Source organism: Alligator mississippiensis, chromosome 1 (assembly GCF_030867095.1).
Source record: "Alligator mississippiensis isolate rAllMis1 chromosome 1, rAllMis1, whole genome shotgun sequence".
NCBI classification, from domain to species: Eukaryota; Metazoa; Chordata; order Crocodylia; family Alligatoridae; genus Alligator; species Alligator mississippiensis.
In genome coordinates, this window is record NC_081824.1 from 376,372,112 (window position 1) to 376,444,200 (window position 72,089).

Genomic DNA, 72,089 nt, shown 5'->3' on the forward strand with positions numbered 1-72,089 from the left:
TGGGATGTCTAGAGGCATGATAAAATAGTGTGAGCCCACAATGTTCTGGCCCTCTGCGTGCACCCTGTTAAGTAGGGTGGAATTGCTCAGGTAAATCATTGAGACCGTGTTAACATGACCTGTGCAATGTGTTTTATGCTGTCCCAGGAGACTAGCAAGGGCATTTACACAGACCTCAACCCTGATGTAGGAAGGGGTGTGAACCCTTAAGCCATGGGTAATTGGGAAGTTCTTAAAGGCATCCTCATGCCAGCTGCTTGGTGTAGGAGCAGCTATTCCTGCTAGGACAGGGTTAATTTCAAGCTGTAATTGAGAAAAAGAAAACAAAAAAATGTTTATACTAACTAAAAAGATAAGTGTCTGGGAATGCGGCCATAAAATTCTAGATTGGAGAAGGAAAGGGTTGAAGTGAAAAGAAAAAAAAAAAAGTGGTGTGGGGGGGGTGGAAACAGTAAAAAAACAAAAAAAAACAAAGTGAGGGAAGAGAGGGTAATTAAGAGCACCCCTCAGATGGCAAGCTATTGGAAAAAGTTAACTCCCCACAGCAAGCAAACAGAAAAGAAAGAAAGAAAAAAGAGACAGTAAGGAAAGAAGGCTGTAAAGAAGCAAGTCGCAGACAAAGAGACTGCAAGTACACGGGGAATGGAGAGAACAGAGAAAAAGGAGAAAAATGCTGTGAAAATGCAAGAAAATAATTCAGAAAGTAAGATAAACAGAAGTTAGAGACCTTTAGACATGTGGGAGTCAGAAAAGGAAACAGATAGAAAGCAAGGGAGTCTTATGCTCAGGATTGCCCTACGCAGCTCCAAACAAACCTTGTCCAGTGCATCCAAAATGGAAGGAAGGACTTTGACTTTTTAAATACTTTATTTCAGGGAAGGTCAGGTACAGAAAGCAAAAAAACCATCAAACTCACCAAAGAGAAACCATTCCAGTACATTCAGAACATCACCCCTTGACAACCATCTTCGCAGTAGTACACATCATACCTAGCATGTCATATAGCCCTCTAGAAATGAACAGTTCCACCCTTCCCTGTCCCATTGTACACATGCAAAACCCTTCATCATCTCATCCCAAGAAAAAACAAAAAAACCTGGTGAGGCCCCAGGGCATGGCAAAAGCCGGAAGCCACAGTCTGCCACCGCGCCCGCCCAGTCGCCCAGACCGGTCAAGACATCAGAGCGCATATTTGAGACAGCCATCCTCCACGTGGCACAGCGCTCCCTCAAGGGCCCAGAGTGCCTCAAAGGCAGGCACCCCCCGCCGGAGCACAGCGTGCTCAGACTCCAGTGAAAGGCGGGCCCGCACTAGGAGGCTGAAGAGCTGCGGGGCATCATCTGATCCGGTGCCAGCAAGCCGGTTGCAGCGGTTCTTGAGGACAGCCATCTTGGCCTGGCCCAGCAAGAAGTTGGCCAGGCAGATGGTGCCCCGCTCGGCCACCCGGTATGGGTAGGAGAACATGGAGGTGGTCTCCGAGAGGCTACTGCCCAGCTCCCACAGCAGTGACTCGAGGGTGGCAAAGAGCGGCCGCAGGTGGGGACAGTCCAGGAAGGAGTGAAAGAGATCCTCCTCCATGCCCCCAGGGCAGAAGGGGCAGGCCGTCGAGGCGGCTGGGTCCAAGTGGGATGCAAACGTGCCAGTGGCTAGGATGCCATGCAGCAACTGCCACTGCAGGTCATCAGTCTTCTTGGTCGTCAGCGGCTTATGCAATGTGTGCCATGCTGGGTGGGCCGGTGGGGAAGCTGGTGGCCCCAGCCACCGTTGCCATGGTGTATCGGGGCAGCCTGTCAACACCTGAGCATGGCAGACACAAACCACCCAGGCATACAAGCTTCTACGCAATAGAGAAGCAAAGGGACAACCTGTGTCACTATTGGGAGGCATGGGGAGCTGCAACAGAGTGCCCGGCCCAGGGGCCAACTCCACAGCCACAGCTGGGGTGACTGTCAGCGGAGGGAAAGCCTCGCTCGCGGCATCCGCGGCCTGGGGCATATGGTGTGCCCAGAAATGTTCGTCCAAGGCAGCCACCACCTCCAGCAGGAGGGTGGCATGCATGTCACGCAGGAGATGGCCCATGCTGCGGATGGAGTGCATGCCCAGCTGTGTGGCCAGCACCTTGGGCAAGAACCAGGTTGACTGAGCGGGGTCCAGGAGATGGTGCAGGCGGAGGACATGTGTCTGGATGAGGGTGGCTGTGAGGCTGGCAGAGGCCAGGCTCGGCACAGAGCCCCACAGGACTGAGTTGTACACCAGAGGCTCCCTCAGCAGCTGCAGGAAACACAGGGTCCGGACTCGAGGCTGGAGGCGGAAAGTGGCCTGCTAAGCTCGTACCACGCTGCGGTAAAAGGCTGGAAGCACCGCCCAGTTCACGAGTGTGGGGTTCAGCAGAAAGAGCTCCCAATCAAAGCCAAAGGAGCCGACCCTCTGCAGGAACTGGCACACCAGTTGTTGCCAGGACAGGTGCTCCTCGCTGTAAAGCAGTCACTGAAGGGCTTGCAGGCAGAAGGCTGCCACCCTGCTCACCAGGTCAACCAGACCCTGGCCCCGCTTGGTGACAGGTAGGTGAAGGACAGCTCGCGGGAGCCAGTACCACCCATCCCAGAAGAAGTCTACACTGGAGAAGAAGGATGCACTGGAGTCTCTCAAGTAGATTTGGTGGTGGGTCGAGCACGGTGCACCAATGCCACAAGGTTGCTGCCACCAGGTTGCATTGATGACGAGGACATGCCCCTGGTAGGAAAGGCTGGTCAGGCACCAGCGCCATCGCTGCATGCGGGCCTCCACCCCCTCCTCAAGGCCGTCCCAGTTGTGCGCCATGAAGGTCGGTGACCCTGGAAACACGCCCAAGACCTTGAGGCCCTCGTGGCACCATATGAGGCCCCCTGGCAAATCCGGGGGGGGGGGGGATGCCAGTCCATGTGCCAAGTAGCAGAGTATCACTCTTGGCCCAGTTGATGCGGACGGAGGAGGGGCGCTCATAGGCATGCTGGCAATCTGCCAGGGCCTGCACGTCTTCCTGGGAGTTGAGGAAGATGGTGTCTTCATCTGCATGTGCCAACAGCCGGAGAGGAGGGCCAATGGACGGGCCCATAGCCAATGGCAGGGCCACATCACTCAGGCAGCGCTGCAGCGCGTGTAGCAGCAGCTCGATGGCCAGGGCATAGAGCATGCCCGACAATGGACACCCCTGACAAATACCCCTGTGTGCGGGGAACGGAGCGTAAAGCACATCGTTCACCTTGAGCAGACTGGAAACGTCTTGGTACAAGACCCGGAGGGCCCCAGTGAAGACAGGCCCAAAACCAAAGGCCTCCAGAGTCTGGAAGAGATAGGCGTGGCCCTCCCGGTCGAAGGCCTTCTTCTGGTCCAGAGAGATGAGGCCAACGTTGAGGCCAAAAAGTTTGCTAGCTGTGAGCAGGTCACACAGCAGGAGCAGGTTGTCTTGAATGGTCCTGCCCAGCACGCAGTAGCTCTGCTCAGGCCCAGTGAGAGAGGCCATGACTGCATGGAGGCGGGTGGCCAGCGCTTTGGCCAGAATCTTATAGTCCGCACATAACAGGGAGACCAGCCACCAGTTCTTAATGTAGCCAAGGTCTCCCTTCTTGGGCAGCAGGGTCAGCACCGCTCGACGGCAGCTGATCAGCAAGACCTTGTCAGCGAGGCTCTCCTGGAAAATGCGCAGGAGGCTGGGGTGGAGGAGAGGCCAGAAGGTCTTGTAAAACTCAGCAGGCAACCCATCAAGGCCCGGGACTTGGCTGGAGGTGAGGCCAGTCGTGGCAGCTGCCAGCTCTTCCAGGGATAAGTCCCGCTCAAGCTCACCGGCCTCCAGGGCATCAAGGCATGGTAGGCCCTCGTGCAGTTCCCGCATGGCCTCAGGGCACGATGGCTCAGCCGCAAACAGGTCACGATAGAAGGCGACGGCATGTTCACATATTTCGTCCGGCTCTGTGATTAACCAGCCCTCAGGAGTCTTGAGATGATTCAAGACTTTGCTCGCTGCCCTCTGCCGCTCCAGGTTGAAAAAGAAATGGGTCGGGACGTCAGTTTCCGCCAGCTCCTGGTAGCGGGTGCAGATCCTCGTGCCACGGGCCGCGCTCTTGGCCAAGTCGTGCAGCCTCGAGCTCCGCCATGTCCTCTTCCAGCTCTTGGATACGTCTGTGTGTCTCGTTCACGTCCAGCTGGGTGTACTGCTGGCAAAAGATCCGGATCTGTACCTTGTCCACGTCCCACCACAGCTTCCAGGAGGAGTGGCTCAGTCTCACAGCCTCCCACCTCTGCCAAAAGTGGGCAAAGCAGTCCTGGAAATAAGAGTCCTGAATTAGGCTGACACTGAAACACCAATAAGATGCCCATGCACAGGCTGTCCCTGGCAGGCTCAGTTTACAGAAGGCTACGCCAAGATCTGACAGACCCGAGGGAGCGATGTGGCTGCTGTGCAGGAGTGGCAGGTGGTGCCTGGTGATATAAAGGCGGTCGAGGCGAGCCATGGTGAGACCACCGGCACCCATCCTGGACCAGGTGTACTGATGCATATCAGGATGCAGGACCCACCAGACGTCCACGAGGTCTGTCCCCTCCAGGGCAGATTGCAGCTAGCAAGCGGAGGGCAGGTGGGGCTCTGGCCCTGTGCGGTCGAGCCGGGGGGCAGTGGTGCAGTTGAAATCCCCACCAAGGAGGAGCTGGTCATCATCCTCACTGGAATCACACAGGATGGCTGCCAAGGTCTCAAAGAAAACGACCCTCTCCTGGCCATCGGAGGGCGCTTAGATGTTGACGAGCAGCAGGCGGTGTTGTGCAAGGGTGACACGGACAGTCAGCAGGTGGCCGGGGATGACCACCCACGCCACCGCCGTGTCAAGCTGCAGCTGCGGTGATAAGAGAGTCATGATCCTAGCACTGAGGTTGATGCCATGGCTCAGGAACACCTGGCCTCACCAGGCAGCCCACCAGGCTGCCTGGTTGAGCGTATCAGAGTGTGTCTCTTGAAGGAAGGTGACAGTCAGCCTCTTCTGTCGCAGGAGCTCCAGGACGGCCTCGCGCTTCACCAAATCTCAACAGCCATTGATGTTAAAGGTGCCAATGGTTGTGGCTGCCATGGATGTGGGTGTGGGAGAGGAAGAGTGAAGCAAGGTACAGGTGGAAAAGTGAGCACCCAAGAGCAGAGCAAGGCAGTAGAGACAGGTCAAGGAAGGCCTACCGTGCCCTACTCTACTCAAGGGACCTGCCCAGGCCCCACTCAACTCTCACCCTATGGGCAAGCTTCTCCAAACAGTAAGCCATCTGCTGGGTGCCCAGATCCTACTGCATGAGCTTGGCTGCTGCCCTGGCAGCCTTGACAAACACCTTGGGGTCTGCACACCACTGAGTGATTCATTCCGCTACATTCTTCTACCCCTTAGTCAGCTTCAACAAGGACAGGAGACACCCATAGTCAGGAGGGACCCAGGGGGGCTACACCAGCTTGGGGTGGATGTTGCCTAAGGAAGAGTGGCGAGGCCGCACCCCCGGTGGGAGCTCACCCGCAACAGCAGCATCGACCCTCTCATCGTCTGAGTCAAGGACCAGCTCCACGAGGGCATTCCCTGTCTTCTTGGGGGGGGAGAGGCCATCCTGCTCATGACGTCTCTTGCAAGACTCAGAGAGCTGGATCTTCATCTCGCTAACTTCCCCATCTGATCCCCTATGCTGGGGCGTGACCAAGGGGGTAGCAGACTCGCCTGCCAGCCCCAGGGCCAGGCCACCAGAAGAGAGGCATTCACCACTATCCCTGCTGCCGCCCGACTCCGGAGGCTGAGGGAGAGACGGGGGGGACCCCCGCAGCCCCCTCCCCCCCGCTAAGTCTGCCCCATTGATAGCTACATCCAATGGGGCAGATGGTATGGCAGCCGGAGTGGGGTCAGGCTCTCTAGTGGGGGGGTCCCTCAGCACTGGCCAAGGAGGGTCCTGACAGAGATGGGGTGTCCTGAGAGGCCCCCTTCATACTCCTCTCTTTATTTTTCTTCTTCTTGGTGGTGGTGGACAGCTCCCCTTGTGCTGGGGATGGTCCAGACTGCTCCTGGCCCACCCCAGCAGGGCCAGCTGCCTCAGGCAGCACCACATTCACAGGTGGCTGGGATGAGGCCAGAGGCCCATCATCTGATGAGGCTCCAGCGCCGCAGTCCCCAGCCACCCCAGCCACTTCAGCCGGGGCGGCTGGGGCAGGCAGGGGGCAAAGGGAGGTGTCCGCCCCTCCACCTGGTGGGGCTCTCATACTGAGGGCAGGGGGCGCCACAGATGGGGGAGGTGGCGGTGGGGCCTGGGTAGTAGCACCAGCCCCTCCACTGGATGATGGTTTCACACCGGAGACCCCAGTCCCCTGAGATGGAATAGGGGTGGAAGGAGGTTGGGTGGAAGAGCTCCTGGCCTCTCTGGGCCAGCCACATGCCCCAGAAGTCAACGCGCCATTCCTTGGCACTGCTGCAGGCGGCGATGGTCCGGCCGCCTTCCCCTGAGGGCACTGAGCAGCCAGGTGGGAAAAGCCACTGCACTTGAAACATGTGGTCTCTCCCACAGACAAATAGACGATAAACCTCCGACCCTCGAGCGTGAGGCTCAGGGAGCAAGGCAGAGACTGGGGGCCCTCCTTGAGGAGCACGAAGACCTGACTCCGAAAGGACAGGACGTGTCTCTGCTGAGGGTCCCTGCTTCCCATCGGCAGTCGGCAAAAAGGACTCATAGGAACTCCATAGGCCTCAAGTCCCCTGGCCAGCTCCTGGTCAGAAACGTGTGGTGGGATGTTGGAGATCACCACCCTCACTGCCTGAGTCTCTAGGGGCATGACAGGGTAGTGGACGCCCGCAATATCTAGTCCCTCCGCACACACCGTGTCAACCAAGGCGGGTGTGCTAAAGTAAATCATTGGGACCGTGTTCACACGATCCGCAAGGCGGATGGTACGCCTTCCCAGGAGCACAGCTAGAGCCTCTACGCAAACCTCGAGCCCCACATGGAGAGGGGTATGAACCCTCAGGCCATGAGTCATCAGGCGGTCCCTAGAGACATCCTCATGCCAGCTGCCAGGTGTAGGAGCAGCCATTCCTCACTAGGACAGGGTTAGCTGCAAAGCAAAAAAACTAAGGGAACGAAAAAAAAAAAAACTTAAACACAGGAGCTCAAGGCTAAGCTCCTGGGAATGCGTCCAAAACAGAAAGTGAAGATAAGCAGCCAAAAGCGGGGGAGGGAATTGGGGGGTGAAAGAAAAGCGTGGATAGACCAAAGTAAGAGGGCAGGGGGAAAGAATAATGCACCCCTCAAGTGGCAAATGATAAGAGACCTCCCTGCAGAGGGGGAGAAGTGTGGAGGGGAAAAAAAGCAGCAAGGGAAGGAGGGGAGTGGGGTGTAGAACAGTGAAAAGAAAAAGGAACACAAAGGGGTCGGGGTGGGGAAGAAGGGGCAATTAAGAACACCTCTAGAAGGCAGGCTAATGGAAAAGGTAACTCCCCGCAACAAGCAAACAGAAAAAAAGAGAAAAAAAGGGAAAGAGACAGTCAGAAAGAAGGCTGCGAGAAGCAACTCACAGACAAAGAAACCGGAAGCAAGGGGGGAAGAGAGAGAAAGGGGGGGGGGGGAAGCTACAAAAAAGCTCCCTGGTGGGAGGGTGGGGGTACAAGCAGCTTCATGTTCTAGTCAGTGAGCCCCACTCCCCCACCTGAGCCTGGGTGCCATGGATTTGGTGGCATAACACAAGACAGAATGGCCTACAGGAGAAAGAGGGAGAGTGGCTCTGGAGTCAAGGCAGCAGGGGCTGCCAGGACCCAGACCTATCTCAGCCTGGGAAGGGGGCAGGACAGGTAGGCTGCCTGTGGCCAGAACCCACCAGCCCATCTGCCCCTGCAGAGTGATCATCAGGGATCCTGGTTTTCTCTGATAAAGAAAAAAAAGCCCCAAGTTTCAGATTGAAAAAAGGAACTCAAAATTCACATTTTCCCATGATTAAAATGAAATGTCACTGATATATAGATATGTATACATATAGTGGCATTAGTTATTTAAAAATAGTGGTGTTTCATTTTAAATCATGGGAAAATTTAGATTTTGGTTTATTTTTTCAATCTGAAAATTGGGGATTTTTTTTTTTTATCAGAGAAAACCAGGATCCCTGGTGATAGGGGTGAAGAGCTTGGCTGGCAGCTGCCTGTGTTGGGGCCTGGTTGGAGAACTTATCATGGTCGATAGGCAACCAACACCTTTTCTGCAGCTGGACAGCACATAGTCCCCTGGTATTGAGCATCTTATCTAAAAAAATGTTGCAAACTGTCACAAACAACCTCTTTTTCCTGGCTCTGCAGAACCTATAGCTACATGCTGGGGAGAATCATGAGTTGGCAGCTGGAATGCACTGTCAAGGTCACTTCCAGCCTCAGATGGGATCTTGGGCATTTGCTGGCCTTGGCAGCACAGGGTCGAGGATCAGACCTGGCTGCTGGACCAGCTGGTTACCCTGGATGAGAAGCGTCTGATGGAGTCACAGGTCTGACAAGTGGAAGATGTCACCCAAGAGTGGGAGAGGGATGCCTTCAAGATGGTGAGGGACCAGGCAGACCAGGAATTCAGGGGAAAGCTCCAGACCGTGGAGGAGAGGGCACCTGAAGACCCTGGAGCATCAGGCTGTCTGGGTGGCCAGGGCAGTGGAGGCCATGGAGTAGGACTGTAGGGTACTGGACACTGGTGGTTACCTTCATGCCACCCACTGCCCTGCCCCCAACCCAGCTGCTTGCTGCACAGCAGCAGACTGTCCCATGGTTCTGAGCTGAGGTGCAATAGCTCCTCTATCGGCCAAGTGCCCAGGCCCAAGCTCCTGCCCCAGGGCCCCTGCTACACAGCCACCCTGCTTGGGGCCAGCTCCACCACTCACCCCAGCTCCATTCTTCCCCACAGCAGGGACTCCCTGTAGTGGGGCCAACACCACTTTCTGGCCCTGCTGGCTTGGCCTACTGTCCTGTAGTGCCTGCTATTGCCCACAGGTGAGCCCCCCATTCACTGGGCTTGCCACAGTGTGAAGACCCACCAGGGTGAGGCCAGATGCTTGGGTAATGAGTGCCTGTGTCTGGGCTCCCTAGATGTACCCACCCCACTGCCTCCACTGTATATAGGAGCAGGCCACCACCATGTGGTAGCCCCTCTGCTTAGAAACCCAGCTGGCTATCACCCTGCTCAAGCTGGCTATGCATGTAGCCCCCACTGTACATAGTCTGTACAGGGAAAAGGGTACTTTATTAGTGACAGATGTGGTAGGTGATGGAGGGGCTCTGTGGGAATGGCAGACAGGGAGGCAATGGTCTGATGCAGAAGGAGAAGGGCTCTGTGGCTTAGGAGGGGGTGGGATGGGCTCTGTTGTTGGGGAGGGAAGGTGGACTGGGTTCTGTATTTGTGGAGGGAAATAAACTGCTTTTCTGAGAGATGTCCACAGTAAACATGGTGCTGGGAGTAGGTGGGAGTCTGGGCCAGCCATTCAGGTGGACTACAGCAGGAACTGCAGGAGAACATGTTTGGCCAGCATCTCTCACACCTAGTGATTTGACCCCACAGGCAGGTGAGTGGCTCACCCAGGGCCTTCGTATGGGGGGCCCGCTGCTGTCACTGCCCCTGCAGATGGCACTCCCGGTGCCAGGCATCCTCCACCTGCTGTGCCACCTCTGCTCAGGCTTTGTGGAAGATCTCCCCCAGGCCTTGCAGGTGTTATGCAGCATGCAATGACTTGGAGGTTGTTGGCCTTGTTGACCTTAAGGTTCATGGTAAGGGTATGCCAGCATCCCTTCAACTGGCTGAAGGCACACTCCACCAAGGTCTGTCCCAGGCACTGGTTCAAGTGTGCCTGCTTGGGGGTCCAGCTGGCTGGTGTAGGGCCACATGAGCCAGGGGAGGAATGGGTAGGCAAGGTGCCTGGTGAGGAGGGGTGGGACCACCACCACACCCAGATGGAGGTCCAGCACCCCTGGTGCAAAGTACCACTTTTCATCAGGGCTGGCAGGGTGGAGTTGTGTAACATGTGGGCATTGTGAGTGCTGCCTGCCTAGCCAACACTCATGTTAGTGAAAGCACCACATTGGTTAACAATAGCTCAGAGTATGACTGAGTGGAAGTCTCACCAGCTGTAGTAGGGATGGTCACTGTGTGGTGTGAAGGTGACAGGGATATGAGTCGCATACAGGGCCATGATGCACTGGGGGAAACTCAGGGCACAGAACCCAACCTCTAGAGGGTCATACACGGTGTGATGCAGCATGTTCTGGAGGGCAATGCACACCTCCAAGATGGTATTCCTGGGGGTTGTCTTGCCCATACCAAAGAGGTACCAATGTAGCAGAGGCTGGCATGCATAGCCAGATTGAGCAGGGTGATAGCCGGCTGGGTGTCTAAGCAGAGGGGCTACCACATGGTGGTGGCCTGCTCCTCCTGGTGTGGGTGAACCTGCTCAAGGAGCTCATGGAAGGTGCCCTGGGTAATCCAGAGTGACTCCAGCCACTGCTCATCATCCTAGCTGGTCTGGACAATGTGCAGCCACTGATCTTTACTGGCTGTGTAGGCTCAGAGGTGGTGGGGCTGGAAGCTAAGGAGCATGTGAACAGCCCTGGTGTCCAGGTGTGCACTGGCATCCCTGGCAGGGTCTGAGAAGCAGCATGAGATCTGGGTGGCAGCTGTACAGTGGCAGGAGGCCTGGTATGGCATGGTGAGACAGGCCAGGCATCCAAGCCACAAGGCAGGGTTGTCAGGGCTGAGATTGACTTGGGCCGGGTGGCAGTCACCACAGTGGGCAACATGGCAAGAAGGGTGGTGAGAAGGAGCCCATGGTGGTGGACATTTCTCCCAGGGCCTGGGGGTGGAAAAGTCATGGCACAGTGGGCCTAGACTCCAGCAACTGAGCCACTATGTACTGGCACCACACTATGTAGACTGTTCTGGAACAGTAGGTCAGGTGGCCAGGTGGCACAGTGGGCCTAGACTCCAGCAACTGAGCCACTATGTACTGGCACCACACTATGCAGACTGTTCTGGAACAGTAGGTCAGGTGGCCAGGTGGCACAGTGGGCCTAGACTCCAGCAACTGAGCCACTATGTACTGGCACCACACTATGTAGACTGTTCTGGAACAGTAGGTCAGGTGGCCAGGTGGCACAGTGGGCCTAGACTCCAGCAACTGAGCCACTATGTACTGGCACCACACTATGCAGACTGTTCTGGAACAGTAGGTCAGGTGGCCAGGTGGCAGGGCTGTTTTTTAAAGATGGCAACTGGCCACAGGAAAATGTGGCCAGAGCCTCCAGTTCCTCATGGTTTCTGCAGGGGGGCCAGTACAGAGCCAGACACGGCAGAAGCAGACTGCTGCCATGTGCAGCAAATCTGTTCCCAAAACCCTGCATGTGTAGATGCTTGCCCAGGGTACATTTACTGCAGAGTCAATTATTCTGGAGTAAATAGAATCAGCAGTATTTGCATGTGTAGATGTGACCAGGGTGTATGGTATGTGAAACAATTTAATAGCACCACTAATAGTAGAGAAAAAGCTGCCAGAAGGTCAATTCACTATTGGAAACACAGTGATTAGGTAAAGCCACATTTCTCAGAACTTATGTTTCCAATCCAATTTGTTACTTTGATTTCTGTCCACCTCTAGCCAAGAGAAAGGTTAGGTTAAAAAAACTAGGATATTTGTCTGTCAATATTCTGGGTCTTTAATACATACAGGGTGTATCTACATGAGATGCTTTACTGCACAGTAGAATAACCTACTGCACAGTAAAGTGTCACAATGTAACATTGTGCATAAAATCCTGCACAGTAAATTAGTCTAGTGTGCAGTTAGTTAGTACTTTTAAATACAGGTACTAAACTAACTTCAGCGTAGATACTGTGTGGTAGGGCTCATATAGATTGTGACTGGAAGCAAATTTGCTTTTGGTTAGCCACACAGGCAAGGGGACCAGCCTTGGTGGTCCTCAGCTCCCAGCTCTCCCAAGAGCCAGGATTCAATCAGCACAGGTATAGGGTTCCCTGTCCTGCCACTGTGGGGCTTCCAGCTCCCCAGAGGAGCAGGGAGCTGAGCAGCACCGAGAGTGTGGAGCTCTTCCTTCTCTACTCAGCCTGAAGCTGACTGAGAGTTGTCCTGCTGGTAGAGCAGCTGGCAGCAAGGCCCTGACTGGGCTCAGTGCCAGCTGTCCCACTGGTGGGACAACTTCCAGCTACCTCTAGCTGAGCAGTGAATTTACACACAGCTTGGGGCTAACTGCCAGCTGCCCCAACAGCCAACCAGGGCAGAGGGGTGGGAAAGAGTTCCCTTCCATGGAGCTGTTTCCCATCCCCTTGCCCTGATCAGCTCATCAGGGCAGGGAGCTGGGAAAGATCTGTGGGGGAAGGGACACTTTCCCAATCCTGGGAATTGGGGCTGGGAAACAGCTGCTCACCTACCACCCAGACCCCAGTCCTGACTTTGGTGCCCCCTGACAGTCTGTTTTTAGTACCCAGGGGATACTAGAACTCTCCCTGGCTGCTATATGTCAGGAAAGCAGTAAAGGCATTTCCTTGCCCTGAACTGCTCCCATTGGGAGAAAATTTGCTTCTGACAGGTGCACGTATAAAAGTGCTCTCACAGAAAGCTTACTGCCCTGCATTTTACAGTAATCTTTTTGTGTATTAATTGCATGTGCAGACACACCCACAGAGCATTAACTATTAAAATTAAGGACCTTACTTGGGATCAACTAGATGTTTGGAATTTGGATTCTGGACTAGTTTTGTCTTAGTTCAAAACAACTATCACCTTGAAAATGCAGATGTACATTTAGGATTTTCAGACATTAAGTAATGCTAATTGAGGGCACTCTCTGAGAATTTGACACTTCATAGTCTCATGACTATTGGAGAGTGGATCTTTTTATGGCTAAAAATAGGAAATATTTTTTTATTGGGCTTTGTTACTTGATAAGGAGAGATTTATCAGGCTGGTCCTCAGTGTGTCAAAAATGCAATTAATGGAGTCAAGATGAGTGATGAAAATTTGAGCTGAAGGGAAGCTTGATTGTCCAGTCAGAAGAATGGAGTGGTCAGTCTCTAGTTTTCTGGGGCTAAATAACTCTGTTTTTACAGACAAAGTTATAAAAGTCATTTTTCCTGTCTTGGAGAAAATACATTTTAGTTCAGGATTGTATCAAAAATAATGTACTGTTGAAGTTCCTCTGATTAAGCAGGATTTCATTCATTCAGAATTAAATTAGCTATATTCCACAGTTTGGAGTAGTCCAGTGGACTAAGTTTATCTGTGCTGGAGTCTGAATGCATAGAAGGTCATGCATTCAGGATAGACAGGATATTTCAATAGTTTATATTTGCCAAATTAATTTATAACTTTAGAATCTCAAAAACAAGTTAAAGAAATTAATGACTGGCTATGCAGGTCTACAGGTAGGTGAACACTTGTCTTTAGAAGTCAAATGCCATGCCAGACTAAGGAGAAGACCTGACCTGGAATGAATGCAGGGGCATACAAGAGAGAGAAACAAGATGAATCTCGAGATCCAATACTTAGATCTACAGGCAAAGGCCACATAGGTTTGGAAGCAAGCTTATCTGGAATTCTGTCATTGGCCTTCATGGTAAGGCAATTTTGAGATGGAAAAGCAAGAGGGACATGCACTGAAACCATCTGATATCCTTACACGTTTAGCTGCCAGGAAGAAGGCACATGTAACATTCCTATTCACCTCATGAAATGAGTGGAGATTTTTGTAACTGGTATGAGTGAATCATCAGGGTACAGAAAAATTTAGAACATTTACAGGACTTTTTCATAAGTGTGACTATAAGTTAGTGTGAAATGCTGCAGTGGAACAAATGCTGCAGTGGAAGAAATAGAAAAGAGCTCCCAGACTTCCATGCACTGACAATCTACAAGAAGTGTGAATCAATTGGCAACTGGTTATATTTTTAATATAAGAAAGGTGAAGGACCTCAGCAGGAAATAGATATATATTTAGTTCACATTGTCTAGTGATCTGTTAGCTATCATGAAACCTAGCTAGTAATTAGCATGGGTCCTGGTTTTGTCTGATAAACAAACTCTGCCCCATGCTCACAACTTTGTAACATCAAAGGAGCAGGGCTGTCCTTGCCCTGGTGTGTGTGTGTGTGTGTGTGTGTGTGTGTGTGTGTGTGTGTGTGTGTGTGTGTGGATTTTCATTCAGCATTGCTTGCATGAAAATCCAATGAGCCAATTTTTGCTTGAGATCACATTTTATTGCACTTCAACAGCTTCACAACACTTACGTATACACAAAATCCTGAAACATGTCACACTTCCCTGCTGCAAGAGCTTTACAAGACTTCTGTATACAAAACATTCCTGTTTTTGTTACTCAAGTCAGCAGTCACTGCAAATTGGATGTTTTCTGGGTGGGAGATTCTGAAAGCAGCCATATATAGTTGTTCATGGGTGAAGAGAAGATTCCAAAGGAACACTCCTACTCTTTTTAATGTTTGCCCCTGGGCTTTATTGATGGTCATGCTGAATGCCATCTGCACAGGGAAATGTCAACGTGTATGTGAATGGAAATGTGTTGTCAGATGGCTTCAGTGATATTTGAGGAATTAGTACTTTTCTGATGCAACATTTTTTTTTGCCTCAAGTAGTCTGCTGTTGATGACAGATTGCACCAATAACTGTGTTCCGTTGCACAGACCATCCTTAGGGGCAAGGTTTCACAGAAATATGATGATCATCCCAACTTAAGGTGAAGCTGATGTGGAGGCAAACCTGACACCTCCATGGAATTCAGGCACTCAGTTGGCACAGCCATAACGCTTTCATCCTCTGAAAGAGCATCTGCACTCGTACAAATTCATTCTTGGGATGGAAATTTTGCCACAATACCATTGTTGATATCCTGTACAATGGGGTAATGTGGCGCCAAAATAGCTCTTTCAGACATTCATCCTGGATTTTGATAATTATCCATTAGATTTGGAAATGTCCATTCAACCATTGCTGAGAAATCCAGAGACATGCAGAGCTCAGGAGTCAGGTTAATAATTTCATCAATATTTGTAACCTGGCCATTTCCTGGATCCAAAAGCCATTAAGTGTATTTTGCACTTTGTGCATCAAAACCTCCCTTATGTATTCACATGTTCTCACAAAGCTGGAAAATCTGGAAGTGGTTCCACAACTCAGATTGCTTCAAGCATGCCTCTACTATTTGTAGCCAGGAGACATTTTTCACAACAGGTAGGATTTACTGAAAATCACCTCCAAGCACTATCATCTTGCCACCAAAAGGTAAATTGTTCTGCAGTAAATCTCACAGCATCTGTTCTACAGACTCCAGCATGTACCAATAAGCCATTGTTGCTTCATCCCAGATGGTGATAGCTGCTTCTCAAATCAGCTCAGCAAGGTCAACTTGTGCTGATGTGCTGCAGGGGCTGGTTTTCAACACATTCAGAGGTACCTTGAACCTCGAGTGCACAGTCCTGCCCCCTGTAAGCATGGTAGCAGCAATTTCACCGGATGCCAAAGCCAATGCAATATTCCCTTCCCTGTGCACTGCTGGAAGAATTGTGTTGAAGCAGAATTTTTTTTTTTTTTTTCCCCTGTACCACGAGGTTCATCAACAAATTCACAAAGTGGCTCTTGTTCTCCACTGCTTTCAAGATTGCATAAGCAAATTTGTTGTCTGAGATCATGGCCTATCGACAGGAGGTGATAGTCCTTCAACACTTTGCCATGGCTGTTTAAATGTTTCTCAGTATCAAGAACAACCATAGCATGAAGAACATCCCTAGACAGTGAACCTAGTTTTTTATGGAGCTCAAAGTCATCAACCATCACATCAATGTTACATTCAAGGAGTCCTGCTGGATTTGATGGGTTGCAAAAGAGGACCATTGTGACATATAGCCCCCTTATCTGACTGTACCTGTGCATAAGTGCAGCATCAGATAAAACACCATCCCATTCATTGTCATCCTGTAGAATTCCCAGTGCTTGGCAAGCCTGCTGATACATACTGTGCTGAATCCCATGTACATTTTTCAGCTCTGCAAAACTTGTTTTTTCTTTTGAAGGAGTATGATGTAGCAACAAACGCAGGTGAAATAGCTTGCATGCTGAGGGATGAATGCTATAGATGTGGCCAATAACTTCCAGCTGGTGAACGAGGGGAATTTCATCTATTGTAGTGAGGCTTCATACTTACTAACAGAGATGGCACACAGTACGTGTAATTGTGTGTGTGTGTGTGTGTGTGTGTGTGTGTGTGTGTTAGTGCTGTTTCATTTTAACCATGGAAAATGTGTATATTTACATTACTTTTTTAAATCCAAAAATAGGGGATTGTTTTAAATCAGAGAAAACCAGGATCACTGGTTATCAGAGTGGAGGATTGTAGAAAAAGTAATTGCTGATGCTATTGTCTTTAGTGCCTGAGAACCATGAAATTTGGAGTTGGAGACAGATTTAACAGATGGCAACAGAGCCTGGTAGTTAGAAGCCATTCTCATGGAAATGGATGAGGAGAATTAAAATCCCTTCAACCTCAGTGTTATTTAATCCAGGTCTCCCACTTCCTGGAAAAGTTTCCTAAGCACTAGTCTATTGGACAACAATTGAGGAGGGAAGGGAGGCAAGGGATGGATGGGGTGGAAGTTTGCTTGTTATGATTTAGGTGGTTAAGGCTAAGATGAATGTATGCTGTAAAAGAAGACACATTCTCTAAGGCCTGAGAAGGGTATAATAGGATCACACTTTGGCTAAATTCTATTCTTTTTATTGAGCATGTAAGTCAGGGGTGGGAAAACTACAGCCAGGCCATTCTATCCAGCCCACAGCGACCCCTAAAAAATGTGGAAAATTAATATTTATCTACCCCTGGCTCCTGTCAAAGATGACAGGAGCCACAGGCAGTAGGACCTAGGGGAAGCACCAGCAGGCTCCTGCAACAGCAGGGCCCACCCAGCCCTGCCCCACTGAGCCAGAAGCCCCTGTGGGACTGTGTGGCTGCTCATGGCTGCCCCAGCCCTGGAAATTCAGGTGAGAAGTGGGGGGGAGGGGAAGGAGGCAGGGTGCACCATGGGGATTACCCTAGTCCTCAGGCTGGACCAGCTCCTGCTAAGCCCCATGGTCCAGCCATGCAGCTGGGAGCTGGCTGGCAGGTGGGGAAGCAGCAATGACAGGTGGAGAGAAGAGTAGAAGTGAGTGGTGTGTGGAAGTGAGGGGCCTGCACCAATATCTTAGGGCCAGCAGCTGCTCCACCATGGCAACTGCTGCCACACTGGGCAGCACACAGGCAGCAGTGTAGCAACTGCACCACAGCCTACTGCAGCACAGGCTCTGGGTGGGCAGCTGCAGCAAACACTGCCTGGTGACAGCAAGCAGGCAGGCTGATTTGCTCCAGCTTGAGCAGCAGTTTATGCCCAGCTGTGGCTGCCACTGCCAGTCAGCCCCAATGTGTGACCCAAAGCCACCATGAGGCCCAGGCTAGCAGCAGTGGTGGAGAATGATCTAGTGCTCAGCATGAGGGAAAATTCCCCTCTTTGTCCCCGCTGCCAGAGCCCTGTGCTGCAGCAGCTCAGAGCCCATGCAAGGATGCCTGTGCCTGCTCTCTTTTGCCCTGTAGGGCAGCGGTGATGTGGCAGAGAGGCAAGACAGCCCTGTGTGTGCTCTGAGCAGCTGCAGCATAGGGCACTGGCCATGGGTGGGGAGAAGGAGGTGTTTCCCCCCCAATGCCTAGCACCAGCTCATTCCCTGCAGGCTCCCCACCTATACCATGGGGCTGGGATACGGGGAGTGAACAGGAGCTAGGAGCAGCCGGGCAGGAGTGCAGAGCCTGTGCCAGTATCCCAGGGCCAGTGCTGGTGGGGCCCAGAGCAGGATGGCAGGAGCACAGGGTCAGAGCCCCTGCTGGCTGGATGGAGCTGGGTCAGCTCCCCCCTCTCCCTGCTGGTGAAGCCCAGCTTGACTCCACAGACCCCTGCCAGTCCACACCCTGTGCTCCTACTGCCCCTCTCTGGGTTCTTCCAGAGCTGGCCCTGGGACATTTGTGCAGGCCCTGCACTGCCACATGCTGCTCATTTCCTCTCCCCCCCCAGCCAGTTTCCCCAGTTTCCTGCCCCCAAACTGGCCACTCTGCACTACATGGCTCCCATATCCATACCCACACACACACATCCCAACAAAGCCCCATATGCATTCACTTCTGCATAATACAGCACAAACAGACACAAATTGGAACAATATATATATTTTTAAATTAAATTAAAATATATTATTATGGGTGTTTGATTATTTTTATTATGTAATTCCCCCCCTCCGCCACAAGATGGCAAACCTTCTTCCCCAAAGGAGTACTTCTAGGGGCAAGGAGAGGCACTGCTGGTGGTAAAGGTCAGATGTTAAGGATGGGACTTCTAGTCCAAAAATGGTGACCAGGGAGCGGGGCACCTGTCAAGGGGCAGGGCTACCCATGCGGCCCTTGACAGCTTGCCAAAATTTGTTAAGAGGACCTTCACCCAATATCATTGGCCGTCCCTGATGTAAGTTGATTCAGGTGTCTAAGTGTGATTCTAATCCACCCTGTTCATGCTCCTGAAAATTAATTAATTAATTCATATTTATAATCTTAAAATTGAGTCCCAGGAGAAGCAGCATGAAGGAGGAAGACTTACCTACTTTTTGTATTAACAGTTTTTTTAGGAACAGGGTGGTGGAGTAGGATGACACTGAGGTACATCAGTTCTCTTATGCACATAACATGTAGAAAATAATTTAGCCCTTAGATGTCTAATATTATATTTACTCTAATTCACACAGCTATCTTCCTATGCTGAATGTATAACCTTGGTCGGTTCCTACCTATTTTGTATATGTTCTTCTAAACTATTAACTATTGACTTAAAACTTAGTATGCCAACTATCTCTTCCAGACAATACAAACTAGAAGTTCTACCCACTCATTCTATTTCTTAAATAATCATCTTTGCACTTCAAAGCTGACCCTATGATTGAAGTGAAGTGATTTTCTTACTTGTGTTTACAGGAAAATAATCCAGTATTAAATGATTGCATATGAAAATGTATGTCACCCAGCATCATGCTCTTAGAGCAGAGGGAAGATTCATTGACAAATATCTGACATTTTTACTAAGGCTCTTTTCTACTTGATTCAATAAATATTGGACTATATAATAAAGGACTATAATAAAAATAAATAACTAAATAAATAAACCTGAAAACATGAACTGTTTGCTCAGTCAACAGTTGATGACTGTAAGCTATTGCATTTAAGGTAATTTAAGGCATTTAAGGTACTGAGAAAGACATGGATATCTTTTAACCTGAATTGTGTAGTGATCTCTTAGCTATCACAAAACCTACACAGTGACCAGCAGGAATCCTGGTTTTCTCTGATAAAAAATAAATCCTCAATTTTTGGAATAAAAAAGTAACCCCAAATCCACAATTTTTCACGATGAAAATGAAACACCACTAATATACAGATATATACATAGTGGTGTTTCATTTTAATCATGGAAAAAATGTATTTTGGGTTACTTTTTTTAAATCAGAAAATTTATTTGGGTTGGTTGTTTTGTTTTTTTTGTCAGCGAAAACCAGGATCCCTGGTCATCCTTATTAAATAGTGTTGGCAACTATTAACTTAGATAACTGGGTGAATATTGTTTTCAAAGAATTATTTAGCAACACTCTAATATTACCTGGACATGGATACTTATTAAATATTCCTCTTCAACATCAAAAAAATTGATGACCCCATCTTACAGACACAAAGAAGTTAATGGATTTGGCTTGCAAACTAAAAACTGAAATATTCATTTAAGAACAATGACTTTTTAAAAGTTAGATACTATTATGTGTTGATGGTAATACACTTATTAATGGGAATAACTCGACTGAATTTAATAGGAGAACTACCAATAGATAAAAAAAAAAAAAATACTTAGTAAGTGCTAGTCAGGGAGACTGGCTATGAGAGACAATTCTCATCTTTTCCTCTACTGGCTAGGGAATTCACCTGGAAAGAAGGAAACCAGGGCCATAGAGAAGTTCTGAACCTGGGTTTTTCCAACTTCTCATCATAGTAGTCTAACCATGACACCACAAGTCATTCCCTAAAAAGCCCTTGATCTGGTGTTTTGGGAAATATTTGGAGCCAGGATAGAGTGTGACTCAGTGAGGTGGTTGCTGGGCTGGATGGTAGATGGTCTAAGGTCTATATTAGGCTCTCAAATTCCCCTCTATTCATGCTTCCAATTATTATATTAGTAGCTCAGCTTAAAACTCAGCACCAGGAAACTGTAAGGAAACGGCTAACCTGTGGTGCAGTGCTCATATTCCTGTGCTGAAAAGTCAACAGATACCAGACTAAACCTCCTCTGAGTGCTGGGTGTGGGTGGTTAGACTCCACCACTTCCAACTTTCCAGGCGAAAGCTTTAAAGTGAAGTGATTGAGCTATTGAACCCAGATCAAGGATAACAGGAAGTTATTTTTAAAACAGATAGGGGGTAAAAAGAAGGTACTGGGTAAAGTGAGGCCTCTGCAGGATATGCTAGGAAATCTGGTGGTCACACCAGACAACAAAGCTAATCTCTTTAACAATTTCTTTGCCTCCTTTTTTCTGATCAGGGACCAAGTCATCACCCCCCCTCCCCCACTGGGATCCCCGATGATCCCAGGAGAGAGACAGCCAGGCCCAGGGTCAGTGAGGACCTAATCAGGGAAATTCTGGTGGAACTAGTTGTGTTCAAATAAGCAGGTCCTGATGATCTCCACCCCAGAGTGCTGAAGGAATTAGCAGAGGTCATTGCAGGACCCCTGGCATGGCTTTATGAACACTCATGGTGCTCTGGTGAGGTGCTAGAGAACTGGAAAAGGGCCAATGTGGCCCCCATTTTCAAATAAGGGAGGAAGGAGGACCCAGGAAACTATATAGACCCCATTAGTCTTACCTCGCTCCTGGGGAAGCTTTTTGAGAAAATTATCCCAGCAAGGGAACTTATTCTTAGGGGCAACCAACATGGGTTCATTAGAGGCAGGTCCTGTCAGACCAATCTGATGGTCTTCTACAACCAAGTCACAAAAGCCTTAGACGAAGGTGTCGTGGTGGACATAGTCTTTCTGGACTTTAGGAAGGCCTTCAACACTGTCTATCACCCCATTCTCATTAAGAAATTAAGCGACTGTGGTGTCAATGCCTTCATGGTCAGATAGGTCATTAATTGGCTGGAGGGCCACACCCAGAGAGCGGTGGTGGATGGCTCATTTTCAACCTGGAGGGATGTGGGCAGTGGGATTCCCCAGGGCTCGGACCTTGGGCCCACACTGTTCAACATTTTCATCAGAGACCTGGATGAGGGGGTGAAAAGAACCTTGTTCAAATTCATTGATGACACTAAGATGTGGAGAGAAGTGGGCACACTAGAGGAGATGGACAGGCTGCAATCAGATCTGGACAGGTTACAGGGGTGGGAGGATGAGAACAGGATGGATTTCAATACTGACAAGTGCAAGGTATTGCACCTAGGGAGAAAGAACCAGCAGCATACCTACAGGATGGGGAACTCCCTTCTCTTGAGCACAGAGGCAGAAAAGGATCTTGGAGTCATTATTGACTCTAAGATGAATATGGGCTGACAATGTCTCTCTCTCTTTCTCTCTCTCTCTCTTTATGTGTGTGTGTGTGTGTGTGTGTGTGTATATATATATATTCAGTTCCAAGAATAATTCCTCATTTTCCACTGAACATGGGAAAAGCTGCAGATGGGTGGGGAACACAGAGCTATTACAACTATGGCTTCAGCCCCAAATTTGTGTCAGGGCTGGAGCTGGAGCTGCTGCCTACATCTCCACAGACTTTGTACACCCTGGCTCACTCCCTCATCTCCCCATGTACCTGTACCTGTTCCCCACATATCTCCCCTTACACTACTTCTGCCCTCACCCACAGCCTCAGTTCCCTTTCTACCCTGCCACTCTGCCCTCCCTGGATCATAGCCCCAGCCCAGCCCTGTAGCAGCAGGGTAGACTCCACACCATTACTTTAAGGCCAACCTGAGGGTAGGACAAATGCTGAGGAAGACAGTTGGCATGGAACAAGTGCTTGACCCCTGCCACACTGCCTGCTTCTCCCACTGCCTTTCCACCACTGTTTGCCTCCCTGAAGTGGTGAATGGGATGCATTTAATATGATCTATGAACAATTATATTATGTACATGGAAAATGACAACAAATTTATACATTTTCCATGTATAGAATCTAATTATTGAGCAGTCATCTTAAATTGAGTGGTCGATCTACAGGGCAGACTAGGCCAATTGGTGACAGATAAGAAGGACAAAGCTGAGCTCTTCAATGAGTTGTTTTACTTCTGTATTCCTAAACATGGATCAGGACAAATCTATCAGTTGGATTACAGATGAGCACAGGAGGGAAACCATCCCATCAACTGTTAGTGCCAACTTAGTGAACTGACAGTTGGAAGGGCTGCATGTGTTTAAGCAGGCCCGGATGATCTTCATCCAAGCATGCTGAAGGAATTGGCCAGTGTCATAGCAGAACCAATGGCATGGTTGTTTGAGCACTCATGGTGCTCTGGTCAGGTCCCAGAGGATTGTAAAAGGACCAACATGGTCCCTATTTCCAAGAAGGGGAGGAAGGAGGATCTGGGTAACTAGAAGCCAGGTAGCCTCACCTCTATCTTTGGGAAAACCTTTGAAAAAATTATTAAGGATCACATTTGTGGGAGGTCAACAGGAAAAATAATGCTGAAGGGCAACCAGCACAAGTTCATAGCGGGTAGATCCTGCCTGACTAACCTTGTTTCATTTTATGACCAGGTAACAAAATGCTTATATGCAGGGGAAGAGGTAGATGTCTTCTACCTGGATTTTAAGAAGACCTGGATTTTAAGAAGACCTTCAATATAATATCTAATCCTATACTCATAAATAAACTGTCAGGCTGTGACATAGATGATTACATGATCAGGTGGATGATAAATTGGCTAATGCACCCAGAGAATGGTGGTGAATGGGTCAGCATCAACCTGGAAAGATATGGGCAGTGGAGTTCCCCAAGGTTGAGTCCTTGAACCAGTGCTGTTCAATGTCTTCATCAATGATTTGGATGAGGGCATGGAGAGCACACTGTCCAAATTCATGGATGACACAAAATTATGTGGTAAAGTAAACTTGCTAGTGGGCAGGGAATTAATCCAGGAGGATTTGAACAGGTTGGAGAAATGGGTAGAACAGAAGGGGATGCAGTTCAACAAGGACAAATGCAAAGTGCTGCACCTAGGGAGAAGGAATCAGCAACATACTTACAGGCTAGGGGATGACCCTCTCAGCAGCACTGTAGCAGAAAGGGCTCTCAGAGTCATAGTTGACTCCAAGATGAACATGAGTCATCAATGTGATGAAGTGATCAGTAAAGCTAAACACACTTTATCATGCCTTAGCAGGTGCACTGCAAACAGGGCCAGGGAGGTGATACTTCCCTTCTATGCGTCACTGGTGAGGCCACAGCTGGAGTACTGCATCCAGTTTTGGGTGCCGTATTTCAAGCGGGATTTGATAACCTTGAAAGGGCCTAGAAGAGGGCTACTCCTATGGTTAAGGGCCTGCAGGTAAGGCCCTACAGGGAGAAATTGAGGGACCTGAATCTCTTTAGCTCCACAAGACAAGGCTGAGAGGTGATCTTGTGGATGCCTACAAATTCACTGGGGGGATAAGGCGGGGAACAGCAAGGGCTAGGAGATACTCTGTTTACCAGGGCACCCCTTGGAGTAACTAGAAATAATGCTAGAAACTGACAGAGAGCAGATTCAGGAAGGACATCAGAAAGAAATTCTTTACAGTAAGGGTTGCCAGAATCTGGAATGGGCTTCCAAGGGAGGTGATGCTCTCCCCTATCTTGGGGGTCTTTAAGAGGAGACTGGACAAGCACCTGGCTGGAGTCATCTGACCCCAGCGCTCTTTCCTGCCCAGAGCAGGTGGTTGGACTTGATGATCTACTGAGGCCCCTTCTGACCCTAATATCTATGAATCTATAAATTCAGGGTCATCTTGGATTCACATAAATAGGGTAATTTTGCATTTTCTCTAAGTTACATTACTGAAGGTACAGACTCATAAAGGTACTGGGTATCCATTATTACTTTTGTAGGTTAAGGGCAAAGTTCAAATTATCTATGTAGGTGGGCTCATTTTTTAGGATCATCCCCAATTCTTAGCTCCATAAATTCCTGTAATTGGATCTACAAATATGATTTCTTGTCTTTGTGGACACAGGGGACACATCTATACACTATACATGCCCCTATCATGCTGTTGTTACTGTGCCATCATGTAATGGGTTTTTTTTTGGAAGTAATAATTGAAAGCACAGCTACAGCCCATAGTGCACTGTGCCAGGGGCACAGTTGTTTTTTAACCGCTACATCACCATAGCAACATGCTATAGTGAGGGAGCATGTTGCTATGGTGACATAACTGTGGCATCATGGTTTGTGCCCACTGATGCTACATCACCACAGTACGTTGCTACAGCAACATAGCATCACATGTAGACACACTCAGAAAATAGCATTTTAAGATTCTTTTAGAGTCACAGAATCATAGTCATAATCATAGAGAAGTAGGGATGGAAGAAACTTCCAAAGGTCATCAAGTTTAAGCCTCTATCCATATATATATATATATATATATATTCATCCCTATCCAAAAAATTATGTACAAATCCACTGCCTAACCTACTAGCAAAAATGGAGTCAACCCTGATACAACTGGAAGGCATAATACCCTAATCTGCCACAGGTAAAGCATGGGGACCACAGTGGTGTACACAATGCTCTGAGTGCATCATTACTTATAGGCACCTGGATCTTATTCCCAGTCAATTAGGGTTTTCCTGATTGCAGATGACATTTTTTTCCCCTTTCTTTATGTCAGTGCATTCCCTTTCTGGTCTTGCCCACCATGGCTTGTTCTAATTAGTTAATCAGAAGGCTCCTGATGAAATTAATCACACTGATGAGACTGTTCGTCATCTTCCTTGGCTCCTGCCTTCCCCTTTCCCCATCCTTATTCCAACCAGGTGTTCCAAGTAAAACAAAATGAAAAGGTTACAAACAAACTCATGATAAGTCTTTTACAAGCTACCTGATCATCAGAGTAGTACCTATTAGAATCAGTCCATACTTCAACAATTCAATGAACTCATGTGTAAAACATAAAGTATTCAGAACCTCAAATGTTCCTGCATTTACAATTGAAGATTCTTTTCTTGTTCTCCATCTGTGGATTTTGCCCTCAGGCCCCCATTGATGGACACTCCTCCAGGTCTCCAGCCTTCCAGAGGTCTCCTATAGATCTCACCCTGTGGATGACTCTGCCTGCACAGTGTTCTGGCTTTCCCCAGGGCTATATTGGCTTTCCCCAGCATGTTGGCCTTCTTCTGCACAGTGCTGGCTCTCCCCAGCATGCTGGCTTTATTCTGGAGCCAGTATGAGGCTTCCAGCTATACCAGAAACTGCAGAGCACTCACCCAGACACACCTGACACACACTTCTAAAGCATGTCTGGGGCAGGATCAGGGTTAATTGAGACTCCTCTGGTGCTGCTTTGTCTCCTAAGAGGTAGGAGATTCTTTTGGCCTTTCCTGGGTCCTCTGCTCTTCTCTTGGGGTTTAGGGCTTCTTCTCCAGTCTCCCCACAAGTAGCCAACATCTTGCTGCAAAGTTAGTTAAAACATATTTGAGAGATCCAAGAATGAGGCAACACCCCCCTCACAAGAGGAAGGCAGAAACTCCTACAGTCTTAGGTGCTGAGAAGGCTAACAGCATATTGGGCTAAATTGATAGGTATGTTGCCAGTAGGTCAAGGGAAGGGATTATTCCCCTCTATTCAACACTGGTGAGGCCACATCTGGAGTACTGCATTCAGTTCCCCCCCCCCCCAAGTATGTGGACAAATTGGAGAGAGTCCAGCGGAGTGTGACAAAATTGGTGAGGGGGTTCAGAGACATGATTTATACGGAAAGAATGGGGGAACTGGGCCTATTTAGTGTAGAGAAGAGGAGACTGAGAGGAGGCTTATTTGTAGTCTTCAACTACCTGAAGAGGGATTCAAAAGAGGATGGAGCTATACTGTTCTTAGTGGTGGCAGATGGCACAACAAGGAGCAACAGTCTCAAGTAGCAGCAAAGGAAGTTTAGGTTAGATATTAGAAATAATTTTCTCACTAGGAGGCTAGTAAAACACCGGAACAGGTTATCCAGAAAGGTAGTGGAAGCTCCATGCTTAGGGATTTTCAAGACCCAGTTAGACAAAGCTATGATTTCCTATGGGGAGGTCCTGTCCACACAATGCCAGTCCTGTTCCAGAGGGTCCCAGGTGTTCTTACTGAGCATGTGTAGGCTTGGAAAAATGGTGGGTTGCCTCATCTTTTGTTTCTTGAATGCTGAGGGTGGTTCCAAGGGCTGGGTTGTTGGTCCAGGTATTGGTCTTGATGGTTTGGTCATTCAGAGGGAGCTATTTTTAGACCTACTGCCATTGTCTCTCAAGCACCCTCATTCATCTTCATTCATTCAGGAACCAAGTTACATAGGAGGGGTAGGTGTGAGTCATAGTTACACAACTGGGCATGGGGATAAGATGGAGGCTTAACATTTCAAGATGGAAACCAGACATGACTTATGCTAACTTGCATATATAGGCCTAAAACAGTAATCACACAATATAAAAGCAGAAAAAAAATCAATACAAACATAATAATTATCACTTATAAAACAGTGGATGTTTATATCAAAATAGCAGGGCACTTATTTGCAGAGGGGAGAGAAAAATAAAACTTACTACCTAAAATAAAATGTTAAAGATTATCCTACATCTTAGCTTACTTATACTTTTCTATAGGGAATAAGAGGGAGAGACAAAGTCATAAATGGTTGTGGAAGGGGACGGAATGCATTTTAAAAGAAAAAAAGAAAAGGAAAGTGTGGGTTTTGCTATAACCTTTTGTGCAGCTGCATCACACTGCAGACTCACATTAAGTCTGTGGTCTACCAAGACTCCCAGATCCTTTTCCATAGAGCTGCCATCCAGCCAGGTGTCACCCATTTCATAGCCATGTTTTTTGTTTTGTTTTTTTCCTCCCTCTGGAGCTGTTTTATTCCTCTGAAGCCCTTGACTTTGTTGGCATTAAACTTTATTCTATTAGCTTTAGCCCAACTTTCTAATCTATGATGATTCTTTTGAATTGCATTTACTTCCACCGAAGTGTTCAAAATTCTTCCTAGTTTCACATAGTCTGTAAACATGATAAAAAAAAACTTCCTACCCTATCTTCCAAATAATTAATTAACATGTACCAGGCCCAGGAAAGACCCCTGTGGGACTCCATTCAAAACTTCCTGCCATTTTGACATGGCCCGATTAATAGTTACCCATTCCTTGTGCCTAATGAGCCAATTATCTATCCAACTTATTGTAGTTTTATCCAGCTCACATTTTTTTTCCAATGTGTTTATAGAAAGCCACGTAGGACCTTGTCAAAAGTCTTGCTGAAGTCCAGATATACAATATCTCTAGCATTCCCTTCATCCATCCAAGTAGTTTCTTTGTCAAAGGAGAAGATCAGATTTGCTTGACATCATTTGTCATAAATCTATAAATTCATAAATCCATGCTGTCTGCTAGTAATAAACTGTTTCTCCTTCTGATGCTTTCAAATGGCCTTCTTTAGCATATTCTTGTAACATCTCAGGTATTCAGGTGAGGCTAATTGATCTATAGCTCACTTCTTGCTTTTTTTTTTTTTAAAGAGGGAGCAAATCTGGTGGAAGAAGATGAGAATAACCATAACTACTTCCTTGTGACTTGTATCAGGGGAGGTTAAAGCTAAGGGAATAAACCCTGAAAGAAAATCCAGAGGGGAGTCCCTACGGTGGTCATTCAATTATTCTATCTTCTTCCCAGCAGTTCCTACAACTTTCCCAGTCCCACATTGTATTGCTTCTACCTTTCCAGTGAATAAGTCAGCAAAGTCAAAAGGGTGTTTCTGATGCTTGGGCAACTCTTGACCACCAAGCAAATGTTCAGACTTTTGCACCCTGCACAGGTTACTCCAGCTTTACCAACATGTTGAAACAAATGGGAGTCAACAGTTACTGGTTATAAGCCATGGCATTTATTGGCATAGATTCAGGTGCTGGGGGTTGTCTCTGATGGTGGGAAAGGTCATTACACCTCATTGGAAAACTACCACCTGCCTCAACCTGGGAAGTCCCCAGCCAATAAGGTGTTTTTTTCTGCCACAGTATGCTGCTTCAGTGGGTGTTTGGAGCTTACAGACTCAACTAGAGAGCAGACTGCTATCTCACACCACCAGCTACTACTACAAAAAAAAAAAAAAAGCTAGAAAAAAAACTTTCAATCCTAAAGATTGGAACTTGGAATGTATGTATAGTGACCCCCAGGTATATCTGACAGCCTCCAAATTATTGATGACACACAAAAAACTGCAGTAATTGATGCAGAACTGCTGAGACTGAATGCCAATATCATCACTCTACAAGAGAACAGACTACCAGACACTGGCTGCCTGAAAGAGAAAAACTACATTTTTCTCCTGTGGTAAACAGTCAGAAGGAATCAGAAAGCATGGTGTTGGCTTTGCAGTTAAAAATAAACTGTTGTTTGACTAGAACCCCCGAACAAACACTCCAAAAGATTAATGGTGCTTTGACTCATTACTGCCTCTGGTCCTGTCAGTCTCTTATATACATTATATACATTACATATAACCAAGTCATTTTTCAATATGAAACCCCAACATAAAGTATCTTGGAACCACCCACAATCTGGACACTGGCATCAATTTGACCTGATATTCACCTGCTCACGAGACTTTTGTAATGTAATCAGAATATGATCCTATCAGAGTGCTGACTGTGATATATATATATATATATCACAATTAAATAAAGATAAATGTAAGGTACTCCACCTGGGAAGGAGGAACCCCCAGCACAGCTATAGGTTGGGTAGTGTCCTTCTCAGCAGCTGAGAAGCAGAGAGGGATCTTGAAGTTATAACTGACACCAAGATGAACACAAGCCAATCAACAAGGCCATCAACAAGGCCATCAACAAAGCCAATTGTACCTTGTCGTGCATTAGCAGGTGCATGATTAATAGATCAAAGGAGGTGATGCTCCCCCTCTATGCGGCACTGGTCAGGCCACAGTTGGGGTACTGTGTCCAGTTTTGGGCACCACACTTCAAGAGGGATGCAGAGAATCTCAAGAGGGTCCAAAGGAGGGCCACTCGCATGGTTAGTGGCCTTCATGATAAACCCTACAGGGGGAGGTTGAGAAAGCTGAATATCTTCAGCCTTCACAAGAGACAGCCGAGGGGAAATCTTGTGGCTGCCTATAAATTTATTAGGGGAGGTCAACGGGGAATAGGGGAAGCACTGTTTATTAAGGCACCCCAAGGAGTGACTAGGAATAATGGGTGTAAACTAGCTGAGAGTGGATTTAGGTTAGATATTAGGAAGAATTTTTTTCACAGTAAGGGTGGCCAGGATCTGGAATGGGTTTCCAAGAGAGGTGGTGCTATCACCTAGCTTGGAGGTCTTCAAGAAGAGGCTAGATAGTCACCTGGCTGGGGTCATCTGACCTCGGTCCTCTTTCCTACCAGGGGCAGGGGGTCGGACACAATGGTCCACTGTGGTTCCTTACAACTCTACAGTCTATGAATCTATGAATTCAACAAAAATCTCTCTGGGGTTCTAGTATCTTAAGCCATGTAATACCACTGAGGAGAATTGGGTTCAGCTCAAAGGAAGGTTCATCTATCCAACTTCTTTGGACTCTTGTGGTACCTTGCATCACAGCTGAAATGATTGGTTTAATAAGAACTCATCTGAAATGATCCCACTCATAGATAAGAACTGGTCAGGTCTCCTTAAATATAAGAGTGACCCTAAACACTTGGACTTGCAGCCCTGTTGACTTGAATTAATTCAGACCCAACAAGAGGTCTCTTGGTAACAAACCTTTATGTATTTCAGTACTTCTATCAAATCCTCTTTCAGACTCCTCTTCTCCAGATCTTCCAAACTGTCTTTAAAAAATCATGTGTTTTTCTTTAGTATGCAAGCAATGGTGTATCCTGCTCTTTGTAGAACCTATCTTGATTATAATGGTAGTATGGCACTGAGCAGAGGATGGTAATATTATGTTAATTATGTCATTAGCCAGGCAATCTAGATAACCAACAATAATGGTTCTATTATCAAAATGACTTCTGTTCTTTCATTTAATTTCTTTGGAAGGATCACTCATAAAGGAGATATAAATACAAGGCTACCTAAAATGATCTCCTCCTGAAATGTGGCTTCTGGGTCTGTCCAGTTCTCTACAAACCAATGATTTTTTTTTTTTTTTTTTTAGTTAGAAATATCCCTGTTCACAGGAGCACTTCTGGACTTCAATGGTTCAATATCTACCTGGAAGGAGAAATCAGGTGGGGTTCCCCAGGGATTTGTGCTGGGTTAATTACTGTTTAATATGTTCATCAGGGATCCTGGTTTTCTCTGCTTAAAAAAAAAAACAAAAACCCAAAAAACAAAACCAAAAAAAACAATTTTTGGATTACAAAATAAACCCCTAATCCACATTTTCCATGATTAAAATGAAACACTGCTAATATATACATGAGAGAGAGAGAGAGAGAGAGAGAGAGAGAGATCTATATATACCTATATATATATATTTATATCTATATATGTTTCATTTTAATCCTGGAAATATACATATATTAGCAGTATATATATATGTGTGTGTGTGTGTGTGTGTGTGTGTGTGTGTGTGTGTGTGTATTAGTACTGTTTCATTTTAATCATGGAAAAATGTGGATTTGGGGTTATTTTTTTTAATCCAAAAATTGGGAATTTTTTTTAAGCAGAGAAAACCAGGATCCCTGATGTTCATTAACCTGGGGGATTAAATTGATTCTATACTTAATAAATTTGAAAATGACACCAAGTTGTTTGGGTAGCAAACACTTTGAAGAATTGTGACTAGAATATATATTGATTCTTATCAAATCCATGTTGGTTTTTTAACAGGTATCCTGATTTTCTCTCATTTTAAAAAAAATCCCCAAATTTCAGCTTAAAAAAGAAGTAACCCAAAATCCACATTTTTCCATGATTAAAATGAAATATAACTATATACATATCTCTTTATATTAGTGGTGTTTCATATCAATCATGGGAAAAATGTGGATTTGGGGTTACCTTTCTTTAATTGAAAATTGGAGATTTTTTTTTAAATCAGAGAAAACCAGGATCCCCAGTTATTAGTTATCCCCTGCTGACCCTTGGGATATTATCAAGTTGCCTGTTTATAATTTGTTCCATAATTCTTCCTTATTGGATAGAAAAATCTCCAAGTTACATTACCTCATAGATCTATTCTCAGGGCGCGTCCAGATGAGCCTGCACATGCTTCTTGAAGCGTCTCAAGCCCCTTTGACATGCTACTAGAGGCACATGCAAGGATAACAAAATGTTCTCTGCACTGCAAGTTGGCAGTGCAGGGGCAAAATTAGAGCCCAAGATATCCAGGGGTCAAAAAACCTAACAGAAAAAAAATAAACAAACAAACAAATGGGGCATGCAACCAGAGGCTGGGTCTTTTATAGAGATGCTCTGGCTGCCGGACCCAGGCTCCATTGCCAGTAAGTAAGGGGTCGGGGTGCTGAATAAGGGGGGAGGGGACCATGGGGGACCCCCCCAACCCATCCATTCCACCAGGCCCCTGATCTCTTCCCCACCCAGACCCATCTGCTGCCTGCCCCCTGGACCTCCCCAATCCCTTCCCTTCCTGGCCCCAGCCCCCCAACCCTCTGAGCCCCACCATCCCTGCCCCACCACCCCAGCATCAGGTGAAAAAAACTCAACCCCCTCCCCGGCCCTTACCGGCAGTTCTAACTGCTGTCTCAGTCACTGGGGCCCTGCCCGCACAGTGCAGGGCAGAGTAACAGCCCCAGCAGCCTCATTCTGGATCCTGCTGCACCTTGCTGCCCTGTGCTGCCCAGAAGGGCTCTGCCAGGAGGCCCTGGAGCCCCCACAGCTCCTGCTTGGTGAGAAGAGGCACTTTTTTTTTTTTTTTTAAGTGATGGAGGCTGGAGTTGGGGGGGGGGGCTGCCATGGGGGGCTGGGGGTGACTGAATTCAGACAACTTTTCTGTTGATGCTCATCCAATAGATAACCAAAAGGCAAAGCATCAAGGAGACAGAAAGAGAGACAAGAGGAGCTGACAGGAGGACACTGTAGCTTGGGAGCATGAACGAGCCTTTGTTTCAATTGCCTTGTGTGAATTTACATTAGAAAGTCAATGGAAAACCTGTACATACAAAAAAGAATAGGAAAAACCCAGATAGGGACAATACAATCTCTATCCTTGTATCATTATTCCACCCCACTTTATGAGAAACTGGCTGATTCTTTCAACTATCACATCTCTTCTGAAAGTATTTCATGTATCGCTATATCCAGGTTACACAGGTAGATGCAGTGGACATAGTTGAGGACTATGTAATCCATTTGTTTTCAGATCATGCTATACTTGGAGAGTCAGTTTAACTTTACATTTGCAATGATGGAAACCCATTGGGAGAGACTGTGATCCCATAATTAAAATGCAATTAAGAATACTATGATTTGCAATGGAATGATTCAAGTTATATATTAATGTAGATTTTACATTGAAGAATAATTGAGAAATATGTAAAAACAGTGCTTGGAGAAAGGTTACCAGAGCATTGCCCTCCTTTTTGGGCATAAGATTACCCTTTGTTATGTAAGCCATACCACTTGTGTATCCGTTTTTTGTTAGTTTGAGACAAATTTGTTAAAGTATCAGGGTAGGGCATTTAGGATAAACACAATGTCAACATTCATATTTGAGAGTGGCTGTGAAGTATGGTGAAGTTCAGAAGTCCTCATTGCCAGTTCTCCTTATGGTGACAAAGATTTAAATCAGACCTTTTATACCATTACAAAAATAAAGGGAAGACATTTTCTCAGACAAGTACCCCAGAATCATTTCATGCGTGTCAGTCACTGAAAAATCTTCCTCATAGTTGCAGTTGGCAAGTCATTTGGTAGAATCATCATCATCTGCTTTATTTGCTGCAGAAGTACATTTTTTTCCCTGATACGCACCATGGTTTCAAAGACAGGAGACACAACAAATATGATCTTTAGGACCTGGCAAACACAAGAAAAATACAGACAGCAAATTATTGACCTCTACTGTGTTTTTATCTAACAAAGTCATATGACAGTATTAGCAGAGAAACCCTATAGAAACTTTATCTAGGATTTGCTGCCCTGACAATTACATTATAACATTTACATATTTTCATGATGGGATGATGGCAAGAGTGATGGAAGATAGCTCTTATCTTCAATAAATTTCCAGTTAACACACTAAGATAAGATTGTGTCTCCACCACCTGCACTATTTAGTATCTTCATATTGTCATGCTGCTAGCTGCTTTCAGTGATTTTTGATATAGATATTTGGTTTAGAGGTGAAAATGAAGGAAAACTGTTTAATCCCAACTCACTGCAAGTCAAAACAAGAGTGCTTCACAAATTTATCCAAGAACTTCTGCTTGCTGATGAGTGTGTTGGGTGCTTATTCCTAGGAAGACCTGCAAGTCATCACAGATTGCTTTGGAGTTTCATGCTCATATTTTGGACTGAATATTAGCCTTAAAAAAAACAGAATATGTTTAACTAGCTCACTTCTTATATGCCTACTTACCAGGCTCCAACAACAGGCTCCAAGGGTCAGATGAGGCTACTTAAAAGGCTTCAACATTAGAGCATCAGCATGTTCTTTTACCTATATTCAAATTCCTTTACCTGCATATTACTCTGTCATGCACATCAATAATGAAGTCTCCAAGGACACAGAGCTAGCATAAGATTTGGTAAACAGAGGTATAATCTTGAAGACATAACCAAAAGTCTACATGGCAATAGATGTCACTTCTTTTCTCTATGCCGATCAATCACGGACAACCTAAAGCCATCCAATCAAGAAACTGAACCATTTCCAATTAATCAGTTTGACCAAAAAAATGAAAATAAATCAGCAAGATAGAACATTAAACTGAAGGACTAAAGGACTGAAGTAAATGTAAAAAGGGGTCAGGGGGCTGAATGAGGGGAGAGGGGACCATGGGAGGACACTCCCAGACCCATCCATTCTACCAACCCCCTGATCCCTTCCCCACCTGGACCCACCCACTGGGTGTCCTTCAGTAAATGTAACTAAAAAGGTGTTATGATTTTGATGAAGAAACTCCCCTACAGACAACTATGGTATGGACAACTGTGGTCTGCTTACACTAATAAAATACAGTAAATCATTAAAAGATATAAAGACTTAAAAATGACACAAAGAATTAATTAGTACAAGTTAGGTTGAAGTTGCATATTATATTTTGGCCATACTAAATCTGTAGAATGTTAAGTGGTGTAAAGTTAGAACATGCTGTGAGCAGTCACATGCTAAAGTTAAAACTGTTTCTTTCCTGCCAGCTCTGACTTGCTACTATAGGGCTAGTGTGCAAGGGTGTGGTTAGAAGCAAGGACACCTGGGCTCTATTCTTTCTCTGAATGGGAGAGAGAGGGCTGTGAACAGTGAATCCTGGGAAGCTGGAGGACTGCAAATTGATTGGTTTATTTCCATTCAGCAGACTAAAATTACCCTAACATGATCTAGGTAGCAAGGCCCAGAGTTACCCCTCAACTGAAGTGGGGTAATGTTGAGATGCTTAGAGGATACTTAGCATAAGTTAAAGAGTTTTAGTGTGTGAATGCTCATGCTTTAAATGTCCTTAGTATGGTTTAAGTGTAACATGAAATTTCACCCTAATACTGATGTTCAAAGCTGGAAAGAAAAATACTGTAAATGCAAGACCTATTACCAATTGGCACAACTAGATTTGTGAACCAAATCTAGTGTGCTGAGCACAAACGCTTACAAGAAAAAAAAATGTTAACAGGAACATTTCTCCTAGTCCACTCTGTCTATGTTCATGTCTCAAGTCTATATATATATATATCTATATATATAGATATATACACACACACACACACACACACACACACACACACACACACACATTTGAGGCAAAATGCAGGGTATAGGTTATCAGAGAACCAAACACTGAATGCATTAGCCATGAGATGAAATTCAGTCGTATCTGACCACAGAGGACAACAACAATGATAGGGAGCTTGACTCCAGGTTTTGTATTTTTTTCCTGGGTATTATAACCTAAGAATTAGTACTTGTAAGCACTTAAAAGCCCTTAATTGCATCTAGCTCCTCGTAATTAAAAACAGTTACCGTTCAGTTGCAAATATAATCACCTATTTTTTTTTTCAGTTAATGCTCAAGAGTTGATGAGGTTAAATTGGCAGTTTACTGTCATCATCTGTAATTAAATAAGGACTTGAAATCTATTGGGAAGCGTATCTAGTGGTCGCACAAATCCGTGTCCTGAACACAATCATTTTAAATTAAGAGAAAACAAATTTTAAAAAGTGTTCTTTTTGAAGTCTTATATGAAAAATTACTTTCTTTGTAAACTACTCCATGGTAGTATACCTCTCCTATTATGAGGTAATATTTATAACCAGTAAATAAACTCCCCTAGGAAATATCTGAAAAAAATTAAAATATATATACCATCCACTGTGTATTGTTTCTCTAACATTAACATGCACTTACTAGAGTTAGATATGGAAATATAATTGAATGAATTTCTCTTGAGAGCTTGAAGTGCTAAGCAATACTTCAAAACTGACTACATCTTCAATTAATGAATAAATGACTTCTCAAGTAAGTTTTCTTATATTCCTATTTACATAGTTCAATTAGCTGATTCTCCTTCAATGATGCTTCCCTCTATAAATTGAAGCAGCTGAAAATGGACTCACAAGTTGCTTTTATGTACATTTTTCTTCAGAATTAAAGCTTGAGATTATTCTAAATATATAGCTGACATAAGCTTCTGAAGTTTTAAAGATCTATTAATTAGAAAGGGAAATGCCTTTTTCAGTCCTTGCAAAAAGAAAAAAAAATGAAAAAAAGGATCGCTTTAAAGGAACATCTAGAATTTAAATATGGGATCTCATCCTACAACTCTTAGTCGATCAAAACCCTTCCAGTAAACTATTTGGCAAATGTTTGCTTGAAATGGAAAGTAGAGTCCTGAAGGATTCATATCTTGAAATTTCCAAATGGTCTTTGTTGTGAAGGAAGAATGCCAAATGTGACAAGATTACATGGTGCATTAGAACGTTTTCTGAAGAAAAAAAAAAAATCTATCTTAGTCACTTCCATACATAAAAGGTAAAAGTGTGTCAAAGAACTACAAGGCAGGCACATGAGTAAAGGCACTAGAGTAGGACCCAGAAGAAATAAAATCTACCAAAAACTTTCAATGTGGTGGTAGAAAAATCATCACCAAAATGGTCTGAGGCTTTCTGTCATTTTATGTCTGTCCAGCTTTAGGTGTACTACAAATGATCATTAGAAATCATAAGTTCAACTCTAGTAGAAATTAATTAGAAAAAAAAATAGTAACTCAAACAAATCTTATTCTTTGAATGTGTGGCAGGGTACCTTTGGTGTCTGCCACTTTAAGGGTTTGAGCAGGCAGCAGAGCAGACTTTAGGAGACTTTAGTGCCAATCAGGGTGGGGGGTGCCATATGTTTGCCTGATTGGAGGAGGGCCTGTCTGCTGGAGAATAAGAGCAGGCCCTGAACAGTAGAGTCAGCTTTTGCCATAGGGACAACACTGTTTGGCCAGAGCTGCTGCTCCCAGAGGACCTGCAGGTCCAGGGTAGGAACTATGGGGATGGAGGATGTTTCTGGTCCTGGGGCATGACATAAAACTACACCCTGCTGGGGCTGGATGGTGTGGTGGGGCTGCCTGTGGCAGGGAACCTTCCAGGAAATGCTATACCTGTGCCTCCCTAATGAATCCTGAATATGGAGTGCCAGACAGTCTCATTCCCTGCTGTTTTATGGGTACCCCATGGAGGGTAAAGGCTAGGGTAGCACACCCTGACAGAAAAATCACAGGGCTCAGGCCCGTTGAGTTGGGCCAGAGGCATGGGCCAGGCATGTTAACAGGCACCTGAGGGCTGAGTAGGCAGTAGGTTGAGTTGAGGGGCCCAAGTATGTTGACAGGCACCTAAGGCCCAAAAGCCCCAATGAGGGGGAAAAATAGTGTCCCCAGTGAGGGAGTGAAGTGGGAGCCAGTTGCAGAGTAGAGTAGAGCCTTAAGGGGGCCTGATGGACTGCACATGGGCTGACTGCAGTAGCTGGAGTTGAGGTCCCAGTGAGAGGGCATGCAGCCCAGGCACACCTAAGGATACCTGAGGCTAAGTTTGGGTCAGAAGCCAAGTGGGCCCCAGTGAGATGGTGTGAAGCTCAGGCATGCCTAAGGATACCTGAGGCCAAGCTGGGCCAGAGGCCTTTTGTATGTCATCTTTGAACCATGTGACATAGTATAAAGAAGGTTCAGAGCTGTGTATAATGCCCTAGACATTGGGGTGTTAAATGGGTAGCCTCCCATATTGCTATATCTGGTATTATTACATCAAAGTGTGGTGAGCAAACTGCCCTAGACAGGTGGGTGGGCTGACATTGTGACTAGCCTCGAGAAGGCCCCCTGTTACAGAACGTAAAATAATTCATGGCCAGGAAACGAAAAGCTGTTGTATAATACATCTCTTTCAGTTTTTCAGAAAGTGTGTTGAGAGAGATGCTTATTTACACTTCTATGGTGGGTATGTCCTTGCACTGAATTAAAAAGAAACCAACATTAAATTTTTAAATAGTCCTTTTAAATATGTCATAGATAAATTTTCTTCTGCTGTCTTGAAATTCTATGACATTGAAAGGGGTGTTTAATGTTTCAGAAAACCAAATATTTTTTACCCTTCAAGTTGCTAAATATGAACAAACAAAATACATAAAAAATGGAAGAGCAAGTGTTAATTACTGCTTCTCTTAATATGAATCCAGCATTTTTAATCCCACTAGTTTTGTCAAATAGAATGCTTCCCAGGACTCAGGTAATACCTCAGCTAAGACAAGCAAATAATCACAGATATAAACTATGAAACTATGCGATTATTAAAGAAAGGAAAAGAACAAAATAAAATGGAAAGAAGCAAGCTAATAAACAATGATCACTTAATTTACAATCTCTTGTGCATGCCTCTCTGAGAAGAGCTTTAAGCAGGGATTACATTTGTAGAACCATTATGCTTTTTGAGGACAATCTTATCTAGGTAAATGAGACTCACTGTACCTTGGCCCCAAAGACATCAGTGAATCTTTCCTTAGGGCACCATACACAACACAACACAACACAACACGACGATAGTAAGTAAAATTAATTAATTCTGCTTGGTTTCATTTGTATAAGTAACAAGTGGCAGCCAAACTTTTTGGCACATGTGCCACATAATAGCTCCCAACCCTCTCTGGGCACATCCACATGAGCGTGCACGTGTCTTTTGCCCCACCTCGAACCCCTTTGAGGTGAGGCAATAGGCATGTGCAGGAACAAAAAAATGTTCCTTGCACTGCAAGTTTCCAGTGCAGGGAGAAAATTAGACTGCTGGATATCCAGGGGTCTAAAAAAATCTAAGTTTAAAAAAGTGGGGCAGGGAATGTGCCCTGAGACAACCGGAGGCTGGGACCTCCACAGAGATACTCTTATTGCCACAGCATCTCTATGGTTGGCCCTCACCCTGGTGCTGAAATACATGCCCGGCCAGACCACGTTTCAGCACCAAGGCTCCAGTGCCAGTGAGTAAGGGGTTGGGGGGGGGCTGGAGGAGGGGGGAGGGGACCATGGGGGGGACCCCTGAAGCCCCCACCCAGTTCCCCAAAGCCTGGCAGGCCCCCAAGGCCTCCAACCCCTGTCCTGGCTGGCCCCTCCCCCCACCAGCCCCATGAGGCCCAAACCCTGCTGGGGCCAGCCCCTCTCACCACCACCACCCCCCCACCCCCGAAGGACCCCATACCCGACCTGGCCAGCTCCATCCCAAAAATCCCCCCGATCCCTGTCCCCACACCCCATACTTAAAAACAAAAAACAAAAAACCCAGCACTTGCCAGATGTTCAGCTGCCATCTGGCTGACTGGGGCTTCACCTGCACAGTGAGGGGCAGGGTGACAGCCCTAGCAGCCCCAGCCTGGGCCCTGCTGCCCTCCGCTGCCTGGGGGGGCTCTGCCAGGAGGCCCTGGAACTCCCCTGCCCTGCTTCTAAGGTAAGCAGAGGCTTTTTTTTTTTCCATTAATTTTTCTGGGGGTTTTTTGTTTGATTTTTTTAAAAAAACAGACAGTGCCTGGGGTTGTGGGGGTAGCCATGGAGGCCTGGGGGTGCAAGTTGGGGGGTAAGTCTTGGTTGGGCAGCCATTGGGGAGGTCTGGGGGGTGGGGCTGGGTGGGGCAGCCATTGGGTGGGCTGCAGCAACTTGTGGGGGATGGGGCCAGGTGTGGCAGCAATTGGGGGGCTCGGGTGGAGCATGTGGACCTTGCAAGGGGGGTGGTACCTGGCCATTTGGCCCCTGTTGGGGGGCTGTAGCCCTTGTGTGGAGGCTGAACCTCCTGTTGGGGACCCATGCCCCTTGCGAGAGGGCCAAACCCCCTGTTGGGGGGCCGAACCCATTGTTTGGGGGTTTAAACCCCTGTTGGGTGGCCGCACCCCTTGTGAAATGACTGAACCCCACATTGGGGCCTGAATCTCCTGTTGGGAGGGGGAACCCCTTGTGTGGGGGCCATTGCCCTGTGGGAGTGCAGCAAAACATGTATTCATGAATTCATGAAGCACGTATTTAGAGTTCACTTTATTATTATGATAAGAGACATGCTTTAACACTGTAAGTTATATCAATAAAACATTGTCCAACTGATCACTGTCTCTGTCTTGCTCTCTGTCTTTATAGTGGTCTTTTTTTTTTTACACTTATGGTGGAACATAGATTTGGGGTATTTTACAGAGTGACTTTGGGATTTTTTTTATCAGGGATTTTTCAAGTTTCTAATAGGGAACACCAGAATTCCTGTTAGGGATGCCAGTGTCAGGACCCTGCTTGCTCAGAACTGGCACCTTGGATCCATCTGGCTGTGGCTGACTTCCTGGCCAAATGGGGCCAGGAGGACATGCTTTGATAGTTCAAAGCAGGCCACCACACCTGGAACATCTTCTGGGTGATAGCTGCCCAGATGGCTGGGCAGGGGGCACAAATGGCAGTAGTGCAGCACAAAGCCCAACCCTGCAACCACAGTCCACTGGCAGCTGGCCCAGAGGGGCAGATGCCTCTACTGGCTCTGCAGTCCCCATCCGAGTCTGGCAGGTGCACAGCAGGTCACAGACAGGCAGCGGCCCCCACTGCCAGACTGCTGCAGTGGGTAGAGGGTGCAGGGAACTCTCATGGTTTCTTCAGCAGTCCAGCTGGTACAAGGGGTAGTGTCCTCAGGTACGAACTGACTGGTCCCCAGAAGCTCCTGAGAGCTAGTAGCCCTGAGCTACTTGCCAGGGCAGCTTTTTATACTGCTGGGGCCAGGACAGGGCAGCTTTTTATACCATTGGGGACAACACAGGTGCTGGCTCCAGGTTCTAGCTCCCCATGGCTGAAGATCTGGAAGGAGCCAGGCAGGGTTATTTTGCCCCAAGTGGCACAATTTGCTTCACAACAATGTGCAGGTCTGAGCATGTGCGCTGAAGCAAAAAGCCCTGGCTCAAATTTGCACAGCTGCTATTTGAGCTGCTGCAGGCGCACGTGCTTGCATGTGTGGACGCACCCTCTGAGAGTGACTCCAGTACTCTTTGCCCTGCCCAATCTGTTGCTCTGCTTTCATCTTTCTTCCCTATCTAACACTGTGCTGCCTGTCTCCTTCCTAATCCATCAGGTACTATATGCAGAGTCTCTCCATGCCGTATGTGGCACATATGACATAAGTGTATAAAGGGTAACAAAAAAGATTTTAACCCATGTAAAAAATATCTACATTTGGCTTAAGTTGGCTCACCTGAGTTAAGCAACTACTTATTCTGGAGATTGCAACAGTGTGGTATTTTATAGGAGCTATTCCAGATATGTACGCATACCATTACATTCATACATATGATGGCCTTATAAAGTAGCCATATATACATGTATTGCTTGTGCCTTCATTGATTTTTAGGAAGTACTTACCATTATTTTCATACTTTACAAACTAGTCATATATACATGTATATGGCTACTTTGTAAAGCCATTGTATGTATGAAAATAATGGTAAATACTTTCTAAAAATCAGTAAAGGCATAGGCAATCTATTAGTAATATAAACTTAGAACAATTATAACAAGTTTGAATAAATATTGTGGAAAAAAATTATACATTGTTTCAGAATGTATGAATGGTTATAAGCAGGGATCCTTTCTCTGATTTAAAAAGATCCCTTTCTCAGTTTTAAAAAAGTAACCCCAAATCCACATTTTTCCATGATTAAAATGAAATGTCTATATATGCATCTATATATTAGTGGTGTTTCATTTAGATCATGGGGAAATGTGGATTTGGGGGGGGGGGGGTGTTAACTGCAAGTTGGGGATTTTTTTTTTTTAAATCAAAGAAAACCAGGATTCCTGGTTGTAAGTCCTTTCATACTTTGTTATATGTTCCAATACAGTTATGTGCATCTAATCCTTACCATTTTTGCTCACATTAATGAGTCCTTAGAAGAGAAGGAGTATTTCATTTTGCTAGTTGCTGAAATATGGAAACAGTCTAGTATAAAACTCTAGAAAGTTTGACAGAGTAGACTACTGCATAATTATATCAAGCAAAGAAGCAATGACAATTCTCTGCATCAGAGAATATGCAATTATTTTCTTCTGTTGAAATATATTTCACATGAACAGCCCAAAAGAAACATTTTTTTGTTCTATGAGATTTTTCTGCTGCAATCTATAAACAGCTCACATAGACTTTATGCCATAGAATAAGTAATGTGCGCTTTAAGCATATCTTTTTTATAAGCAGTTTGTTTTGAATTGAGAACAGACCTAAACGTGGAAGCTGAAATCTGCAAATCAATTTTCCAACTGAAAGGTTTAGATTCACATATAATTGGTGAAAAAAAGTAACAAAACTTGTAATACTGAACAACAAGCTTCTTTTTCACTTTTATGGGCATACAATGAATCTGCTAAGAGAATGCCTAAGGGACCAGAGAAAATCAATTGCCTACTAGTGGTGGTCTCTAACTAAATATTAAACAAAACTGTGCTGCAAACTGTGGTATTCTTTGACCAAAGACCAGACTCTATTTTACCTATTATGTATGTCTGAGGAGGTAGGCAACTCAATTCAATTCTATTTCCCCGCAACTCAAGTCCCTCAAGAATTGTTAATACCAAAGTTAGGAACATCCTCCTCTCCCTCACTGCTTTTTCTGTAACTTAGTCTTAAAGGTTGATGATCATATGTTATTAAAGCAGATACACTGATTCAGATAACATAGAATAAATTGGGTTGTAGATGGGTATAACAGGAAGGGAGGGTAGAGGAAAAAACAGGAATATCATCCTATTATAAAGGAGATATACATGTGTCAAATGCATTCCCTACACCCCACTGCTACAACTGGAAAACCAGTGACAGGAGGGCAGGTGACCGAGCAGGGCAGGCAACTAGAGAGGAGCACCCTACTTCTTCCACCTGAACGCTGCCCACTCCTCTTCACTCCTGGTGCCTTCACCTCTTCCTTCTGTAGCCTCTACCATGGCTTCTGTCCCTGGAGACTCTCCCCCCCCCCCCCGCTTTCTCTTCCCCCTACGCATGGTTTCCCCACTGACTTCTTCCGCCCCTGCAGCCTGTACCCCCTTGCTTTACCCCACTCCCCATAGCCTCTTTCTCCTTACCCCATTTGCTGTCAGACATGGCTGCAGCTCCATTCCCACTGACATACCTGAAGCACAAAGAAGTGTGGCTCCTGCCTGGTCATGCAACAGTTTCCCAAAACCAGAGATGCTTACTCTGCTGATGGGCTGGACAGAGGATGGAGGTTCTATGTCAGAGGTTTGCAAAATGCAGCCCGCAGGCTGGATGTTCCTCACCAGGCCATTCTATCTGGCCTGAATGGCCCCTAAAACATTTAGAAAATTAATATATATCTGCCCCTGGCTGCCTGTCATGTGGCCCTCGATGGCTTGCCAAAACTCTGTAAGCGGCCCTCCACCCGAAATAATTGTCTGCCCCTGTCCTATGTGCTTCATGCCTGGGTGGGACTAGGGGGCAGGTGGAGGGAGGGGGAAATAGCTCTGTGGCTCTGGTTCTGCCCCCACCCCCCACCACCTTGTACTCCAAAATCCAAGACAAGAGACTTTTTCCATAGGCTGAATGTGGGAATTTTCCATGATTGAAATGGAATGCTAGTAATATATAGATCTATTTATAGTAGCCTTTCATTTTAATCATGGAAACATGTGAATTTGAGGGGGGGGGGGTTAACCTTTTTTTTTTTTTAATCAGAGAAAACTAGGATCCCTGATATACCTTGACTTTAGCAAGGTTTTGCCACTGTCTCCCATGAAATTCCTATTAACCATCCTGCCCTCACTGTAGGTGCAGAGGCTCAGGACTTGGCCAACACAGGAATGGATCTGGTGGTTGATCCCTCCCTCTCTGACCACCTGGGGGAGGTGGGAGTCCTGGGGCTCACACCAGCAAGCCCCAGTAGGAAAGGATTCCTACCTCAGGGCTCTGGGGATGGCATTACCACTACCAAAGTTCCTGAAGTATCTCCTCCAAACATCACTTGTGCCACCCCTGTCACTGACCTTAATGTCCCTTGTAGCTCTAATATGAAGGAGGGAAGAGCAAGATACCCCCAAAATTACACCAACCCTGATGGGGGGGGAGGGGAGATACTGAATGGACTCCCTGTCTTCTTCCCTGCAACTCCCCATGCCTGCCCATCCCCCACCACATGGGGCCACACCACTCTATCTGCTTGTGTTGGAGGATATAGTGGACCAGATAGTTTCATTGGTGTTCCACAGGGCCTCTGTCCAAACTAAGCTGGTGGAGGGGAAAAATTCAAACTCACCCAGAAGTCAGGAGGAGCCCAACAAACCACAGAGCCATAGGGAAGATTGCCATAAGTTGGTGGGCTCTGTGGGTCCACAGATCTCTTGGTCCTAGCTGTACCCCAAGAAGAGATGTTCCAGTTCCTGGAGAGCATGCAACACTCTAGGAGAAAGATGAAGCTTGCTGAAGACTTCTAGAGGATTTCCATCAAGCCCTCAACACTGTGTGGGCTCTCGTTGGGAAGACAAGGTGCCCAAGCAGTGCACTGACAAAAACTATAAGTGACCCTCAGCTTCCAAGATTTGCTCCATGCCTATGGGAGGACAGTGGGATTGTTTCTGGGCCCCACAACTGAATGTTCCCCTGTGAGGGCCCTATTAATCCTATCAAATCTCCTATTAGTGAGAGTCCTCAACATTGGAACCCTCAACACCCGTTGCTACAGGCCAGTTCTCCATAGGTGCAGGTATATTCCTACTTCAGGATAGGAAGTAGGATTCTACTTCTAGGAATCACATCTACTCTGTGATGTTCTTGCAGGGAATGGATATGACTCTAGGCACTGAAGCCAGCTTGCACCTGGAGTGGGGAGACAAATTCTATTTCAGACACCTTACAGATATATCCTATGGGGTGGACACCTTGTTTTCCCTAAGACTACAGCCACAGATCCTTCAGACCACTGAGGTGGTGTTAGGCTGACTGCTTGAGCTCTGGATCCAAATACAGGGGTACATCCTCAACATGATTAACATCTATGCCCTTGTTTGGGACTTGGAGATGGCATGGTTCTACCAGGAGAAGCTCAAATATCTCAGCATCTACAACCCACATGAGTGTCTGATCCTTAGTGGGGACTTTAAGGTCAGCCTAAAGGTGAAGTGCTGAACTGACAGGCCATTGTAGATGTCCATAAAGGGATAATCTTCGATCACTCCTTCATAAATGTCTGGTGTGCCCCCCACCCTGAGGCTGGTGTATTCTACTCAACATCCACCCTTGGAGCATTCATTATTAACCGATGACCATTACTCCCATCCATGTTTTTAACGTTTTTTTTATCCTCTGAAATTGGGGGTGGGGGGTTGTTTGTTCCCCCCCACCCCCGCTTCCATTGGCCTTCCTGTTTAAGGGAGGCTCATAGTTCCCTTAGTGAGGTTAGGCCCACATTTCCTTTGTTATCAAAAATAGATCTCTCTCCAACAGTGTTAGGAATGGATACTTTAGAGGTTGAACATTCAACTCAATAGATCTGGAGTGATCTATCTCCTATGCATTACCCTTCCTGGCATCTATAATTATTGGTTTAGGGATGCCAGAGGAAACATCTCCAAGTTTTCTGTTCAACCGATATTAATATATTTGTCATTCATGATTTTGTGTAGTCCCTTTTTGAACCTGGCTATGCTATCTGCCTCCACTGTAACCTGTGGCAATTAATTCCACAAGTTAACTATGTACTGCATTAAAACAAAGTACTTTGCCTGTCAGTTTTAAACCTGTCTCTTACTAATTGGGCATAGGTGCATTAATGCACTTTTGCTACTTCACATTAAGTTAGTACCTCTAATATGAGGTACTACATAAATGCATAGTAGCAGGCAGTAAAATGCAGCAGCAAACGCGAACAGTCTTCTTGTGACACAATGCTCAGTAGACAAATTCTAACGCACATTAAGCAGACAAGGTTCCTCGGGTGAATTTGATATATTTTATTAGACCAATGCACATTAACGCACTAATACATTTTTTTGCCCATGATGCATTCATTCATAGTAGAATTAGTCTACTGTGCATTTAGCATCTCATGCAGATTGAGTTCTAATATAATGGGAGTTAATGAACAATAGTTCCCTGATCACTTGGTCCACAAGCTTCATGAATTTATAGATCTCTCTCTCTGTCATTCTTCCTCAGCCTTCACATTTCCAAACTGAAGTGGTGTAGCTTTTTTATTTTCTCCTTGTATGGCAACAATATAAAGAGAGACTACTCCCTACCTCTGACAATTTTGGTTATCCTTTTCTTTGTACTTTTTTGAATTCTACTACTTCCTTTGCAGAGACCAGAACTGCATAGAGTGCAGCATGGATTTTTCTTATTTACTCAGTTAGAAGACAAGGCTTTCTCCAATTTAGCAGGGGGAGAAATGTCCCTCACCTTACAACTGAGTAGTTGATGGCAGGGGGCTAGGAACAGTTGATGTTACAGGGTGGAATAGAGCCATGTTCACTGCCCCAGGCTGCAGAAGGGAGGGAACCTGCCAGCATGGAGCAAAGGTAGGGGTTGTAGAGGAGCAGGCAGGGATAGGGACTTTTGCGGGGAGGCAGGATGGAAGGAACACAGGATGGGAAAGTGGCATTGAGGAGAGAAGAGGGAGGACAGAGGAAGGGGGATTGGGGCCCTGAATCTGAGGGGGGCTGGCACATGAGGGTAAGTGGGTAGGGGACACATGGCAGAGATAAGCTTCCTGTCTCTCCCTACATGCCCTACTGCCTCCACACTGCCTGCACCCTACCACTTGTCCCCTACTGCCTGTTCCCCACTGCTTCCTCCACCTATGTCCCACAATTCCTGTTCCCCACCACACCCAGTGTCAGCCCCATTACTGCCTCCCTGATCACATGTCCTCTCCACTGCCTGCAGGGGAGGGGGATGAATTTAAGATATCCTCTAATAACTACGTTACATACATGAAATATAATAATAGATTTATAAATTTTCCATGTATAGAATCTAATTATTGGGGGTCATCTCATATATGCGGTTGTCTTGCATTTGGTAATACAAGACTGTATATATAAGGGCAGGATGATGTTCTCTATTCTATTTTCTATTTCCTTCCTAGTGATGCTCAGCATCTTATGGGCTTTTTTGATTGCCATTGCAGGTTGGTTGATCTGACATTTTGCTAGATTTATCTTTCTCCATCCGTGATTCATAGATGTTAGGGTCAGAAGGGACCTCAATAGATCATCGAGTCCGACCCCCTGCATAGGCAGGAAAGACTGCTGGGTTTAGATGACCCCAGCCAGATGTCTATCTAGCCTCCTCATGAAGACCCCCAGGGTAGGGGAGAGCACCACTTCCCTTGGGAGCCCATTCTAGACTTTGGCCACTCTAACTGTGAAGAAGTTCTTCCTAATGTTTAGTCAAAATCTGCTCTCTGCTAGCTTATGGCCATTATTTCTTGTAACCCCCGGGGGCGCCTTGGAGAGTAAAGCCTCACCAATTCCCTCCTGTGCCCCCATGATGAATTTATAGGCAGCCACAAGGTCGCCTCTCAACCTTCTCTTGCGGAGGCTGAAGAGGTCCAGGTGCCCTAGTCTCTCCTCATAGGGCTTGGCCTGCAAGCCCTTAACCATACGAGTGGCCCTTCTCTGGACCCTCTCCTGGTTATCCACATCCCTCTTGAAGTGTGGCGACCAAAACTGCACGCAGTATTCCAACTTTGGTCTGACCGGCTCCCGATAGAGGGGAAGTATCACCTCCTTGGATCTGTTCGTCATGCATCTGCTGATGCATGATAAAGTGCCATTAGCTTTTCTGATTACTTCATCACACTGACAACTCCTGTTCATCTTGGAGTCCACCAGGACTCCAAGATCCCTTTCCGCTTCCATGCCACCAAGCAGTTCATTTCCTAGGCAGTAGGTATGCTGGATATTTTTCCTCCCTAGGTGCAGCACTTTGCATTTCTCCTTGTTGAATTGCATTCTGCTGTTTTCTGCCCATATGTCCAACCTATCCAGGTCTGCTTGTAGTTGTTCCCTGCCCTCCGGCATGTCCACTTCTCCCCACAGTTTTATGTCATCCACAAACTTGGACAGAGTACACTTCACTCCCTCGTCCAAGTAGCTGATGAAGACATTGAAGAGTATCGGTCCAAGGATCGAGCCCTGCGGGACCCCACTGCCCACACCCTTCCAGGTCGATACCGACCCATCCACTACGACTCTCTGGGTATGATCCTCTAGCCAATTCGCCACCCACCAGACTGTGTAGTCATCCAAGTCACAGCCTCTTAACTTGTTCACCAGTATGGGGTGGGATACCGTATCGAAGGTCTTCCTGAAGTCTAATTAAACAACGTCAACCCCTACTCCTGCATCCAGGTGTTTTGTAACCTGGTCATAAAAAGAGACTAGATTAGTCAGGCATGATCTACCTGCTATGAAACCATGCTGGTTTCCCCTTAGCATAATTTTTCCTGCCAGGCTCTCACAAATGTGAGCCTTGATAATTTTTTCAAAGACTTTGCCAAGGATGGAGGTGAGATTGACTGGCCTATAGTTGCCTGGGTCCTCCTTCCTCCCTTTCTTGAAAATGGGGACCATATTGGCCCTTTTCCAGTCCTCTGGGACCTGGCCCGTGCACCATGAGTGTTCAAATATTCCTGTCAGTGGCTGTGCAATCATGTCAGCCAGTGCCTTCAGTATCCTCGGATGGAGGGTACTGAAGGCATCTGGGCCTGCTGACTTAATCGCATCCAGTTCTTCCAAGTGCCTCTTCACCATCTCAGGGTCTACGCTTGGTAGTCAGGTGCCCTGCTGCTGCCTCTCTACAATCCCAGTGAGAGACTTGTCTTGCCCCTCGCTTAGGAACACTGAGGCAAAAAACTCATTGAGGAGTTCAGCCTTGTCCCCCCTGTCCGTCACCAATTGCTTATGCCCATTTAGTAGAGGTCCTATTCCACCCTGGACCTTCCTTTTACTCCCTATATATCTAAAAAACAATTTCTTGTTATCCTTAACTTGGGATGCCATCCTCAGCTCCATGATAGCTTTGGCCTGTCTAACTGCCTCCCTACAAGCGCGAGCAGAGGAGGTATACTCCTTTTTAGTAATCTCTCCCCGTTTCCACTTTTTATATGCCCCCCTTTTTGCCCGTAGGCTGCTCTGGATTTTTCTGGTGAACCAACGAAGCCTCTTGGCCCCTTTCCTCCTTTTTCCCCACATTGGGATCGTCTCCCTCTGTGCCAGAAGGATCATTTCCTTAAGGCATAGCCACACTTCCTAGTGATGTTCAGGGATCCTGGTGTTCTCCGATTTAAAAAAAAAAAAAAAAAGGCACGCCCATAATCAAGCTGTTCATCCCTAGGATGTGGTGAGGCTAGAGAAGAATCCCCATACAAGACATACCAGAGAAAGACACGGAAGACTATACATGTATAGCCTACTGGGTCTTGGCCCTACTCTGGTGTGGGTACTACTTCAACCTTTTCCCATCTTGTACCCAATCCCAATTTGTTGCAACACATGCAGTATTTTGGTTCTTATTAACAGGGATCCTGGTTTTCTTTGAGATATATATATATGTGTGTGTGTGTGTGTGTGTGTGTGTGTGTGTGTGTGTGTGGCATTTCATTTTAATCAGAGAAAATGTGGATTTTGGGTTATTTTTTTATATCCAAATATTGGGGATTTTGTTATCAGAGAAAACTAGGATCCCTGCTTACTAATAACAAGATTATTCTGATTCTTCTTTCTTTTCTCTTTACCTCTCTCCCCTATCCATTCACTTAAAATAGGGTTTTTTGTTTTGTTTTGTTTTGAGATCCTCCCCCACACCACACAGACACATTAGCTGGCTCCTGCTGGCAAAATGAGGGAAGACAGAACCCTTATAGTAGTTTCTCCACCTCAAAGCTACATGCCATCTTCCCCACATCCTCTCCCACCTCAGAGGAGGGACTGTCCTGGCTCCTGTCCATGTCCCGGCTTATCAGAACCCCTAGTGCTGGGGTGGGCAAATGTGGCCTGCAGTTTTGATGTGGCCCATTCTATCCAGCTTGTGGAGCCCCTAAAAAAAAAAAATTATAAAATTAATATTTATCTGCCCCTGGCTGCCTGTCATGTGATCCTTGATGGCTTCCCAAAATTCAGTAAGCAGCCCTCTGCCCGAAATTATTACCCACCCCTGCCCTAGTGGCAAGTCATGATAGTATGGGTGTGAGGTAGCATAAAGCCTTAACCTGTAACTTCCCTAAAACTGTTCTAACTTTATGATGGTATAACATTCCATAGATTTTAAATATTTTAAAGTTAAGCTATAACAGCACCAAATATAGCCCTTAATTTATCCCATGTTCATGTATTCAGCCTATTCAGTACATGTATATGTGTATTATGAACAGGGATCCTGGTTTTCTCTGATTAAAAAATCCCCAATTTTCAGGTTAAAAAAAGTAACCCCAAATTCACATTTTTCCATGGTTAAAATGAAACACCACTAGTGTATATACATATATATACACATATTTATACACACACACACATATACATACATAAAATCAGGGTCCCTGATTATGTTGAAGAATTCTATTACAAGTCCAAATATTATTTTACTGTAGGACCCCCATCTCCTCCTGTGTACCAAATAAATGTTACTTACATAATTAATAGCTATTCAATATTTTGTATTGTTACTCTTGGTTAAGATAGCTTTAAACCACATACTATTTTTCATTCTGAATATGAAATAATTAATTTATTCAGAGCTTTGCTATCATGTAAATATCTAAATTAGTTGGATGCTTTCCAATATCAGTGGATTCATATTCACCAAACTTAAGTGTTTTTTTTTTGTTTTTTGTTTTTGCTCCCAGTATAAAAAGACTTCTACCTATTTTTTTCAGAAGATTTCTTTTTATGTAATGTTTTTTTAAAATGGAAGAACAGCCCCCTTCGCTTCTTTTGTGAGAATTCAACGCTTCTACAAATCTAAACCCAGGTTCTCAGGCAGCTGAAAAAAAAAGAATACACAATTAGTGACTTTTGATTAAAGTGACTTCCTGGAAGGTTGGGCAGAGGGGAGGTAGAGGCAACATGATACTTGCCTTATTGCAATCATGCAATGTTTTCATATTTGTAAACTTTTGACACAATGAGGCTATGCAACAAAATGAAGGAAATAGAACTACTGGTGCAGGATATGAAACCAGAGTAAAGTGGTGGAATGGCAGTACCAGAAACACTTGAAGATTATACACTGCTCACAAAACATAGAAGTAAAATAAATTAGGTAAGATTAGGTTACACTATACATTTCTTAATGAGCTAGTAATTAAACTAAAAAAGAGGATTATGTTTCTTTAGACTCAGTCATGATAAATAAGGAGGGCACAATAGAGCAGGCCATAGAAAATAATGTTGGATAGGATGATTCAGTTTAAATTAACTTGAAAAGCATAATGATAGAGGAAAGTAAGTGTGTAACTTCATTTTATTTTTAATTCAAAGGGAAAATTTTGAAAAAAAAAACTAATTTAGAGAAGTGAGCTGGAATGAAGAGGTCAGGACTTGAATGAGGAGGCTGGAAAATTCTTGAGATAATAATACAAAAACTATTTGGGACTTTTGCTGTAAACATCAGGAAAAGTGTTTTCAGGAAATACCTCAAGAACTAATTAATGTTACTAGATGTAAGCAGTTATATCATAAAAAAATGAAGAGGGAAAAAGAGTTATGAATTAGGTGTGTGGCACTGTGGAATGAAATGAGAATTGCCAAATCTAAGTTAAGTTGTAAACATAGCAAAAATTGGAACAAAAAAGAAGGAGAGGACTAATGGGGTTCAATTAAAAGATAGTTAACATATTATTCAATGATTACATGAAGGCCTAGTCTTAGTTTTCAAGAAGAATGATGATATGGACCCTAGTAACAAAGAGATGTAGTTAGCTATGTTTAGTCTAAATAAAGTAGAAGGCAGCATAGATTTGCAATTTACAGACAAACCAAAGTAAGTATATGTATATGCGTGTATATAAAATATATGTACATAAATCATGATCTTTCATGGGCTGAAGCTGACTTCATCAACTGTTGTGAAAGAACAGTCAGAAAGCAGTGCATAAGAAAGAGAAATTTGAATGCAAAAGGCAAGAGGGAGGGAGAGAAAGGGAGGAAGAGGAAGGGGGAAGGGCAACATGGTTGGGAGAGGAAAACTAGCAACCAATAAATCTATAGGAACACAGGAGCTATAAAAGCTAATCCAGGTAATGACATGAGCACCCATAGTCTCTATTTAATACAATCAATTTTGTGGATTATTTATTGTTCCTTAATTTCCTAAATTGTTTTTAAAGGTTTGTTGGCTAAGAACAGCCAGTCTCAGATCAAAAATGAAATGTCCGGGAAGGTTAAGATGTGCTCTGCCAAAGATCGGGCAACTACAAAATCATTAAGCTGTAATTACTATGAAGGAAAGAATTACAAAAGACACAGAGGGATATGGGAAACTGGAGAAAATTTTACCTGAATTTACTAATTGTTACCCATACCAAATTAACCTCATGACTTTCTTTGATAAGATAACGATTTAAGTCAAAAAGGAAATGTGTTCCATTTCATTTACCTGAAGTTTTGTAAAACACTTAATGTAGTATCACATAGGAAATAATTAGTCATCTGTACAAGAAGGGGATTATTAGAAGTATGTAAGGTGAATAAGGTACTGGCTAAAATTTGTAGTGATGGGAAGTATTGGACAGGAGGAATATTACTGTGGTAGTTTCTCAAGGGTCAGACTTGGGACCAAACTGGTATAGTATATTCATTAATGACCTTGACATAAACAAAGAGAGTATGCACTGATTAAATTTGCTGATGCCTTGTCAATACAGAGGATCAGGATTACCATACAGGAAGAACTAGATGACCTTCAGAACTGGAATAATAGAATGTGATGAAATTCAATAGCTAAAATGCAAACTCCTGCACTCAGTGACTAATAACAAAAACATCTACTCTAGGGTTAGAGTTCAGCATTGGGAAAAGACTCAGAAGGAAAATAACCTTAGTTTTCATGAGGTGACTGTGAACTACCAGTGTGATGCAACACCACTGACAAAGTCAAATCTGACCCTAGAATCAGTTGTTTCCATTACAAAAGTATATATATATATATATATATATATATATATATATATTTATGCTAACATGGAAGACACTGATATGACTTCTTATGGAATACTGTTTTATTCTGGCAATATTCAAGATCAATTAAAACTGAAACAAGTGCAGGTAAAAGCTAATAGGAAGACTGGAGACATTAAGACCCTGTCATATGAGTGTATGTTAGAACAGCTGGGCTAACTATTTACACAAAAGAAAGGTTGGGGGAGTTTTCTTCACCAGGGGAATACATCAGGAGGTCAGAAGGTGAGAGGAGTTAACCATTTAGAGACTGACTGGTTCTGAGAATCATGAACTTTTGTAGGCAACTACCAGCTTTGTTAGATGCATTAGGTTGTTGCTAATGAAAGCTAGTGCCACTCTGAATTACTGGCCACCCTGCCTTACCTTGTAAAGGACTTTAAACTACCACAGGCAGGGGCAGGTCCAGAAGGGATGTGGTGGTGCAGGCCATTCCACAGCATAGCTCAGTGACTACAGTTTCTTGCAGCCCAAGACACATGGCTCTCTATGGGAGCAGCAGCTGGGGACTTTTTCAGCCTCTGGATGCAGGAAGAAAAGGCCTTCCATGGGTGGGGTGAGTTCCAGAGCTGCTTCTGCATTGCTCCAGCTGGGGCTGTGAAGAGCAACTATGTGGGGAGCTGGGCTTAGCTGAAGACAATGAGTTCCTCCTCTCTGCCTGGTCTTCCCAGATGTTCCCCAAAAGCCTGGAAGGAGGTGCAGGAAGAAGGAACCCACTTGCCATTGCTGAAGTCCCCAGATGACCCTGGCTGTGCAGCCACACACTACAGCCCTGATTAAAGCAGGAAAGGAATGCCTGGGACAGCATTGGTGCTTGGTGGATCTCCCTTTTCTTCACCCAGTGGCATAACAAGAGAGAGGGAAGGAGAATCATAGAGAAGGGCTAGAAGGGAATCCCATAGGTTATCTAGTCCAACCCCCTGCCTAAAGCAGGTCATCCTTACCCAGAATATCTTATGCAAATCCATTGTCTAACTGCTTAACAAAACTATACAGTTAACTCTGATGCAACAACAAGACATTCCAACCTAACCTGCCACAGATAAAACAGGGGGAATTCCATAGGCTATCTAGTCAGGAAGAAGGCTATGGTCACTGCTACACAGGAAGGCAAAAACCCCACAGATCATACCAATAGCACTATGGGGTAAAATTCTTTACTTACCCCAGATATGACAATCAGTCTGACTCTGAGTAGAGGAGCAGGATACTCTATGCGAGGAATCTCTGGGTTTAAGTCCCAGAAGGACTATTGGCACACCCCAGCCAAAATCTCCAGCCCTGGCTTCAGCCAACACTCAATACCTCTGAGGAAGTCTTAAAAAAAAAAGACCAATAACCCCAAAAACCTGACACATGGCAGTATGGGGGTGGAGGAGAGGAAGGAGTTCCCTCCTGACCTTATGCAGCAACAGCAAACTCAAGAATCATGAAAATACCCATAATAGAAAATATTCATAGCTACACATAGATCATCTCCAACCAGTGGCTCCAACCCCCTCTTCAACACCTCCAGTGATGGAGAGTCCATAGCTTCCCTAGGCAATCTAATCCACCACCTTATGCTCTAACACTGAAGAAGTTTTTCCTGATGTCCACACTAATCCTACTTTACTGCAGCTTCAAGCCATTGTTCTGTGTCCTTCTCTGCAGCAAGGGAGAAAAAGTATTTTTTTTCCTCTATATGGTAGTCCTTTGGAAATTTAAAAAGTGCTATCATGTCCCCTCTTAAGTTCATTTTCTACACATTTTCTCTGCTGAATACGCCGAACTCCTTCAACCTTTCCTCCTACGACTTGTTTTCCAGTTTTAATTTTTTTTGCCTGCCTTTGGACCCTCTAATTTTTCCATGTACTTTTTTAAAATGTGGAGCCCCAATACTTGCACAAATACTCCAGGTGAGGCCTAACCAGTGCTGAATAGAGAGGAACTATCATCTCCTGTGGATTGTACCAAATGCTTCTGTTAATATAGTCCAAAAATTACATTTACTTTTTGTGCGTCACACTGAAGACTCCTGTTGAATCTATGATTCAACAAGACTCCCAGATCCTTTTCCATAGTGCTGCTATCCAGCCACGTGTTACACATTTTGTATTTGCATTTATTATTATTCCCAAGGTGTAGCACATTACATTTGTCAGTATTGAACTTTATCCTATTAACTCCAGCCCGTCTTTCAATCTGTCAAGTTCTTTCTGAATTATACTCCCATCCTCCATTTTTAACACCGTTCTTCCAAGTTTTGTCACACCAAATTTGCATAATAAGCTTTCTATGCAGGCATTCTAATTGATAATGAACACATTGAACATCACTGGGCCCAGGACAAACCTAGACTCCACTTGAATTCTGACATAGATCCACCCTTTGTTTGTAGCTATTGGACTAGTTTTCTATCCACTTTCTAGTAAATTTGTATAGCCCACATTTATTTAATTTATAAGAAGGCCCTTGCCTGTATTCGTGGAATTTCTTTCATTTAGTGAAGTAGTTTGTTTGATGTGATTTGTTCTTAGTAAATTTATGCTGGGTACCTGTGACCAGCCTTTCCTCCTCCGGAAGCTTGCAAATACACTGCCTTAGGATATGCTCCAATGATGTTTGGAGGTGATTTTGTTTGTTTGTTTGTTATGTTTTGCTTTGTTTTTAATGTAGCATCCTAGTTTTGCTGACCTCATGCTTTCCACATCTCAGGATATGTAATTCTATCATATTCTGATCAGTTTCTTCCCAGCTGATATCACCCTCACATCCTTCACCAATTCTTCCCCATTTTTAAGGACAAGATCCAAAATAGATGACCCCTTAGTTGTATCCTCAGTCTTCTGGAGCAGAAAGTTGTCCTCCACACAAATTAGGATGTGGCTCAACATATTATGTTTGGCTGGATTGTTCTTCCAGCAGATGTCAAGGAAACAGAAATCTCCCATAGCTTTTGGATAGTTTTGTCACTCTTTGAAGACTGTCCAATCCACCTTCTCTTCCTGATTTGGTGGCCAATAATAAATCCCCACTATTATACTGGTGCTGCATCTTTCACCCTTTTTCTTCAACAAAAACATTCTCCTGAACCAGGGATAAATTATATGTATTTTTAACACATAAGGTGACACTCCCAATTTTCTCCCAACTCCAAGTTGGAGTGTAGCCCTCAGTGTTGACATGCATAAGAGCTGCACTATCATGTCTCTGTAATACCAGTCAGGTCATAGTTCTTTTCACAGGCTATGACTTTCAGCTCACCTTTTTTGTCTTATTTCCCATACTTCTTGCATTTGTATACATACATTGAATGTATTTTGCATTTTCTTCTACATTTTAGTGGGGGTTTTGCACCACTTGTTGCTGTCCTGTGGCTCTGGCACAGATTGCCCAGAGTTGAGTTGCTTCTTTTAGTCCTTTCCCCTCTGGACTTTTTGTTCTAGAGGGTTTTGTTCACCTCCCCCATGAAACTCTTACTAGCTTGGACATACAATGCCCAAATATTCTTTTTTCCAGTTTTGGTCAGACAGATCTCATATCTTTATAGCATCCCTCCTCCCCAGAACACCCACCCATTGCCAAAGAATCCTTCATATCGACACCACAATCTCAACCATGTGTTATGTTCCAGGATATAACCTGGGCCACTGCTTTCCAAATTAAGGTTTGATGAGAAAACCACTTTTGCTCCAAGCTCCTTAAACTTATTGCCAAGAGCCTCAGTCACCTTTGATCTGCTCACTATTGTCCCTAGCACTATCATCAGTGCTTACATGGAAAAACAGGAAAGGGTAGTGGTCTGAGGGATAGATGAGCTTTGGAATCTCTCTGTGACATCCTGAATTCAGGCTCCAGCAAAACAACACATTTCCCAGGACCCCACATCCAGACAACCTCGGTCTCCCACAGCAGGGACTCAAACACCATGACACTTCTCTTCCTTTTTTGGTGCAGTGGTCCTAGAGACCCCGTCCCTGAGGCCCTGCACTTCCTGCTTGCAGATTTCTTCTCCTCTACTGTTCCCTCAGTTGTTCCATCATTGAGTGCTTAAAGTGGTTCCTGACTTCAGTCTGCCTAGGAACCCTCCTTCTCGTAGTAACATGCTGCTACTTCTCTTTCCCCTTTGCCATCTCCAGTAACAACTTCTTATAACTCCTGTCCAAGTAATCTTATTTTTTCTTGATATAATGCAGCATGGATACTTACAACCTTTGATTTATTTTTTCCTCTAGGGTAGACACTTTGTGCAGATTAAGTGGCTTTGATTCTCTAGAAGGAACCCAAACATGCCACAGTGCATGCAGATCACCAGGAAGCCTGGTTTTCTTTGATAAAAAAAAATATGAAACACACACTCTCTCTCTCTCTCTCTCTCTCTATATATATATATACACACAAATATATATGTATTAATGGTGTTTCATTTTAATCATAGAATAATGTGGATTTTGGGTTCCCTTTTTTAATCTGAAATTTGGGGATATTTTTTTATCAGAGAAAACCAGGATCCCTGCAGATCACAACCACTGACCCAGCTTCCATTTTTAAACAACAAACAAACAACAAACCAAGAACATCACCAAACCCACATACCAAATACCTACACACAGTCTCCTGATCCCTGGATCTCTCCTAGAATGAACTCCCTAGGCACATTCCCTCTCTATTATCTGTCTTCTGTTCCCTGAACATGCTATTCATAAGAGGCTGCCTAGCCTAACTCACCCTTCTATCAGCTAAATTAGCTCCACACAGATCAAGCCCCATTAATCAATCATTCTAGAGGGAGAAAAAAAGCGAATACAGGAAACCACACATACCAGGTGCTATGCAAGCACTCAAACACCAATCCAGAGTCACTAGTTCCCAGAAGTCCCAAGACTGTGCTGCTTATCTCACAGCACCCTCCTCTCTGGAATGGGTGGGAGAGGAGATGTTACTGTGCAGAGAAGAGAAGAGGTGGTCAGGTGGAGAAGATCTTATCTGATTGAGGACTTAAAAATAGTTTCTGGCTGCTGCTCTTGCGGTGTGGTCTGCTTACTCAAGGGTGCCAGGTGCTCCCCAAGCCCCTCTTTTCAAAATTGTGAAGCTGCCTTTAAACATGGTAACTACTTCTGTGCATCAGGAGGTGAAAGACCAGGGAGGAAGAAGAGCTAAGGAACAGTGCTAGCACAAGGAGAAATAAGTATAAAATGACCACAAATAAATATAAGCTGCTAATTAGAAGCAGGTTTTCAAGCATTAGAGGAGTAAAGGTCTGGAGCAGTCTACCAATAGAAGTAGCAGCAAAATCCTCGCACCCTTCAATCTATGTAACAAAAGGGTTAAATGACGTTCTTCTCTACATTAAAAAGGAATTGTGCTCAATTGTCCTTTATCTTTCAAATCCTTGATCACATTTTCATCTAGCTCCTACAACAAATGAGGCAGAGCTCCCAGAGACAATATTAACATCCAATACAAAACTTTGATTCATCCCCAAAGCAGGGTGCAGGGTCTCATGCAACTGAATGTTGTATCACAAAAAGAAAAACAGGAGGCTGAATCAAGAATGAAAAGGCAAGTTTATTCTAGCATTATGTGATTTTTTCCTACCTTTTGCAAACTTAAAGTCTTTTTAAAATACTTCTCTCACATTAATATGTATTTCCCATACTGTAATATTTGATAATTTAATAAAATGTGATGAGTTAACAAAATGAGGTATTCAGAAAAAAGAATGAGAGAAAAAAGAGATGGATATATAAAAAATGGCAGCTAAACAACTGGAGACTAAGATCGACAGAGTAAGACAGAGTGCTATCCCCCTAGTGGTAAATATCAATTAAAATTGGAAAGAGGGAACAAAAACATAAATTAAAAATCAGACAGCACTTGGCATGGTTTTGTAATGTCATAGCTACAAGCATAATAAAGCCTTACATTTCCCTATAGTCTTTCTAGGCTGGATATATTGTTCAAGTTATGATTGTCTAAAATAATTCATTCACCATTATGAATACTTTCTAAAGAAACTGGTATGCTGCTTGACATGTCAGGGCCTGATTAGTGAAAATGTATATGTAATGCAGAACTACTGAAAGCCAAACTTACAGAGTGCCTTTTTAAAACTAACGATTCTTATGCAAGAGGGAAAAAAATTCAATATGCCAACAGCTGACACTTTGTTACTTCCACTAAGTGGTGGACTAGCTCAAGGCAAATACAACTTACTGAGTAAATGTTCATCTTTTTTTACAGAATGCTTTTGAGAATATTCAGTATATTATAACATCTAATGACAATGCTATATGAAATGTAGCCTTATGTTATTGTTTGAGTCTATTTAAAATTCAGCATTTTAATAAAGAAATTCCCACTGTTACTTAAAAGGATTTAAAGGGGCAATTTATAATTTATATGGAATCTCTGTCTAAATTCCCCAGACAAAAAAAAACAAACCTCAGAATAATGTTATTGTTTAATATGGTTATATCCAGGGATCAAGTTTTCTTTGATAAAAAATAATAATCCCAAATTTTCAGTTACCCCCCCCCGCTTAATATTCACATTTCTCCATGATTAAAATGAAAACCACTATATATGTGTATAGTATGTGTATATATGTGTATAGTATACACATATATAGTGGTTTTCATTTTAATCATGGAGAAATGACTGTGCAAGTGCAACTGTGCAACACTGACAAGTGCAAGGTACTGCACCTGGAGAGGAAGAACCAGCAGCATACCTACAGGCTGGGGAACTCCCTTCTCATCAATAGAGAGGCAGAAAAGGATCTTGGAGTCATTATTGTTGCCAAAACAAACATGGGCCGACAGTGTGGGGACGCGGCCAGGAAGGCTAACCGCACCTTGTCATGCATCCACGGATGCATCTCAAGCAGGTCCAAGGAGGTGATCCTCCCCCTCTATACGACACTGGTCAGGCCGCAGTTGGAGTACTGCGTCCAGTTCTGGGCACCGCTCTTCAGGAGGGATGTGGACAGCATGGAGAGGGTCCAGAGGAGGGCCACTCTCATGATCAGGGGGCAGCAGGGCAGGCACTACGAGGAAAGGCTAAGGGACCTGAACCTGTTCAGCCTCCACAAGAGAAGGCTGAGGGAGGGATCTAGTGGCCATTTACAAACTAGTAAGAGAGGACCAGCAGGCATTGGAGGAGTCCCTGTTCCCCCGAGCACTACCAGGAGTGATAAGAAATAATGGTTACAAGCTGGCAGAGGGTAGATTTAGACTAGATATCAGGAGGCGCTACTTCACTGTCAGGGCAGCCAGGATATGGAACCAACTTCCAAGAGAAGTGGTGCTGGCTCCTACCCTGGGGTTCTTTAAGGGGAGGCTAGATGAACACCTTGCTGGGGTCGTTTGACCCCAGTACTTTTTCCTGCCATGACAGGGAGTCAGACTTGATGATCTGCTCAGGTCCCTTCCGACCCTACAAACTATGAAACTATGAAATGTGGATTTTAAGTTACTTTTTAAAACCAAAAATAGGGGATTTTTTAATCAGAGAAAACCAGGATTCCTGGTTATATCTATGTCACAATACCATATGCAGCAATAATTAGAGCTGAACAAAGTCATAAAACTATACTGTTTTAGGGCTTTTTTGCTCCCCCAGCCAGTATTGACCATCTTCTGCTGGGATACACACATGATTGCTGTGTTTTCTCTCCATGAGCTGAGTACTGTGGGCTCAGCAGTGACCTACTACACTCTCTCAGCTCCCTCTCTTGGGTCTCCACTCCTTCAACTGCAGAACCCTGGCCTTGATGCTGTCTAGGCCTCCATACCCTGACCTGGCTCTAGGGCTTTTGCCTCTCAGCAGGGCTGCTCACTGCTTGCTGGCCCACCTCTCCTACCAGGTCAGCTGCAGGACTGCATGGGGCCTCCCTGTCTGGTTCAGCATCAACCCACAGCTCCTATCTCTGCACTTCTCCAGGGGGTACCTCTTTGGCCAGGCTCAGCCCACTCCAGCTGTGCTCTGGGCTCCTTTTTGCAGCTCTGATGGGCTCCACAGCCCTCTCTGGCATACCATCTTGGCCTCTTCCCACTGAGGTGCACAGCTGGCTCTGCCCTGTGGGTGAGCCATGCGCAGCTTCCCAGCCCTGCCCTTCCGCAACAGGTACCCTCTAGACTGGCGGCATCCCACTCCAGCCATACTCTGGCAGCCCACCTTTCCCCACCACCACGGTATGTTGGTGGCCCCACCCCTTCATTTAAGCCACCCACAGGCTTTCCGCCATGGGTCCCAGTTGTGTTTTCTCACTGGTTATCACTCCTTCCTCCCCTGACGCACCCTCCACAGCTCCACTTCCGGCCCACCCTTCTCCCGCCTGCCCGCCTCTCCTCCCAATCTTCAGGCTCATGATGCTCTGATATTGGTGTGCCTGAACCTGTTGTCCTGGTGTCCTTCCACCTGCTGTATGGGAAGGGGAAAATAGGGAAAATTCCTGCCGGCTGTCTCTTCCCCTCTCACAGGTATAAAAGATACCTGAGAGACAGGTACAGAGGGTTTTGTGAGGTACCTTCATTGTGACTTCAAGAGTGAGCTTGTGCATCTGAGGGAGACAGCATGATTTGTGTAGAATTGTCTGTCCTATGTTGAGTGGAGTACATTGTGGGTCTGAGGGAGTGGAGGATTATCATTACTGTGGAGTGATTGGTATGTGCATTCAACTATCAAAGAGACTTACCTTAGGAAGAGGTGATTCCCAAGTGACCATCCACCAATCCTACTAGTGAGGATTTGGTGATGTATCACCTTACTCTGAATAAGTGAGGTGCCAATTACACCTTACCCTGAATAAGTGAAGTGCCAATTACCCAAGACAAGGCTTAGAAATTCTCACCAGCTCTGTATCATCCCCAGGGATCCTGGTTTTATGTGATAAAAAAATCCTCAACTTTTGGATATAAAATGCAACCAAAAGTCCATATATTTTCATGATTAAAATGAAACATCTATCTATCTATCTATCTACACGGCGTTTCATTTTAACCATGGGAAAATGTGGGTTTTGGTTTACTTTTTTATATCCGAAAATTGGGGATTCTTTTTTTTTTAATCAGAGTAAAGCAGAATCCCACATCCCTGAGGGGCAGAGAGCTATGACAGGACAAGGCACCGCCTTATGTTGAGCTGAGGTTGTGGTTTTGTATAGTTATATTCTTACCAGTTTCTGTTTGTTTGCCACTGTTCTTAATATTACAGTAAAATCTTTGTTATCTAGCATTTAACTAACTAGAAATTCTATTAACAAGAATTTCTGGCTGTCCAGCTGGATGTAGGGAGAGGAGGTGGGGGAAAGCTCACACACAGTGGTTGCTGCTGCACCACCCTGTGCCACCACTGCTCTGCATGAGCCTGCTGCCACACCCCTGCCAATATTATATATGTAATAGGATATGCAATCAGATTAAATTTCTTTCCCACATTGTCTGCCCTTAAGGGCACTAGAACAGGATACATGCACAAGGCGGAGAATTCAATGTGATTGGGTTAGGCACAAGGGATCCTGGTCAATGTCCATTTTGGTGCCTATGAATGGGATGGATATTGGTGCCTAGGTACTCAAAACAGGAGACAGAGGGAAAGAAGCAACCTTAAAGGGTAATACAGAAAGCTGAGGAGAAGTGATTGGAAATATTAAGTACAGTCTGAACTTCCACTCTTTTGAGAGTACAATATAAGCTCTTAAATCGCTCTGCTCATGAGGACTTAAATCCTATTTCATCTTTTGATGTCTAAGATAGAAATTTTTTCCATTTATTGGGAGTGTAAGTGGCCTTAAATGTTATTATATTCCACTCTGCTTAATCCCTGAAAAACAGTTAGTACAAAAGATGGGTGGATCCTCCTTGTCACTGCTTGTTTTATGACTTAATTTTATGAATAAATGGATTTCAGGGACTTAGAAAGCATGGGGGGAAATAACACTTCGGCACCTAAGTGAGCATCTAAGCTCAATAGGTCTAACAAACTGACCTTAAGCACTTGTCTTTGTGTCACTTTCATGTACATGTATTTGAGATTGTATTTCAAGCTGAACAACTATGGCACATCCAGACAAGCGCAGACATGAGGTATGTAGCAGCACAGACCTGGCTGCAGTGCCACATACTACACATGCTTCACATGCAGGCACTCCTGTGTTGCTAATTTGCAGCACGGGGTTTTGGGTTTTTTGTTTTTTTTTTCATTCCAGGAGGTCCTGGGGTCAATAAACCTTGTGCCTATAAAAAGTAGGGTGGTGCACATGGTGGTAGCAAGTGCTACCAAAATCCAGAGCCTGGCCAACCACAGCCACACTCCAGGTGCTGGGCAGATGCCCTGCTGTGAGATCACAGCAGCTGCAGCTCCTGGAGGCTGCCGGGACCTCAGGTAAGGCTGCTGGGGCCAGCACAGCTGCCAGCCACAGCCTTCCCTACCCCACCTGGGTCAATGTGCTGCATGCCAGACTGTGCATGGCATGGACATTCCCCAAGTTGCAGTGGCACATATTTTGTCACTGATGTTTTTTCTTCAGGAAACACATTTCTGCTGATGGGAACATCCTCTGAACCTGCGGATGACAGAAAGAGATCTGAGTGAGCCTTCATAACCTAATATCTATGATTTATCTTTTGGAGATCCTGGGAGATCCTAAATGTTGGTCCTGCCACACATTTTATATTACACATTTATTGGTTAAAATAGAAATAATTTAGGAAGGAAGAACACGATCCTTAGAATCTCTTCACCCGGGGAAGTGGCATAACCACTGAATTGTAGATGCATGTTCCTTTTCGTTTCCTCTTCTTCTTGCCCCATGACTTACTGTTGGCTGCTTAGTGGCCTAGACTCACCTTGGAACTTAGGCAGTAGTCAGATATCAAAGTGATTCAATTAAATGACTTCTGAGTATATACAACAACCCAGGGCTAAATGGTTAGGTAAGAGGTGATTTTTACGTGCTGAGTGGATGTTGTGCTTGTAAGTGACTTCTTGTTACAGAAGTCAGAAACTGCAAGGTGAGTCAGGCAAGGGATTATACAAAGAAGAAAGACAAGTTTCATAGATAAGGAAGTTGAATGCTTGATGGTGTGTTTTTATCCCAGCCTCTGTCACAGAGCTCTTGTGCAATGCTAGGCTAGCCATTAACATTTCACTGTTGCTCACTAATTTTGTATTCCTTATTTTCTTTGTCCTAGTATAAGATATCTGAGGTTAGATTTGCAAAAAAAATAAACATTCAAAACTAAAATCTATGTTCTGGATGTATAAAGTAAAATGAAAATGCTGAGTGGTCTGGAAAATGGGGGTGTAGATATCTTAAACTAGAAACCTAAAATTAATGTTCACTCTTAATTCTTTTGACCTTAAGTTCCCCAACTGAAAAAAATGAGGAAAATCTTCTTCATCTTGCAAGTATGACTTCTACTAGGTATAGTCAACATTTAAAGTTATCATTCTCAGCTAGGTACTATTCAGCAACACTTCTTCTGAAACACAGGTTCCCAGGTCTTCTTTTGGATGCTTGTACCCCATCTTCTTGGGTCTTCTCTTCTATTGACCCCCTTCTCCCAAGAGGAGTTAGAAGTGAAAGAGAGATGTTAAAGCAGCTCCTTTATTTCTAGCAAAAGGATAATTTTTTAGGGAATAATCATACAAAAAGTTTATTAAACTTCTGCAAAAAATGAATAATAATTAAGGTTTTAAACTAGGTTCTATGGGGTTGGTGAACAAAACACTCTAGCAACCAAGTAAAAAATCCAGAGGGAAAAGACTGAAGTTACACCTATGCAAGTGCCAGTTAGACATCAGATGGTGCAACAAGAGTTAGCTCTTGGTGCAAGTTTAAGTGATTATTTCCATCTGCTTCAATAGCTTCAGGAAGCATCATAATAGATATATGTTTTAATAGAACTGGTTCCAAGAGCCCAAACCTTTAAAGATAGATAGGCTTCTAATTACTAGTTAAATAAAAGTTAGGAGCCCAGGTATATTTCTGTATTTAGATCTGGGTGAAAAATAAATCTAGATGTTGCCTTGGGAAATCAGTTTCCCAAGCAAAAGTATTAAATATATTTTTAAAAAGTCTACAGTCTTATCTTGAATATATATATTCAAGACACACACATTCTCTCTCTCTCTCTTTCTCTCTAGTATAAACTATATGTGCTTGTGTGTACATTATGATAATTACAGATAACAAACTTACAGGGGTGCACCGATATATTGGTTGGCTATTGGACTGGCACTAATAAAAGGAGAAATGACATTATTGGGGGGTTTTTGGTCATTGTAGCCAATAATGATGGCCGTGTGCCTGGAGCACCCTGGTGAGCATAGTCCAGTCCCCACACTGGCTTCCTGCCCGAACTCATGATAGACTACAGGTCCCGCTAAGGAGAGGGAAGTGAAGGGGCACTGGGGAGCAGTCACAGAGTGACACGCTTAGCAACAAAGAAACCATTACTGGCTCATGCTGCTGCTGCTGCCATGGCAATGCTGTGCACACAGAGAAACCTGAGCACTGAGGCTGCCATGGAGACCCTGGGCTGTGCACGGGCAGGGTAAAGTGCTGGGCACCCAAGCACCTTTGCAAAAGCAGCTTCTCCTCAGTGGCCATGAGAGCTCGGCTGTGCAGGCCAGCTGGTGCTGAGGCAGTGGCATGCTCTTCAAACGTGCCCAGCACTACTGTCCATGTGAAGATCTACCCTGCTCAAACCAGGATGGCAGCTCAGGGTGCACAGGGAATGGGCTTGTGGGTAGGAGCCATGAGAGTGGGGGTAAGGTACATGGGATTAAGGTGATCACTGCCTTCCTCATCAAGGGCTGGAACAGGCAGAAGGTATGTATGTGTGTGTGTGTGTGTGTGTGTGTTATAAATGCAAAACAAATTTTTAAAAAGTTTGATTTATGTCTGTAGTTTAAAATGCCTTGCACTATTACTAAATATTGGTTATCAGATTGGCATCATCCGATATGCTTGGGTAATCATTGGCTATCAGTATTGGCCAAGAAAATCTTTATCGGCAGACCCCCACAAACCTAGTATTGTATGCTATACACTACATATAAATGTGTTAGAGTTCAGAGATTGACACTAAAAATAGCAGTGAAACATATTGGTGTTTTTATAAAATAAGTATATAACCTCAATATTTCTTTCATAATGGAATCTTCAGGGAAAAACACGTTGAAATGTCCCAACCATCAGTAATATGTGGATTGTAAAGCTGCATGTTCATTGAGCTATGCAATCTGAGGCAAAATTAATACTTGTCTGTAATTATGTGGATCAGTTGCTGAACTTTCTATAAATATTGGAATAATTTGAGTAGTTTCTTCTGAAGAAATGTGACTGGGATGCAGAAGTAAGTTTATTATGTGTGAAGTGGGATTACAAACCACAGATGTAGCATGTTTCTATAATTGTACATTCATTCCATTAAATTCAGTAGCTCTGTTTTGGTGATAAGTTTAATAGATAATGGTATATGTAGTTGAATTGTATTCTGAGCCTGTTTTTTTTTTTTTTTTTTTTCTGGCATTTTACACAGTACATACTTATTTATGCAGTTGCAAACCAGATGATATTATTTAAATATACTTTGTGTAAATATGAATGATTACACTGTGGGTAAGACAATGAAGAATCAGGTTGTCCTTTTTTTTTGGTATATTTTTAAATTGTCTTTTCAGGGAAATAAATATCTTTAAAATGTTTCATGTTTTAGAAGAATCTTATGTTACCATTCCTTTCATTTTAGTCCACAGTCTATTAATATTTTGAAGAATTTTCTGAAAGTTTTCTAGTCTTCTGAATAAAAGAAAAGTGTGTGTGTGTGTATATAAATACACACGTGCACATTTTAATTTTATTTTTTCTTACTGTTTATAACAAGCCTAGGTGCAAATATTTAGGTTGTTTGCATATCTGAGGGTCTTCACCTTTCAAAGCTATTGCTCATGCTACTTTTCAGTGTGATGTATATTAATAATACATTCTTGTCATCAAAAGATAAAGAAAATATCAGCTGTAGACCTCGTCTCACTGGCCTCAGATTTTTAATTACAAACTTGCTCACTCAACATTTCCAGCACTTCTGCAGATGGGACCTCCATTAAGAATAGTTCCTGAGAGAAGGAGAGTCAAGAATCCAGGAGTCCCAGAAGTTTATTTAGAGCAATTTCCTAAATAAACTATTTGAGGTACCTGTAGTACAGTCCTCATTTTCCGCTTCTGGGAAATTCCTTAGTTAATCAATAAGGTGAAAATCAATCCTTCCTTCTACTTGTAATTTGACTGAATTTAAATAAGTAAAAACAAAAAGAATTCACGTATTCACTTTTCATTAACTGATGAAAGAAACTGTGAATAAAATATTTGATGAATATCAAATAACAACCGTACAGCTGGTTAAACAGTTGAAAAATTATCCAGGATAATTTATTCAAAGATTTCTGAGGGAAAAAAAAAGATTTAGATGTTCATAACTATTCATCTGGCTTTAATTTCTTTACTATGAACTGTACATTTCAATTTTGACTACATTGTTTTCAAAGGGAAGCTTCCAGATCATTAAAATCATACCAAATGTTATCATCTGAAGTTATTTCTTCGTGTGCTTCTGATAAATAATGCCCGTCCCTTTGAGACAACAGCACAAATATAACTGGAATCTCAGTACACTTGGGAACATCATTCAGTACCACAAAGTTCTTAGCCCGTAAAGGCACAATCGTATTTCATTTACTACAAACCAGAAGTGAAATTCCCAAGCCATAACCTCTTTAACTTGTGTTTGTCTAAATCTTTTTTTTTTTTTTCCTGCCTAGATTTGCTTCCCACAAATACACAAAACAAAGCAAGTATGCTTCAAGGGAATGAGCCTACATGATATAATTCTTTCTGCCTTTGATTTCGAAATAAAATTGATTACAGAATTATGGATTTCAGATTCTGTGATTAAATAAATCACCATTTTAAGCATCCCTGTATACTAATAAACAGGGATGCTGATTTTCTCTGATACAAAAAAAAAAAACAAAACAAAACAATTTTGGGATTAGAAAAGTAACCCAAAATCCATATTTTTCCATGATTAAAATGAAACACCACTAATATATAGCTATATAGTGGTTTTTCATTTTAATCATGGAAAATGTGGATTTGGGGTTACTTTTTTAAATCCCAAAATTAAGGACATATATATATATATATATATATATTATCAGAGAAACCCAGCATCCCTGCTAAAAAGAGCCTAAAGAAAGCTATCTGTGATGACTGTAGGTGTAGTAGGGCCTGCTGCCACTGCTGTGAGCTCATTTTCCTACAGGCGGTGACAGGGTGAACCTCAGCTTTGGATCACCTGGTCTGCCAGGAAGTTGGTTTTATGTTTTCTCACCTGCCTGGGTTTACTTGTGAGCATTCACAGTCCCAATGGGATTTCTCCCACGTGCAGTGAGGTTCTTACCTGCATCAGCAATTCTTCTGGCCTCTTCCCTGGATCCTCAGCTGTCACTTTGCTCCAGGAATAATCAGAAGCCTTGTGTGTGCAGGCCTCCACCTGCCTCCTTCGCCTGCCTCCTTCTCAGGGTCACACCTGCAGTGTTCCTCCATAAAGTTTCACACCACTTGCCTGCTGGGATGCTCAGTCACTCCTCTCTCTGCAGCTTGCAGGGAGCTGACTGCCCTCTGACCCTCTCCAGGGCCAGAAATACCACAGAGCAGCTTCCTTCCTCTAATCTGGAGTGAGATGCTGCTCCGGAAGTGTGGTAGTTGCTTCTCTTCCCTTCCAGTCTCCAGCTGCAGCCCCACCAGCCCTCCATATTGTAAGTGTTGCTTGTTTTCACCTTCCCTGTCTGTTGCTTCTGGCTGCTTTTCTTCTCCTGACCTCCCCTGCCCAGCATGTAAGGCACCTCAGAGCTTTTGTTTGCTCTATGCCACTCCTTCACAGTATCTTAAAATAATAATTCAGTGGACCTGATATATTACTGTATTATTCCAAGTCTATACTTCTTTTAGCATGATTGATTTCTAATCTGAATTACCTCAGCATAAACCTTCTGTAACACAGTTGTGATTTAGGCCAAGAACATACAATACTCCTGTGCATGTCCACTATAAATATTGCTACAGCAAAAGTCATGTTATCCAGCACCTTACAAACCATCATGCTCTATTAACCAGCATGCTAGTCAACGTGTCAAAAGTGAAACTGGAAGTGCCTACCATGTCACTTCCAGTTTTGCCAAGCCCCCACGGCCGGGGGCAAAGCAGCCTGTGCCGCTGAGCCCCCATGGCCCAGGGCATAGCAGCATGTCCCCAGAGTGCCTGGGGTCCCCCTCTATGTCCCCTGGAACACTCACGTTGTGGAAGGGGCAGTGGCCTGAGCAGGCAAAGATAATAACCAGCATATTTGGTTATCCAGCACCCCCCATTCCTCATGGGTGCTGGATAATAAAGCTTTTGCTGTATAATATTACCACATTGTGAATTACTTCTTGAGTACACAGTATGGTTTTAGTCATTCTGTACAGTTCTGGGAGAATATACATCTACATCTAAGATGCCAAGTACATTTTCTGTGGTGTTTGATTTTTTCTTTTAATTTTGTCGTGGACTCTGAAACCATTTTTCTTTTTGCTCTCCTAATCACATTAAGTTTAGACTTTGATTAGTGTTTCTTTCCTGCAATATATACTGGTCCTTTCCACTGTCTACACTGGCTATAATTACAATGACATCAAGTCTTATAAAGTGCATGAATATTTTGCAACACCATGCATACTATATATATATATATATATATATATATTCCACCCTAGAATCTTGTCTAACTGGCTTTTCCTAGCAAAATAAGAGGCTTAAGATAAACCCTGTTGATATGCTTTCAGTAAGAGCAAGACTGAGATCAGAACATTTTGAACTGAAATTCAAGTATACATCACCACTTATTATCTAATTAAAGGTAACAAAGTGTTTGCAGTTCAGAAAAGATATAAAACTAATATTCCTTAGTTTGCTAATCTATCATTTATAGCTAGATTTGGTTGTACAGATGTTGTGATTAATTTATTTCTTATACTACATCCTCTCTGTTGGTGAGGTATTTATCATCATAGAATCATAGAAAATTAGGGTTGGAAGGGACCTTTTTCCTAATATCTAATCTAAACTTTCCTGGCTGCAACTTTAGACCATTGCTTCTTGTTCTGTCACCTGCCACCACTGAGAACAGTCTAAATCCACCCTCTTTTGAACCACCTTCAGATATTTGAAGGCTACTATTAAATCCCCTATCAATCTTCTCTTCTGGAGACTAAATAAACCCAGTTACCTCAGCCTCGTTTCATAAGCAGAGATCCTAGTTTTCTCTAATAGAAAAAAATCCCCAATTTTCGGATTAAAAGAAGTAACGCAAAACCCACATTTTTTTTTTTTTTTTTTGTAATTAAAATGAAATACTGCTAATATACATGTATATTCATAGTGGCATTAACACAACAAGGAAAGTAATTATTCTCCTCTGTTCCTCACTGGTGAGGCCACATCTGGAAGACTGTGTCTAGTTTTGGGCACCCCACTATAGAAAAGATGTGGACAAGTTGGAGAAAGCCCAACAGAGAGCAACAAAAGTGGTTCAGGGGTTAAGGCACATGACTTACGAGCAGGGATCTTGGTTTTCTCTGATAAAAAACAAACAAAAAAAAAACCCCAAAATTTTTCAGAATCAAAAAAGGAACCCAAACCCCACATTTTTCCATGATTAAAATGAAACCTCTCTCTCTCGAGATAGATAGATAGATAGATAGATAGATAGATAGATAGATAGATAGATAGATAGATAGATAGATAAAGCAAAAGGTTTGTTATCCAGCAGCCATGGGGAATGTGGGGTTCCAGATAACCAAATATGCCAGTTGCCTGAGAGGTCTGAATAGGCGTCCTTGCCTGTTTGGGATGCTGGCTCTCCTGCTGCATCCGGTGTGCCACCACCCCTCCTGCTGTGTCACTGCCCTCCCACTGCATCAGTGTGCCAGAGAACTGGGAGGGGGGCCCCCACACAGGCTGCTATGCCACAGGCTGTGGTGGCTTGGCAGTACAGGCTGCTTTGCCCTGGGCTGTGGGGGCTCAGCAAAACTGGAAGTGCCATGGTGGGCACGTCCAGTTTCACTTTTACCTTACAAGCCAGCATGCTGGTTAATATAGCATGCTGGCTTGTAAGGAGCCAGATAACACGGCTTTTACTGTACAGAGAGAGAGAGAGAGAGATGTTTCATTTTAATTATGGAAAAATGTGGGGTTTGGGTTACTTTTTTTCAGCTGAAAGTTGGTTTGTTTCTTTTTTTATCAGAGAAAACCAGGATCCCTGCCCATAAGTCATGTGCCCTAATCCCTGAACCATTTTTATTGCTCTCTGTTGGGATCTCTCCAACTTGTCCACATCTTTTCTGTAGTGCGGTGCCCAAAACTGGACAGACGGACGGACACACACACACACACACACACACACACACACAAATATAAATATATATAAATATATATATATATAGAGAGAGAGAGGTGTTTCATTTTAATCATAGAAAAATGTGGGGTTTGGGTTACTTTTTAAAATCACAATATATATGTTTTATTTTGTTGTTTTTTCTTTTTTTTTTTTTTTTTTTTTTAATCAGAGAAGACCAGAATCCCTGCACATCAGTCAACTCCCTCAGCACCCTCAGATGCATTACACCTCACCCCATGGACTTGTACATGTCCAACTTTTCTAACTAATCCCTAACCTCTTCTTTCACCAGTGAGGGCTTCTCACCTTCTCCCCAAACTGTGCTTCCTGGTACAGTAGTCTGGGAGCTGACCTTGCCCATGAAGACCAAGGTAAAAAAGGAATTGAGTACTTTAGCCTTTTCCTCGTCGTCCAT

The 72,089-nt window shown here is 44.5% G+C and overlaps 1 long non-coding RNA gene across 1 annotated transcript; it reads right to left on the reverse strand.

Moving 5' to 3' along the window:
- Positions 1-32,439: 32,439 nt before the first annotated feature.
- On the reverse strand, positions 32,440-50,043 carry LOC132250203 (uncharacterized). Its single transcript, XR_009461840.1, has 3 exons — positions 49,928-50,043; positions 44,267-44,409; positions 32,440-33,330 (listed from the first exon to the last, which is right to left on the reverse strand). It is a non-coding gene; the product is annotated as an uncharacterized LOC132250203 (long non-coding RNA).
- Between the last annotated feature and the right edge of the window lie 22,046 nt (positions 50,044-72,089).